A 72,089-nucleotide genomic window follows, 5' to 3' on the forward strand; every position below is an offset into this window, starting at 1 on the left:
ATAGGGCTCTCAGCCCCCTAAACTAAATGCATCAAGTTATGGCCCATACCTCCTGCATATATAACAAGAGGCGTATGCATAACATGTCGTTGAATCAACCTATGGGTCCAAGATAATAGTGGTAGATGGGTCTCGGCTACTCTTTGCATTACCCATATCAACCATCACATGCCATATAATGCGTGGTCTGATAACATTTTCCACAAGCGACCAGGTCCTGTCTCATTATCAATAACGACGTCCCGACTAGGACCATAGTTGAAAAAGATGTCCTCTTCATAAGCAAAAGTAGCTAAGGAATCCGCAAACTGATTCCAATAATGTGGAAGCAGCTGAAGAGATATGCTCTCAAATTCATCAAGTAGGGTTATAGTAGTTCAATGATACATATGAAGGAGAGGATTCCAGACTGTATATGTCCCATTGAGTTGATTTAAGATCAGCTGGGAATCCCCTTTTATTAACAACCGTCTAATACCACCTTTCTTAGCAATATTCAATCCCATAATCAGAGCTTTATACTCAGCCATATTGTTAGTAAATCCTACCCTGACATCGGGGATCTTGGATAACTACTCCAACACTTCCTTTTCTATTAGGGCCCCTGGACGCTCCATCAAAGTATAATGTATAGGTCCATAATGGGTTTACACAACCATCCATCAAGAACTCCCCTATTCATAATTATGATAGTCAAAGTTCAACATATTTAGAGGATGAACTGACAGCTCCATCGCACCTTCTTCATTAAACTCAACAGGGATGCTTGTCAAGATTTGTAAGCAGTGATGGCAGAAAACTTTAATTTCCCACACAAAGGTACCGTCTTCTTGCTCAATCACTTTATATCCCTTGCTCCACCAGATAAGCCTCCCCTGATGATATCTTTGCTTGAGATATGGGTGGTCCAAATAAGGGATTAACCGCCCCATAATCCAATTTAAGCTCTCCTGCAGGTCTCCAATCAGCCCCAGCATGGACCTGCAATGCATTTTTCCACGTTAGCATACTTAGAAATAATAAGGTTTAATCTTATTAAGATTAATCTTATTTTTAAATTCTACTCCCTGCAGATCAGCTAGTAGAGCTGTAGACTTATTTTTTCATATCCTGACAATCTTGTAGGCCATCTCATCTAGGTTCCAGCTTCCCTGGAAACAGCTCCCTACGCGCATCGTAGTACAGAACTAATTGCCCTTTTTTAAAGGTATACTTCTTTGCTTTAAGGTTGTTCAAATGCTTCATCTGATGTTTAGTTATCTCCTGGTGTAATAAGCTTTGCAATTTCAGCTCATCCAGGTGGGCTATAGTCGTAAACCGCTCAAATAGGGCATCTTCATCACCCATAGAATGATTGATTGCGAATGTAATGGTCGGCAACTCAATTTCTAAGGGCAATACACACTCCTCCTCGTAAACTAATTTGAATGGGGTGTGGCCAATGGCCCGTTTAAATGTCGTATTATATGCCCAAACTGCCACATATAATTTTGTATCCCAGTCCCGCTTCTTTTCGAAGACTATCTTGGATAGGATACCCACAAGCTCCTTATTGGTACTTTCGACTTGTCCATTAGCTTGCGGATTATAGGGGGTCGTCTTCTTATGCGTAATTTTTCATGCTTTAGTCAGGCTTCTAATTACCTTATTTAAAAAATGGGTTCCACGATCCGATACTATTTCCTTTGGCGGACCAAAACGGCAGATGATTTACTCAAGTAGGAAACTGACAGTCTCTTTTGCATTGTCCTGCCTCATCATCTGTGCTTTTGAACATTTTGTAAAATAATCAGTTGCTACTATAACGTACCTCTTCTGAGTAGTAGACGACGGGGTGATAGGACCCACAAAGTCAATGCCCCACTTCTCAAATGGAAGGATAGCCATGATAGGCATAAGTGGGCATTTCCTATTCTCTCTATTGTCATGCCTTTGACAGATATCACATCTCTTAACGTACTCAAAGGAATCTTGGAAGATGGACGGCCACCAATATCCAGCTCTTAAAGCTTTCTGTGCTGTTAACCGCCCAGCAAAGTGCCCTCCACAAGCGGAGTCATGGCACTCTTCCAAAATAAGGGGAACCTCGTCAGGCATCACACATCGACGATAGATATCATCAACACCCTACTGATATAATGTGCCTGCGATCAAGGAAAATTTCCATGCATGTTGTTTAATTTTCCTCTTCTCCAATTTTGATAAAGTAGCTCCAGCCTCTCCCGCAAAAAGATAGTGTGTTATAGCAGCATACCAGGAGGGAATAGATGCCGTATCAATCTTGAACAAAGTTTCCATGTCACTTCCTTCAACCACGACCTCTTTTGGCTCTCTGAAATCTATAAGACACTCTACAATGCTCGGAAGCTTCAGCAGCTTGCTCTTAATCTCATAATCAAATTCCTGCAAAGTGATTAACCACTTTGCTAAACGATGAAGCGGCTGTAACTTATTCAACAACAATCGAAGCCCTTCTACCTTCATATAAAAAACACCCTCTCATAAAGAATGTAGTACTGTGCCTGAACTTTTTGGTCGGAAATACCATCGCAAGGCACAACTTCTCCATATAGGTGTAGTTAATTTCCGATATGCCCAACTTTTGATTAGCAAAAGCTATCGGATGGTACCACTTTTCCTCCCAAATTTGGGTCAAATAGCAGGCTGATACTATGCATGGTTGCTGCTGAAAATATATAGAACATTTCGCCGCCTTTTTTGTGCTTTCAAAACAGGTTCTTTGGCAAGCTCCTGCTTCACATCATCAAAAGACACTTTGCAAGCATCACTCCATGTAAACTGACAATTAAAGGACAATAGGTTTGTTAGCGGCAACGTTCTTTCTGCCAAGGCATTGATAAACCTCCGATAATACCCTACTGATGACAGAAAGCTATGCACTTTCTTTGGAGTACGTGGCAGACTCATGGCGACTATGACCTTGATCTTTTCAGGATCAGTCGCAATCCCTACGGAACTAACCACATGGCCTAACAAGAGCCTGTAAGGGACTCCGAAGATGCACTTTCGTGGGTTAAGAGCTATGCAAAATTGTCTGCAACGCTCAAAAAACTTGCGCAAAATGATCAACTGTCTATCCCTTACGATGGCTGCCCCCCTTAGATCATCAATGAATACTTTCAGCTCCTCTAGGGAGATGTCTTCAAAGGTCTTGTCAGCTATTCTTTGCCACAAACCAGGTGCATTAAACAACCCAAATGCCATCACATGGTACGCAAAGGTACCGAAGACTATAATAAACGTCATTTTAAGCTTGTCTTGCTTAGCAATCGCCATTTGGTTATACCTTACAAAGCAGTCCATAAACGAATAGATTTCCCTACCTGCTAGTTGATCCAAAATTTCATCAATAAATGGCAACAGGTAGTAATCTTTAACAGTCTACTTATTCAAATCTCTAAAATCTACACAAAGGCGAATTTGATTATTCTTCTTCTTCCTGATCACAACTAGTGAGCACCATTTAGTATGCTGAACAGGGAAGATCAAACCCACTTTTCGCAACTTCTGTAGTTCCTCGTACAACCGGTCCCTTAATTCAAAAGGCATATGCCTTACTTTCTGACATATAGGGCAGGTACCTTCCTTTACAAGAATAGTATGCACAGCTAGACTAGGAGGAATACCCCAAGTTTGTCATAGCTCCAAGCAAAGATATCACGGAACTCTCGAATTAAGGACACATAATCCTCTCTTTCTTCTGAACTGAGCATGGATCCTAATTTAATTGGCCACGAATCATTTAGCGTACCAAGATCTAGCTCAATAATGTCTGCATCTCTTATTCGATCATGAGGCTCCATCGGCTCATTCAAGGTTATCTGATAAATATCCTCTGTAGTGGACCCTTCCTTAGATCCATCGCTCGATGGCGTCTCACTACCAGATGGATCATCTACTGTTTCTAGTTCAGTGGAGGATAGTGGAGCTCTCTCACTCTGAGGAGACTCAGGGTAAGCATCCACTATTACACGATGGGAACCTCAACCTAGAATCACTCAACCAGCGGGTATATCGACTTGATAATCTGTCCATAGAATCCATGGCCTGCTTAGCAAAACTCGATAGCTAGGACGTCCTGCAAACCTTATCACTCTAAAGTCCAGATAGCATTCCACGCTCGTAACTATAACGTGGACCTTAGTAATGCAGCCTTCTGGTTGTCTTAGACTATCATCAACCATCCTTTGAAGTGTGGAGCCATCTTTTTGGATCTCTAGAACTAACCTCTCCATCAAGTCTGAACTTATGATATTGACAGAGGATCCAGTGTCCACGATAGCATGCTCCATTAATATTCTGTCCAAATATGTTGGAACCCTAGGGCAAATGCTTTTTAGCATGATCGAACCAATCTTCCCCCACTCTAGCTATGCCTAAAGGCTCTACTATATACCCCATACACAGGATTTTTTTGAATTCTTACATACTCCTGGAGAAATTTTAATCAATTGAATGAGATTCACGTCTGGTTTGACTTCGCAAAGGGAACTTGCTAGATCAAAGTCGTGGTAATTAGCCAAAGTTCTCTTCTCATGCCAAACCATTCTCTCCTTTGGTCTTTCCATCGGCTTTGGTGCCTCTTTTTTAGCCTTTACCTTCTTTCTTGGAAATCCTTTATCCTCCTCAGGATTGACTTTACTACCAACAGGTCTTAACGGTCCACCTTCCATGTCAGGATTCAGGACTCGCTTTTCCCTAGCATCTTGCTTAGGAATTCTCTCGACAGGTTTTACAATTCCTTTATCACCCTCTTTAATCTTTTAACCTCTTGTTACGGCTCGTAGATTAGAAGTTTCAGCATCATCAACACGTACATTCTCAATAAGGTTAACTCCATTGCCATGAGGTAACTCCTCTAAAACAGCCTTTCCTCTTTGCAGTATTTGCATTGGTCCATCGTCTTGCTGGAGATTATTCCCTTATGCGCGATGGTTAACTGGACCTGGTTGTTTACTCCCTTGTTAGAGAGAACTAATCTTACTCCAATAGGTAGCAGTTAAGTGGCCAGACTTTTCGCAAATATCACATTTGACATTCAGGCAATTCCTAAGGAAATGTTGGCCACCACACCACTTACAGCTGAATCTTGAGGGGCCACCCTCTTGTAACGTGTCCTCTAACATCCTCTAGGACACGTCTTAGCAGTCCATCGGAAAGGTTGTCTAGAAGACTCCACCCGGCACTCCCATGGAATGTTGCGGGTTTTGTAATCTAGGACTTTCCGCGTCTGCCCCGTAACGGAAGTGTCCTGGGCGCTTCCCACTTAGGATCGAATGGAATTGTTGGTCATTTGCTAACAGCGTCTAGCGTCAGACCTGATCAAACTACTTTACGCAGATCGCCCGGTCTGAAGCGGATTCATGCTGCACTTGGTTCAAGGAGAATGGGAAACGAGAGGGATGCAAGGCTCGACCTCTCTGCCAAAAGGCATAGTCCCATTCCGTTCCCCTAAAACAGCCTGAATCGGGTAATTGGTATTTCCAAGTCATCGTTCTCCTTACTTGTTTCGGTGATGACAATCATCCTCTGTCCGTTGAAGACCTTGAGAAAAGTTCCCGGCTAACCGGGACCACCCATCCGTAGGACGGACCCATGGTCCATCCTCCGCACTTTCCTCGGTTTGTTTTAGTTATGTAATTACCTACCACATTAGTTTGACACATACAAACAGCTTCCTTGATTAACCCTGTTAAGCACTGGTTCCTTTACGTAATCTTATCACAGGACATAAAGAAAACAATGTCAAACAACTCCTTTATTATCATTATATCCTTTTATCTTTGAAATACAAGGAGTTCCCGCCCGTAGGCGTATCCAGTAATCCTTCCTGTGATTACTATCCCAAGTTTCCGCCCGTAGACTAGTATGCGGGCCTCGAGATCCAATCCCGAGTCACGTTAGTCTCTTGTGCAGGACCCGGAAGGCGAGGGATTTACAGCCAGAGCCCCCCCTGGCACCCAAGCGTCCTCCTGCTCCAAGCAGAACTCGACGGAGAGACCTCTCACGGCGGGTTCGGTCCACGTTCCCGGCGCGGTTCACAACCCCCTTGGTTAGGGTCAGGCAGGCAGTCGGGGGTAACTGAAGCTGCCTCTCAGGCACCAACCTGAAGCTTTAGATATATTTTCATCCTTTAGTTCATTGAGCAAACAATGCAAACAGTCCTTTCTAACTTTTACAAACACAATCAAATTCCAATGGCCGTTTGGCTGGCAAACTGTCAAGGAGTAACTCCTTTTCCTCCGAATGCAACCCGCATTCGATCCAGAATCAATTGCAACTTGGCAAGATTCCTATCATTCTTAGGGTCAGGGTCATACCCTTCCAATACATTAGGTTTGTTGTGGCAGGATCCAGCGACCATGTCGCTTTAGTTTAATGTCGGACAACTGCTTCAAGGCAATTTACTTAACTTTCATTTTCCTTGGCAACTTTTCCCAGGGAAAGTGAATAACAGGATGATTACTCATCCTCAATAATTTAACTCCCTTCGATAACTTGTCAACCTCATTTCGAGAGATGACAATACTCTTTGCGAACAAATTCCAAGACAATGTTGCGGCTTGTGCGCAAGTAATGCATCTATTCTATGGAATCCTCCTATCCATTCCTTAGTGTTCCGACCGCGGGTTTTTAACCCTATCCGAGTAACAGGATTTTTGGGGTATCCTTCAAGTCATTACAATTAGGTTTGGGTCATGATACTAGAATGCGCAACTCCGTCGGAGTTCCATCATGATCCTTAGGTTCACAGTTTTTGTCTTAAGCGATATCGAATTATCCTTGCACTAAATCCTAGTTATCTCTTAGGATTCCTATGTTTATACGATTCCTTGTGGTTCATATTACTTAGCCAATTCAACTATGCCTGTTTGTGACAAGGATGATCCTTCTAGGGTGATAAACCAAATCTACGGAATCGAATTCGCGTAAACAAGCGATTGATTGCCGTTTTCTTGGTGAGGTAAATTACTTACTAATATGTACGCTAACTTTCCTAATTAATCCAGCCTACTACTTTATAGTCTATGCTCTCGAAACTTATGCATTGGCGAATCATACAATCTTTCCTTGGTGCATGCTAATTTGGTTACTAACTTTCCCTAGGGCCTACTAGGTCTTGCATCAACAATCGTACCTACTACCTTGTAGTTTATCCTTTGGCATCCCATGCATTTACACCTAGTTACGACTCTTTAATGATTGAACCTTTTCTCATGAAGACTACGCAATTTCATAACATTCTCCTAGTCACTAAGTCGTGATGATACTCAAGCGAAAACTAGTGTTGCTCTATTCCATCGTATAACTATTTTGCAAGTTATAAGTTCACTTTAGTACCCTATTAATTCTTTCCGAATGAAACCTTATGGTGTTAGACTTTCCCTATGAAATCATAATGTGCATATACGCTTAATTCATCATATCTAGGATGGCAACTAATGCACATATAAACTCCGTTTCCTTGCTTAGGATTAGATTCCTTACCTTGATAAGGTACCATCTACATGCATCTAACTCTCTAATCGTTCAATCTTTTATAATGTTCAAAAGATGCATTTCTTTCAATTTCCATATGCTTTTAATTTAAACGTAAACATGAAATTCCCTTTCTAAGCGCGCCTAAACATTTCCTTATGCGGAATTAACACGGAAGAACCTGGACTTGTGGTGTCGGGGTGATGTCCACTTGCACATTTGGAGTCGAACCTCCCGCGGTTGCCTCCTGGGATCTTTTAGGAGCCATCGTAGTCGTAAATTCGACTTACGATTTGCCTTTGTGCTTGTATGCGGATGGTTTCCTTTTCGGAAGAGAACTTCGACTAAAGCTCGGACTCTCCACGAATTCGAATCGGCGCGGTAATTGGACGGCTTGCGGCTTATCCCTTCTTGCGGAGATCCCTCGATGGATCTTGCGGTGGTCTTTGAGACTCCGCCGTCTCTTCTTAGACGTTCCAGGGAGGAATAGGAAGGCCTTTTCCCGGAATTGGGATGGGACGGAACCTTTGGAAATGGGTGGAATAAAAATCCCTTTAGGGAAGTTGGAAAAATGGCCGTGGGAAAGGCCTTTGGGCCAAAATGGTGGGAAATTGCCTTGCAATGGGGGCAAAGGATTTAGGGTCGTGGGAAGGCCCTTTAGGAGGCCCCCCTATGGAAGCTTCCAAAGAAGCTTCCAAAAGAGCTTCTGGGCACGTGGGCAGAGAAAGGGTCGTGGCGACGTGGCGTGGGGTGGCGGCCTGGCGAGGCGGACAGCGCGGCGGACGGGGTGGTAGCTGCAGGGTCCGGCGGCCAGGGCGACGGCAGAACGGGCTGGCGGCGGGCCTGGGCGGCAGCACGGCGGCGATCTGGCGGCCTCTCCTCTCCCCTCCCACAGAGTCTTCTCCCCTCTCTTCCTTCCACACACCCCCCATCAAGGGGGTGTTTATATAGGCCGTGGGGGTGGGGAGTGGGTCTCCCCCCACGTGGGGGAAACTGCCCATTCAACCCCTCTTTCCCATCCCCCCCCACACACTCCCTTTCCTCCAGCCATGCATCGGCTGGGGGAAAGGGATAAATACATAAAAAATTTTGCCTTTAATTAATTGAATTTGTCCCTCCCAAGAGGGTGTTCCCGTGCGGTTAGCGGTTTTTTATTCCCCGGGTCATTTTACCACTCGCAGAGGATCCTATTTTCCTCGTGCGGTTCACACATTACGCGGCCCATAATCCAAATGCGAGAGATACCCTTTGCACAGGGTTTAGAAGGTATACGGAAAGTTAATATTTACGGTACGGTACGCGGAAATATTACATTCTCTCCCCCTTAGAAGAATCGAGATGTCCTCATCTCGAGATAAATTGGGGATATTGAAGATTGAGAGAGCTTTCATCCATCCAGGTAGCATCCTCTTCGGGGTAATCTTTCCACTGGACGAGGCATTCTCTCAAGGTTCTAGATCTCAACTGTCTCTCCCTGACCGTGGCCAATACCTTGACGGTGTCCCTCGCTGAGCTTGGGGCATTGCTTTCTGAAGTGACCGAGTTCATTGCAGTGGAAACATCGGATGTTTCGGCCATTACCGTGAGTAGGAACAAAGTTGTTGACGTTATTTGTCCTTGCCTTCTTTCTTTGTCCCTGATTGTGGCCTTGAACTCTCTTAACCTGGGGTCTGAATGCTCCTCCGCTTGGGTCGCTATAAGACCAATTCTTAATACTCCTTGGTTTAGCTTGCACTTCCTGAATTATGGGTGCCGCTCGAATGAGTGCATCCTGAAGATCTGATGGTCTCATAGATTCGAGACGAGTATTTACAGGTGGATTTAAGCCTGCGCAAAATTTGGACACCTGCTGTGTCGTGTCCATTCGTGGCGCATACTTCAAGAGTGAGACAAACTTAGAGTAATATGCGTCCAACGTGAGTCCTAACTGTTTTAGCTCATAGAACTCATTCATTTTCTGTGTACGATATGCGGGTGGCAAATATCTCCCTTGCACGGCTTGCTTTAACTTCTCCCAGGTAACGGACCCTTCTGAAATCCCTTGATCCCTGCACCATTGTTTCCACCATAGTCTGGCTTCACCGGTGAGTTTTAATTTGGCGAGCATGGCCTGATTGGTTGGTGCAGTGCCAGCGGCTTCGAAGTAGTCCTCCATAGATTCAATCCAAATCTCAGCGTCTGACTGGACGAATCTGCCTCTCCCGTCAAACTCGGGTGGCTTTATTTGTTTGAGGAGGAACTTCTTCTCCTGGATCACAGTAGTACTTGATGTAGGGGGCGAATTTGGAACCTGTACCTGGGGTTGTGCCTGGCGTAAAAAGTTTTCTTAACGTTATTATATGATAATTGCCATTAGCTTATCTTTAGTTCAGCTAATTCGTAACTCATGAAGCAACTAGACTTTTTGCAACAACCCTGATGCACAATCGGATAGTGATAAAAAGAAGTCCTTATTTATATTTATATGGCGTAGCCTCATACAACAATTCCAGCCATTACATCTAGTTTGGGGAGAACAACATAGTATTGGATTTGTCTACAGGAACTGTGTAATAGTAGGGTTTTGGGTCATGTATCTTTAGGAATCGATAATTCATCGGAAGTTCGGGATATCCTTCCCGCTGGAAACCATACTTCCCATGGCGTCCCAATACCTTGATCCTATCAGCTGGAATTACACGGGTTACTTCCTCATAAACATATGAGTTTAATTCAACCCTCCGACCTCGAATATGCAAAGTCGGATTCACGTGAGCTTCCACAAAAATGAACAGCTTCACGACTTTCAAATCTTCCAACCACTTGATCCTCTTCAAGTTGGTTTGTAGATAAGCAAACCGGTGGGCAGCTATGTAGTAGATTCCTGAAGACCCAGTCCATCATCGCTCTATATATAGAGGTGATGGGTTATAAATCTGTTCCAAGATGTTCATCATTCCAATTCTCTGCCTATAATGCGGAGAATGCATCGCAGTCATGAACATGATCCGGAACACCAAAAATTTATTCCACGCCTCGTAATTCTGGAAGACAGTATTGAAGATGAGAAAATGTTTGGACAGGAACAAATTCTTTACTTCTAATGAAATCTTGTGAAAACAATTCCATTGTAAGTCGGCTCTGATACCAACTGTAACGTGTCCTCTAACATCCTCTAGGACACGTCTTAGCAGTCCATCGGAAAGGTTGTCTAGAAGACTCCACCCGGCACTCCCATGGAATGTTGCGGGTTTTGTAATCTAGGACTTTCCGCGTCTGCCCCGTAACGGAAGTGTCCTGGGCGCTTCCCACTTAGGATCGAATGGAATTGTTGGTCATTTGCTAACAGCGTCTAGCGTCAGACCTGATCAAACTACTTTACGCAGATCGCCCGGTCTGAAGCGGATTCATGCTGCACTTGGTTCAAGGAGAATGGGAAACGAGAGGGATGCAAGGCTCGACCTCTCTGCCAAAAGGCATAGTCCCATTCCGTTCCCCTAAAACAGCCTGAATCGGGTAATTGGTATTTCCAAGTCATCGTTCTCCTTACTTGTTTCGGTGATGACAATCATCCTCTGTCCGTTGAAGACCTTGAGAAAAGTTCCCGGCTAACCGGGACCACCCATCCGTAGGACGGACCCATGGTCCATCCTCCGCACTTTCCTCGGTTTGTTTTAGTTATGTAATTACCTACCACATTAGTTTGACACATACAAACAGCTTCCTTGATTAACCCTGTTAAGCACTGGTTCCTTTACGTAATCTTATCACAGGACATAAAGAAAACAATGTCAAACAACTCCTTTATTATCATTATATCCTTTTATCTTTGAAATACAAGGAGTTCCCGCCCGTAGGCGTATCCAGTAATCCTTCCTGTGATTACTATCCCAAGTTTCCGCCCGTAGACTAGTATGCGGGCCTCGAGATCCAATCCCGAGTCACGTTAGTCTCTTGTGCAGGACCCGGAAGGCGAGGGATTTACAGCCAGAGCCCCCCCTGGCACCCAAGCGTCCTCCTGCTCCAAGCAGAACTCGACGGAGAGACCTCTCACGGCGGGTTCGGTCCACGTTCCCGGCGCGGTTCACAACCCCCTTGGTTAGGGTCAGGCAGGCAGTCGGGGGTAACTGAAGCTGCCTCTCAGGCACCAACCTGAAGCTTTAGATATATTTTCATCCTTTAGTTCATTGAGCAAACAATGCAAACAGTCCTTTCTAACTTTTACAAACACAATCAAATTCCAATGGCCGTTTGGCTGGCAAACTGTCAAGGAGTAACTCCTTTTCCTCCGAATGCAACCCGCATTCGATCCAGAATCAATTGCAACTTGGCAAGATTCCTATCATTCTTAGGGTCAGGGTCATACCCTTCCAATACATTAGGTTTGTTGTGGCAGGATCCAGCGACCATGTCGCTTTAGTTTAATGTCGGACAACTGCTTCAAGGCAATTTACTTAACTTTCATTTTCCTTGGCAACTTTTCCCAGGGAAAGTGAATAACAGGATGATTACTCATCCTCAATAATTTAACTCCCTTCGATAACTTGTCAACCTCATTTCGAGAGATGACAATACTCTTTGCGAACAAATTCCAAGACAATGTTGCGGCTTGTGCGCAAGTAATGCATCTATTCTATGGAATCCTCCTATCCATTCCTTAGTGTTCCGACCGCGGGTTTTTAACCCTATCCGAGTAACAGGATTTTTGGGGTATCCTTCAAGTCATTACAATTAGGTTTGGGTCATGATACTAGAATGCGCAACTCCGTCGGAGTTCCATCATGATCCTTAGGTTCACAGTTTTTGTCTTAAGCGATATCGAATTATCCTTGCACTAAATCCTAGTTATCTCTTAGGATTCCTATGTTTATACGATTCCTTGTGGTTCATATTACTTAGCCAATTCAACTATGCCTGTTTGTGACAAGGATGATCCTTCTAGGGTGATAAACCAAATCTACGGAATCGAATTCGCGTAAACAAGCGATTGATTGCCGTTTTCTTGGTGAGGTAAATTACTTACTAATATGTACGCTAACTTTCCTAATTAATCCAGCCTACTACTTTATAGTCTATGCTCTCGAAACTTATGCATTGGCGAATCATACAATCTTTCCTTGGTGCATGCTAATTTGGTTACTAACTTTCCCTAGGGCCTACTAGGTCTTGCATCAACAATCGTACCTACTACCTTGTAGTTTATCCTTTGGCATCCCATGCATTTACACCTAGTTACGACTCTTTAATGATTGAACCTTTTCTCATGAAGACTACGCAATTTCATAACATTCTCCTAGTCACTAAGTCGTGATGATACTCAAGCTGCAGGGTCCGGCGGCCAGGGCGACGGCAGAACGGGCTGGCGGTGGGCCTGGGCGGCAGCACGGCGGCGATCTGGCGGCCTCTCCTCTCCCCTCCCACAGAGTCTTCTCCCCTCTCTTCCTTCCACACACCCCCCATCAAGGGGGTGTTTATATAGGCCGTGGGGGTGGGGAGTGGGTCTCCCCCCACGTGGGGGAAACTGCCCATGCAACCCCTCTTTCCCATCCCCCCCCACACACTCCCTTTCCTCCAGCCATGCACGGGCTGGGGGAAAGGGATAAATACATAAAAAAATTTGCCTTTAATTAATTGAATTTGTCCCTCCCAAGAGGGTGTTCCCGTGCGGTTAGCGGTTTTTTATTCCCCGGGTCATTTTACCACTCGCAGAGGATCCTATTTTCCTCGTGCGGTTCACACATTACGCGGCCCATAATCCAAATGCGAGAGATACCCTTTGCACAGGGTTTACACGGTATACGGAAAGTTAATATTTACGGTACGGTACGCGGAAATATTACACCTCTTCAGGATGTCGGCTCCCTATCAAATTATGTTGCTTCTTAAGGAAATTGACATCCACAGCTATTTGTTGATACTATTCAGAGATCATATTGGTGTAGTGCTTCATCATATCCTTAACTTCACCAAGGACATTAGAAGCACTTGACTCATAGCCGCGATCGTCAGTCTGTCGCCCCATGGGCCTAACCACTTGATTAGGAATTAGTCACTGACCAATTGGGACAACATTAGGATTCATTTTTTGGTTTCCACCACTATTTAGCGAGGCCGCCTGACTAGCCATAGGCATAGTCATGCTAGGAGGAGCTGGTAACATAGGCAAATTTGACATGATACTCCCTCTGCCACTCGTATTTAACATGGGGTCCCCTTGACTCCCATTGGTCAATGCCAAATTATTACCATTCCAATTTGTCCTTGCTACATAAGCCGCTTGCAAGCGCGACTCTACTCCTTCTTGGGTAATGGCAGTGTCAATATTAGCCAAAGCAACACTACTCAGCTATACCTGGATATTAAAATCCAATCCATGTAGGAAATATTGCAACGGGGCAGCCACAGGAATAGGGATATAAGCGTTAAGTTTGCGAAGAACTTACTTTATTTTCTTGACATATGCCTGGACATTCTCATTTGGCTCTTGGCATGTTACATTCAGAACATGCAACCAATATTGCCCACCCTTCTCAGGGGCAAACTCCCTACGGAAAGCCGTAAAGAATTGGGCACTACTAGTTATGGTTCTGACTTCTAGACCGTGATACCACACTATCGCTCTTCCTTTTAACGTCATGCTGAAGAACATCATTAGGTGTCCTTCGTCTTAGATTTGATAGTTAAACATGAGTGTTTGAAACTCCTTAATGTGGAGTTCTCCATCTTCTTCTGCTGACCCATGGAAAATGGGCAACGGTGCTCCTAATGCCGATAAATCCAGTGTACCTGCTGGAATTGCGATAGGTTGTGCCATGGCTACAACCGGATTGACAACAGGAGTTTGTGTAGGCAACACTACACCCCCACTTGTTGTGGGTTGATTAACTAGAAATAGGGAAGTACCAAGACTTCCACTTGCACTCGAAGAGCTACTCCTAACACCTACGTTACTAGAACCACTGCCACTTATGTGTAACGGGCTGCTCCTTTGAGGAGAATAGCATCTTATAATCTCCAACCACTGTCTAGCCCTCTCAGCACGTTATGCTTTTTGTATTTATGCTTGACAGTCCTTGTTAGAGGACCTAAACCAACTATTTGGTCCCTAAAAACCGTAGATTCGAGAACCACCACTTGTTGGTAGCTCCCGACAGACGCACCACTGATGGGATCTAAAATGGGCCAGCACTGGCTATGGCACTAGCCGGACCTCATGCATATGATAGACAACCCCACCACATGACCTTGCGGGCCAGGAGCATCTAAAACTCACTTTGCACTAAATGCTTATGACGATTTTGTGTTTGTATCCAATATGTAGTCCAATGTTCACCTTCCCTTCTCCTCAAAGGGATATCCCATAACATATAGGCATAATGCCTCGTAATACACAAATGGGAAAGCACCTCTCAGCTGATTGCCGCGACTCCACTGCGACTCTCCTACACCTCCGGGATTGGCCCCTCGATGCGTCGCTCTAACATATAAAACATAACACACAAACTCCACTATTTCATAATTCAGCGTTCCAGGAGATTTTGATTTTCCTCACAGAACTTTTCCCCACGGAAGCGCCCATCTAACCGATAACTTAGGTTTCCTATCCTCTCAACGTTGGTCAAAGTTTATCAAACAATTGCAATGCATTCCAGGAGATACCACGTGACATGCTTGATGTAAGGTGTATGAGGTTGTGCACAACCATTTTATGATTAAATAAAACAGCCATGTGAGGTACAGAAAATGGCCCTTTCATGAATTTTAACTAAGTGTTACGTGCTGCACTGCTTTAGGGACTAGCATCGAAACTTTCATGCTACTAGTCGCCCATATTTAATTATGGAACGATCCCTAAATGCTATGCATAAAGAGGTAAATCAAAATTTGTATCTTTTTAGCAATTAGATCGTCGCACAAACTTTATCCCCCCTCACTGTTTAGGTGTTGTTGCATTGCATAGGTGTAAATGGTTGTCTTGTGTCATTTTTATATGTAAAAAATAATAAATACATACTATAACACAAAATATGAGGCCAAACTGAGGCTTTACCTCTTGCTTTAACCTCTCCAAACATTCACTTACATAAATCTTATTTTTTCATATTTTTTGAGCGCGAAAACCCTAATTTTCTCTATTTTTTGCTATTTTTTCCTATTTATTATTCATAAAAAATATGTATTTTCTGATTTATTTGTGTTGGCTTATTATTTTGACTGAAACTTAACATTTTCTCTGATTTTATCCCATTTTCACTCTTTTTTTCCAACTCAAAATCGAAAAAAGCACTAATTTTCATTAAAAATGATATTTTACATGTTTTAAAAAATTAATAACGGCTCTAAATCATTACAAGTTCTGCATTTTTGTAGTTGCACTCAAACATGAGGCAAACAAGATTCAAACAAACATTCATTGCATATGAACAACATTTGGACTATGAAACAACAAAAACAAGCAAATTTCTTTGTAAAATTGGAGTATACCGCGTGCTTTGCGTGTTGCGGGTTTTTTAATAGTTATTCCGGGAAGCCCACAGGCTAACCAGCAACCATTCTTCAATGTTGAACCTCTTTCCTCACCCTCCTCTTCATCTTGGAGCAATCCGATCAAAGTCAGACAAGCATCCGTCAGCCCCTCTCCTTCTTGATTTCTTGCATGCAAACCACTGCTTAGAGGAGAGAGATGGAGGAGAAAGAAAGACTAGATCTGCATCTCCACAACCGGGCAACCATTGGATGGGCGAAGGCAGGCGATAGGAAGCGTGAAAAGTCTTCAGTTTGCTGTTGTCTTCCGATGGTATGGGTATATGGAGGCTCTTCTATGGCTATAGAGCCCCCCCTCCTTCATTTCGTTGTGTGCGCCTCCCTCTCCCTTCATTTTTTTTTTCCATGTGAAAAAAAAGGTCCCCCCCCCTTCGTTGCGAAAATTTTTGGGGATCCCCCAATGGGAGCCCCTAAGGGTCACACCCTTTGGACTCTCCTAAAGTCCTTTCCCATTTGGCATTTTGGCCTTTGGCCTTCCGGGCACCCCCTCTTCCACATCCGGTACCCGAATCGTGGTCTAAAAAATCCTAGGCGTCCGTCTTGAAGTCCTCCACTGTCGGGCATCTCTGAGGGTCTTGTCTATCATGCTAAGAAATTATGAAAATTCCCCGATCGTCGTCCAATGGCTCTTTTAAGTACTTTCCGGGCATTGCCGCTTAAAATCATACTGATTGCCACTGCTGCTTTCGATGAAGTCTATTTTTTCCCTGAAATTCGTAATTTTTGGCTATTTTTAAGCACTTCCCGAGCTCAAAATCTAGCTCTTAATTGTTTTGATGTTTGATGGATTTAATGATGTGCACATGGAAAGAAAATTTGTATGAATCATTTTTTAAGTATGTTTGAGGGTTATACATGATAAAATGTAGAACCCCTAGTCGTTCATAGTCGTAATTAGTAATTAAAAATCCAAAATGTGTCTTAAATGAAAGAAAATGAGAATTTCTTCCGTTTCAGGTTGGAAAATGGAATGCATATGGGATAAAAAACTGAGAAAAATAAGTGTTCAATCAATATGAATAGTCAAAACACATAAATAAGAAAATAGCATATTTTTATGACCAAATAAATGGGAAAAAAAAAAAGGAAAAATTTAGTTTTTGTGCCAAAAAAATTAGGAAGAAATACATTTTATGTTTATGAACATATAACAAGGCTGGAGCATGAGGATCAAGCGTCAATCAAGCATTGTTTCTATGTTAGAGTAGGTTTTTATCGATTTTTACATGGAAAACCACATAAAAATGAACCCTACACTTGTCCAACGAATACAAAACCTAAATGGTAGGAGGAAGGAGGGTTTGTAAAAGTGGTTAGTTGCCAAAAATGATTCAAATTCTAATATGTTTGTCTATGCATAACATATAGGGCAATTATTATTTGAATTAAGGAGAGTAGTAGCATGAAGAAATTCGGTGCTAGTCTCTATCAACGTTGCACATACGATTAGTTGGAAAATCATTGAAGGGTTATTTCTGCACTTCACCTAGCTAGTTTCTAATGATAAAATGCTTGAGCACAATGGTCATCCACACTTGCATTGAGCATAACATGGTATCAAACCTGGACGCATTGCAATTGTTTTCCAAACATTGATCTATGTGGAGTGTGTAAGGAAACTCAAGCTGTAGGGTAGATGAACAGTTTCTTGGGGCAAGCTTGGTAAGGAAAGATTAAATCTCTTGGATTGTTCAAAATATATAAGAATGGAGACTGTTTGCATGTTCTTTATGTTAGAGCAACGCATCGAGGGGCCAATCCTCTCAGTGTAGGAGAGGTGCAGTGGGGCCTGAGCATTCAGCCGAAGGGGTGCCTCCTTTATGTTTGTATTATGTTGGTGTGCTATAACAAGATGTGTGGGATCTCCCTTTATGGAGTAAGTAAGGACAATCATTGGACTATGTTCCACTACAAACACAATATCTACATTAGCGAGATTGGGGGAGTATGTCTTGTGGATGTTCTTGGCCGTAAGGCCATGTGGGGTTGTCTTGTGAGTGTTATGGAGGCCCGACTAGTGCCTATAATGAGTGTCGGGCCCGTTATAGGTCCCAACAAGGACTTAAGTGGTATAAGTTGTCCAAACCCAAAAATGTGAAAAAGTGACCATATTTGGAGTTTGTATGATAAAGTTATAGCTAAAACAAGTTGCAACCAATAGACTCAAGGTGCATAAAAACAAAAATAGAGGAAAAAAAAAGCAAGGCATAAAAGGCAAAAGCCTATAATTTTAGCATGAAAAGCAAGGCAATGAAATTCTATATAAGATACATAGTTTGATGTATGAAGGCTTGGGTAAATTTTCAAGAGTTGATATGCAATCATAGCTAAAGATCAAAGTATTCACCTACACATCAGGACCTTTGGTCCATGAAGGATATGAGACACATACATTGAAGAGTCCTTAAGTTATTGTTTGAGTTTTTTTCCAAGGTTTTGGCTTATGTATTCTTTAGCATATCAAGGTACTATACTTGAGGATTGCTTGGATTGTATAGAGCTCATAATTATAATGCATAGAGTTACTTCTTTAAATCAATCACATTTTATATTCTATCTTGTCTAAACTCATTATCCACTACAGATTCTAGTTTAACACAAACCCCCCAAATATTTAGTGAACCCGATGTGAAAGGCCATGTCTAAATTTAGCAAGATGGGAGATCCTTCACTATCTACAATAATGCTAGACTCTACTGAATATGTAAGGCAACTCTTAGAGGCTTTTAACATGTATATGTAACAAGAACAACAAACAACAACAATTACTACAACAAATGCAATTATAGACTAATGCATAGTATGAAATTGGGGTAACCAAAGCTCCTAGGGAGTCCACTTATAAGAAATCATCTATATAACATATGTTCAAAGGATATTAAGAAATACCAAAATGACCCCTTTTACTTTACTAAACTTAAGAATTTTTTCCAAATTGTAAATTAAAAATCCCTTTTGTAAATATAATCTTGTAAATACCCTTTCTTTTGAACTCAAGTGGTATCTTACATTATCTGTAAGGTGGACCCCTTGGGACAAAGCTATGGAAGTAGTTAAAAGTCAAAAGAGATTATTTGATTGAGGGAATGTCTCAAGCTACCTAAAATTGTATGAAAAAAAAATGGAGTTCTTTGGAGTTCCTACTTGTATTATGAGTTAGCTGGCTTGTAACTTCAACACTAAAGCTACATATAAATGAAATCTATGCTTAGGATGCTATTTGGAATGCCTTTAAGTAAGGGTTGAAAGAAAAGTACTTCTTAAAATAGTAAGGGTTGGATACCTAAAGGACACTCAAATAATGGGTTTATAAGCCTATGGTTGATAGAGTTGTTGAAGGAATTTAAGCTAAGATTAAAAGGGATGGATGTTGCAAGGAAAGTGGCTTTAGTCTCTCTAAAAAGGTAGAACTATTTTCACAGGCTACAGATCCATCACTGCATGTGGAACTAGGGGGAACTTATTGAATCAATTGGTCTCAAAACAAAATGGCAAGATGCCAAGGATGCTGTTACTACTTTGGTGAAGAGCTAGATGTGGAAATCTAGATTATAGAATGGATCCGTTGCTCCTATGGTTCCTCTTGCTTCTAATTTTGTTCCTGGTACTCTATTATCCACTCCTATGTCTACTCCTGTATTTATGCCTTTGCCTTTCCCAACTTCTATGGTTAAACTACTTGCTTCTACCGCACCTCTAGTTAGGGATGAGGGTATGGATGAATTGATTAAGGTTCTAAGAGATTTAAAATTGGATATGGCATGGATAAAGAATCATGGAAGAGCTACAAGGCCATCTGTCATTCTTGAAAGGGCTAGTCCTACCACCTAAAAGAGACTCTATGTAGATGCACGTGGTGCGATAACACTAGTCATGAACATAGGGACTTGTGAGGCCTTTAAAGAGGTTCAACGATGGAATTTGGTATTTTGTAAATATGGAAATATTTTTTCTATAGAGATAGGGCAACCTCTTGCTCTAAACTTTGGTAAATGAGGCATGAAAAAGCTTTTTGAGGACATGCCTATGTGGTCATCTTATCTAGCCACTAGCGAAGCCTCAACCTATGGTTACAACTTGAAATCTCTCTTGAAGCTAAGTGAAAATTATGTACCTTTTCCATGAAAACTAAAGGCAAGGGTAAAATATTGCAAATAGAGTTATGCACTATAGGGAATATTATCAGGACGATAGAGACTGAGTGGATTCCCCTATAGATACCTACTCGATTTATGCTTATTTAGCTAAGACCTATGGCACTGAGGTGCTTGTTGAAGAAAAGTGAAAGAGGGATGATCTTAAAATTCTAAATAGCAAGGTTGAGTTTACCCTAGGCGAGATCTTGGAGATTGCGAAGAGGGAGTTCAATGAGGAAGTTATCCACATTATTAAGAGAAAAACACAATTTGTGGGCAAGCCTACCCAAGCCATGATTCACAAAGAAGCAAGACTATAGTAGAGTCTATTATGCAAGGTATCTAGAATGAAGAATTGACTACAGAGGATGATTCTATTGATGCATTGTAGATAGTGTTGCATGTAAGAAGATAATAAAGGGTATGCATGTACTCAAAATCATTATTCTAGGAGTCATTGTGTTGAGTGACCAGTTAAAATTGGAGTCATGGAAATACCTTATGTGGCCTTGATTGATCATATTAAGCAAGGATTGTGAATGAGGGTTAAGAATGCTAGGAAGCTTTATGTAGCATGTCCAAACATGAAGGTGTCTATAGGAGGTGTACAAGAGACTCGCCACTTTTTCATTCACGATTCATGCTCTTATCCTATCATTTTGGGTCAACCTTATACCAATAAAGCAAAAATGGAGACTAAGGCTCGGGTAAGTTACTCATCAATATGTGTGCATCACGTGGGTTCAAAATAAGGTATTTTTAAAATACCATTTTTATTCACTTTTCACATACTGAAGGGTATAGTATAGAGGGATTATTTACAAATTTAACAAAAAAATGTTAGTTTTTATTTAGGAAAAATTCACAAATAAGGATATTTATAAATAGGCATTGAATGCATGTGATGTAGAGGATATACCTATAGTAACTTCCCCAAGGACTAAGGTAATGGTTGATGGATCAGTTTATGCGTGAGTTAGAAGTAAGGATGGGAAAAGAGCATTGTAATTTATGATACTATGTGTGAATCATTAGAGGAACAAGGATGCATTGCAAGATTCGCCTTTACCCGTTAAAGAGCCAAATTTTTACTAGGTACCACTATCCTACAATATGGTAGTGGTATGGAAGGAGAAAATCTCTCACCTCTTGGCAATGATGCTTTTTCTTTAGGATTTATTGGTATATCTCTTGTTAACAATTCTTTATGTTTTCACAAGGTTGTAGATATGCCTAGAAGACCATTGAGAGTGGTCTCTGATAGGACTCTACTCTTTCACATCACAAAAGAATTTCATGAAAGCTTATGGGTAGGGCATAGAGGCATATGGACAACCTTTGATAAAGTAAAGGAAAGCTACTAGTGGTAAGGGATGTATGAAGATATCTCACTCTTTGTAGAGTCATTTAAGGACTATAAGATGTATTCTTCAATGCATCATAAGGATGAGATGCATCTGAATTATTCATTATCTATGCACCATATGTTGGTGGTTGATTTGATCACTATGCTAATCGGTCTTTGGCAGGTGGATACATTGTGCTAGCTAAAGAAGACCTAACAAACTAGGTTGGGGGCAAAGCACTTAGGACAAAAGCCACTTCAGTTGTATGCAAGTTTCTATTAGAGAAGATCTTTTGCAAGTACAGATGTGCTAGGAAAATCATTGCAGATTGAGGTGAGCTAGATGCTAATGAGACTAGTAGGAAGTTCTTCTCTAGGCTTGGTACTAAGCTAGCCTTAATCTTTGCATATAACTGGGAAGGATGTGGGAAGAGTGAAAGGGGACATTAGTCTATTGTGAAGACATTAGTGTTAACCCTCAGACGAACAAGGTGGAAAATTTGGAAAAGCTAAAGCAAAAGACAAAGGCCAAGGCAAAGTGAAACGGAAGACAAAGACGCACAAGGAGAAGAGTCCTAAATAAGGAGAAAGGTGCACAAGGAAAAGCGCAAGTCGCAACTTTTGTAAAAGAGCGCAAGCGCATCATGATTTAATTTAAGGAGCGCCGGGCTCTCACTCGTGCAATTTGTAAATGTAGATGGGCAGTGGAAAGGAAGCTAGGAAGATAAAAGGACAATGGAAAAAAGGGCCTAGGCCACGGTCAGCCATGTAAAAAAGGGGATAAGGAGATGACCGCCCAAAAAGGACTTAGGGTTTTGTATATAAAGTTGAAAAGTGAATGAGAAGCTCATTCTTGTGTGTGGCCAAAAGTGGCTCTTCTCTTCTTCTTCTTCTTCTTCTTGCTTGCTTGAGCTTGTGCTTGAGAGAGGGAGTGTGAGAGTATGAGGGAGTGAGTGTATGAGGGTGAGGGACCGGGGAGGAGAAGCTCTCCATCTTCTCCTTTCTTCTTCTCTTCTCTTATCTTCTCTTCTCTTCTCTTGCTCGCGGCAATGGAGCTTGGAGCGTGTAGCTTGAGGATGGAGCTTGCTTGAAGCTTGCACTTGGATCGTGGAGCTACCGGAGTGCGCGGGAGAGGAGGTAACTCGATCAGCATGGAGGTAAGCTCACTACACCCGTAGATATGGATGGTGCGTCGGCTATGTGAGAGGTAGCCATTAGTGCTCGGCTTGGAATGCTTGAACAATAAGCAGTCTGTGGGTCTTGGCGGTTGAGCGAAAGCTCCCACATTTTGGTTCCATTGCTGGGACCAACGGATTCAAGCCTTGAGCGCTTGCACACTTCGAATTGAGCATTAGAGTAGGGTTTTCCCCGAACCGGTGCTTGAGGTAGATAGTAGGAAGCGAAGGAGTTTGAAGAGGTATTCGATCCCCTTAGCAAGTAGGTTTTTGATTTGTTGTTGAATATTAGAGTAGGACCATTCATCTCCATCTCTGGTTTTGATTTTTGTTACATTAGGTTAAGGTTAGGATAGGAAAAAAGAAGGAAAACAGCAGGGTTTTCTATTGCTGTATAACAGGCTGAAACAGGGACATAGAGACACAGATTCAGATTTTTGGCTGGAAGAGTATGAGGGACTAACCTCTGAGGTCACAGCAGGCTGGGATGGGGCAATAAGAGGCCTAGGGAACCAGGAAAGGCCACTTTGACATCCTATCGTGAGCTTGAGAGCCAGGGAGAGAGAGAGAGAGAGAGAGAGAGAGAGAGAGAGAGCTGCGGGGAGATCGTCGACGTGCTGATCAATTCGAGTGCCACACCGTTTTCAGGTATGTCTGGCATTTCCCTCTATTGCTTTGCATCTAATTAGATGACACGGCATGATTGTTAGATATGATCAATGCCCCACCCTCATTAGGTGCTACCAATGATCCATGGTGCTCAAAGTTGTAAGGCCCCCATTATGAGGAGAAGCCAAATGTGAGCCCGGACATTGGTGGAGTCCTGACTTGTATATCAGATGAGGTCTATGTGACCGGATGGCAAAAAGGTGACCATTGTGGGTCTAATCTTTGGGTTAGACAGAGTGGTTAAGCTGGTAGCAACTCGAGGCACATTGCATTGAGTTGCGTGGTAAGGGAGTTAAAAGGGGCCCCTATTGTGGGGTCCGGGGGCCGCGGAAGCGGCCCCTGGCTGGGGGGTCCCAGGGGGGCCAGCGGCCCCCCTGGCGGGGGTTCGGGGGCAGCGCCCCCGGCCCGATGGTAAAGGGAATATTCCCTGGAATATTCCCTGGCCGACTAGTGGAGGCTCATATGGTAGGTCGGTCAGCAGGCCGACCTAACGACCTTCGCGGGCTATAAAAGCTAAACCCCTTCGCAGCCATCTTACACTCATCTTTCACCCAGTCAGAGTTGTTGTTCCAGCTAGCCTTAAGCTCTTCACCTATCTTCTGTCTAGATCGCCATCTAAGCTTCATTCATTGGAAGCGCACGGGTGGACAGAGCCATCTTTGTATCAGTTGTTTGGAGTTAAAGAATTTTACTGATTCTCCTCTTATCTGTTGTGTACTCTCTATCTCTTTCTCAGATTCTGTTCGCTGCGCCGTGTAATATTTTACATGGTATCAGAGCCCAGGGGGCTCTAGAGATCGGAGAGCGTGCAAGAGGCAAAGGCTTCAACAACAAAGAGAAACGATGTCGACTCCGGGAAGCAGTTCTGGCGCATCAGGAAGCGGTGCAGGAGGTGGTGTTGCTGTACCGGCTATTCAAACACTGAGGATTCGTCCACCAACCTTCAGCGAAGGCAAGTTAGATGGTACAAACTACACCTTGTGGAAGTTCAAAATTACAACTATCCTTGATTCTTATGAGCTTCTGGAGACTGTGCTGGGGACTGACGCAGAACCACAGCCTACCCCCGACCCATCAAATCCTAGTGTGATGATTCCTCCGAATGCAGATCTTCTACGAGCTTGGAAACGAAGGAATGCAGATGCATTGTGTGCCTTAGTTACAAGCTGTTCTGACAGTGTTTTGACTCTGATTCAGCATACAACCAAAGCGTCAGAGGCTTGGAATGTACTAAGGAGTCAGTATGAAACACGAAACCAAACAAGGATTCAAAACTTGGAGAATCAACTAGCAGCGGAGAAGTTTGCTGAAGGAGAGACGGTTGAAGCATTCATCACTCGGATTAAGAATCTGCGCGACCAGATGGCTGGCGCTGGGATACAAAAGACTAGCGAAGAGCTAGCTCGGAGGTGTCTTCGGATTTGTCCACAAAAGTTTGATGGACTAGTAACTGCCCTTAATACTCAGGTGAGACCTCAAGCTTTGACTTTTGAGGAGTTTTGTGCATTATTAATGGAGGAGGAGTTGAGGCTGAAAGCCCGAGAAGGAAGCAACAATGGAGATGCTGCATTCTCTGCCAATGCAAAAGGCAAAGGTGTTTCCTCCACCAAAAATGATGGTGACAAAAAGAAAAAGGGCGGCAAGAAGAAGTTTCAAGGAGAGTGCTTCTACTGTAAGAAGAAAGGACATGCAATTGCAGATTGTCGTGTCAAGAAGGCAGATGAAAAGAATGGTACCCTTAAAACTAAAGGGAAAGAGACAGCCAATACGGCTGAAGCAGAGTTGGAATTATTCATGGCGACCATTGAGGAAGTGTGCTCCTCGGCGCAAGAAGAATCTACCACTGACTCTTGGGTGTTGGATAGTGGGGCCTCCCGTCACATGACCAACAAGAAAGGTCTATACAGTTCTATGCAGCCTCTACAAGAATCCATCACTGTGACGGTTGGAAATGATGCTAAATGCCTTGCTGCGGGCACAGGTACTATTTCTTTTGTTGCTGCAAATGGTGAAGTCAAAAAGCTTTCAAATGTGTTGTATGTTCCCGAAATCAGGAGAAATCTCTTATCAGTTGCTGCCATAACTGATCTTGGTCATGAAGTGAGGTTCAAGAAGACAGGTGCAGAAATTATTGATAGTGCTGGCACAATTGTTGGCAAAGGAGAAAGAAGGAACAACCTGTATGAGCTAAGTGCTCTTACAGCCACCGCTGGAGTGGGCACAAGTAAGCTTTGGCATGAAAGGTTTGGACACATCGGATTTGCAGTATTGAAGGAGATGCAAAAGCAAGGTATGGTTGCTCACCTACCTACAATAACTGAATTGAAGGAACCATGTGAAGCTTGTATGATGGGCAAGCAACAGAGAAAGGCATTTCCACAAGAAAGCAAGAATAGAGCACATGCTCCTCTAGAGTTGGTGCATGCTGACTTGTGTGGTAAGATGCCTACACAGGCCTTGGGGGGATCTTCTTATTTTATGTTGATTGTCGACGACTACAGTAGGAAGATGTGGGTGTACTTCCTTCGTGATAAGGCTCAAGCTTTTGGTAAGTTTAAAGAATGGCTAATACTTGTTGAGAATGAAACAGGGAAAAGTGTGAAGAAATTTAGAACAGATGGTGGTGGTGAGTTCAACTCAAAGGAGTTTGAAGGCTTTTGCAAGAGCAAAGGGATCAAGCGTCAATTGACGACGCCTCACACACCTCAGCAGAATGGTGTTGTGGAACGCAGGAATCGTACCATTGTGGAGATGGCAAGATGCATGCTAAAGGGCAAGGGATTGCCTAACCATTTTTGGGCTGAAGCTGTTAATACTGCAGTCTACATTCTAAATCGGAGCTACACAAAGGCTCTCAAGGGAAAAACACCTCATGAGGCTTACACTGGTAAGAAACCATCTGTTTCACATTTCAGAATTTTTGGATGTGAATGTTATGCACATGTTCCAGATGAGAAGAGAAACAAGTTACAACCAAAAAGCAGAAAATGTATCTTCTTGGGTTATAGTGATGAGCAGAAGGCTTACAAGTTATATGACCAAGAGGCAAAGAAGATCATCGCGAGCCGTGATGTGGTGTTCAAGGAGGAGCCGCATACAGTGGAGGAGGAGAAGGCAAGGTCTTCCACTTTATCATCAAGCGAAGAAGTAGTCCACTATGAACCTGTCCCGAGAGCTATCCCTATCCTTAAGGAGGAGGAAGCATCATCTTCAGATGATGAGGAAAAAGTTCACCAACCTGACATCACCCCACCGGAAAAGCCATTGCCGCGCTGGGTGAAGCAGCTCTATGACCACAATAATCCTATGCCTGCATCTGTTGAGGAGAAGGCAGACGGACCAAGGAGGTCTCAGAGAATAGAGGAGCAAAGGAGGGCTTCTGCTCACATAGTCAACATGGCCTTGATGGTTGAGATTATGAGAGAAGTAAAGGAGCCAACTGACTTAGAAGAAGCACTTGCAGATCCATCATGGAAGGCTGCTATGCAGGCGGAGTATGACAGCATAATGAAGAATGACACTTGGGAGCTAGTGGATCGGCCAGCAAAGCGGAAGATTATTGGCACCAAGTGGATCTGGAAGGTAAAGTACAAGGCTGATGGTACCTTAGAAAAGTACAAAGCTAGACTGGTTGCCCAAGGATTTTCACAAGTTGAAGGGTTTGATTTTCAAGAGTCATTTGCCCCAACTGCCAGAATGACCACTATTCGCACGGTACTTGCAGTGGCTGCCCACAAGAAGTGGCCAGTGTACCAAATGGATGTTAAGTCAGCGTTCTTAAATGGTGACCTCAAGGAGGAGGTGTACGTGGCTCAGCCACCAGGGTTTGAGGCCCCCCATTCTGAGAACAAAGTGTGTAAACTGAAGAAGGCATTGTATGGGCTGAAACAAGCCCCCAGAGCATGGTACCAGCGGATAGATAGGTTCTTTTTAAACCTAAACTTCAAAAGATGTGCCTCAGATGCTAACTTGTATGTTTATAGGGATGGTAAAAAGTCTGCAGTGATTGTCCTATATGTGGACGACCTTCTTATTACAGGTGACTATGAAGATATGATCAACCAAACTCGAAAGGCTTTGAGTTTTGAGTTTGAAATGACAGACTTGGGCTTGCTGCACTATTGTTTGGGGATTGAAGTCTGGCAAGAGCCAGGAAAGATCTTCATCTCTCAGAAGAAGTATGCATGGGAGATCTTGAAGGCATTTGGCATGACCGAGTGCAAGGAGATAGCTACACCTATGGAGGTGAATGTAAAGTTATCCGTTGAGGATACATCAGCACTAGCAGACATTGGGAGGTATAGGAGGTTGGTCGGCAGTCTAATCTACTTGTGTAACACCAGACCAGATATCAGTTTTGCTGTTGGTGTTTTGAGCAGGTTCTCAAACAAACCTCATGAGAGTCATTGGAAGGCTGGGATGCGGGTGCTCAGATACTTGAAGAAAACTCTTGACTATGGTATCACATACAGTTTCGGAACTTCTCTTGTGGGGAACTGTGACTCAGATTGGGCAGGAGACATTGATTCCAGGAAGTCAGTTTCTGGTTATTGTTTCTCTTTGGGTTCAGGAATTTTCTCTTGGATTAGTAAGAAGCAACCAACAGTGGCATTGTCTTCTACCGAAGCAGAGTACAAGGCAGCTTGTTTTGCTGCATGTGAGGCCGTATGGTTGAGAAGGATTCTATGGCATATGGGAGTGCAGGATGAAGAACCAACTGTGCTGAGATGTGACAATCAGAGTTGCATCGCCATTGCCAAAAATCCAGTGTTTCATGCACGCACCAAACATATAGAGATCCAGTATCACTATGTGCGTGATTTGATGGAGGATGGGATAGTGGAATTGGTCTACTGTCCAACAGAGGAGAATGGAGCAGATATCTTCACCAAAGCACTTACGAAGGATCTGCTTCAAGTTCATCTTCAGAGACTCGGCATTGGGTCGAGGAGATAGTTCACCTATGGGTGGACATTGAGGGGGGGTGTTAGATATGATCAATGCCCCACCCTCATTAGGTGCTACCAATGATCCATGGTGCTCAAAGTTGTAAGGCCCCCATTATGAGGAGAAGCCAAATGTGAGCCCGGACATTGGTGGAGTCCTGACTTGTATATCAGATGAGGTCTATGTGACCGGATGGCAAAAAGGTGACCATTGTGGGTCTAATCTTTGGGTTAGACAGAGTGGTTAAGCTGGTAGCAACTCGAGGCACATTGCATTGAGTTGCGTGGTAAGGGAGTTAAAAGGGGCCCCTATTGTGGGGTCCGGGGGCCGCGGAAGCGGCCCCTGGCTGGGGGGTCCCAGGGGGGCCAGCGGCCCCCCTGGCGGGGGTTCGGGGGCAGCGCCCCCGGCCCGATGGTAAAGGGAATATTCCCTGGAATATTCCCTGGCCGACTAGTGGAGGCTCATATGGTAGGTCGGTCAGCAGGCCGACCTAACGACCTTCGCGGGCTATAAAAGCTAAACCCCTTCGCAGCCATCTTACACTCATCTTTCACCCAGTCAGAGTTGTTGTTCCAGCTAGCCTTAAGCTCTTCACCTATCTTCTGTCTAGATCGCCATCTAAGCTTCATTCATTGGAAGCGCACGGGTGGACAGAGCCATCTTTGTATCAGTTGTTTGGAGTTAAAGAATTTTACTGATTCTCCTCTTATCTGTTGTGTACTCTCTATCTCTTTCTCAGATTCTGTTCGCTGCGCCGTGTAATATTTTACAATGATTTGGTGAAGTAGACGTCAGCCTAGAGGTGTCGCGTACAACTCGTGGGCCGTCGGCTGCGCAGTCGGACTAGTTCGTTCGAGTCCTAGAATAGGATTGCCCTATCTCTGGAGTTGGACCGTCTGACTCCGAAAATCGGACCTCTCCAAAAACCATCCGACTCCGAAAATCGGACCACCCTTCCGATCCGATTCCCAAAATCGGACCAACTAGTCCCAGAATTGGACCACCCTTGTCCGAATGATTGGACACTCACCCCCGATTTTGAAAATTGGACACTCGGACCCTAGAAATCGGACACAAGGAATCGGACCACTCAGAATCGAACACCTGTCAAATTCGGACGTCCGATTCCAGAAATCAAACGTGACCAAAATCGGACCACTGGGCCGATGGAACTAACCAAAATTGGACGTTCGATTCCGATAATCGGACTCCTGAAAATCGAACATCTGAGAATCGGACAAAAAATTGTCAAAATCGGACAGGTATCTAGAATACAAATTTTGACGTATCTAAACCTCGAAATTGACCCCAAAGGCTAGATAGAGCTAAAGACACATCATAGATCCATCACTGGGCTGAAACTTAGAGCAAGTAGTTCAACGGTCCTCCAAATTGTGCATGGTGTTTACCGTAATGGCCCTACGGGCCAGGAGGGACTGCCTCCCTGGACCCCCTCCGCACCTCCCCCAAGTAGCTTGGAGAGAAAACCGTGCCGTGACAAGTCCTCCAAATTAGACTCTAGTGTAGTAATGTCTCTACATGAGCATGGATTCTCACTTGTAAAAGAGCAACCAAAAGCCCATACCCGAACAGAGATAAACAGAGACCCTAGAACCTCAATGGGCCAATCTAGCCAACAAGGGCAAAAAGGCCACACTGCAAAAACACATACGTGTTGCGTTCAGGCTGCATCTAGTCAAAGCATAAAGCAACAACATCAAGCTACAACAGTGAGAATGACTAGATGTGACAGTCCTGACGATAGATGCTCCTTGAATAGCACTGCACTGACAATCCAAGACACATCTGGTCGTGCAGTTGGGGACTCAAGGGCATTTGTCAAAAGGCTTAAATTTACAAGCCAAGACTCGGAAGACGAAGACATAGTACCACCTGCTTATCTTAGGGTCAAACTCACCGCAAAAAGAGAGCATACTATCGATGCTCTGATTGATGAAGGAGCAGATTTTAATATCTTGACCTATGAATCATGGACCCTACTAGGCCAACCAGAGCTCACACTGACTAACATAACTCTTAGCCCTTATGACACCCACAAGCACTCATAGGGAAGTGTAAAATCCTTGCGAAAATTGAAACTGAAAGCTTGCCTATCCTATTTCATGTTCCTTCAAATGGTGCTAATTACGGGAAGGAAACCCTCCTAGGAAGACCCTTCAAAAGGGCGACCAAGTGTGAGGCTGACTATGTAGCACAGAGGATATACCTAACACTATCAGGTGTGAGGATAGTCACAACCTTTAGCAAGGGTGACCTCATCGAACCTCGAGGGAAAGGCAAGGAAGGTGCTGACATAACAGTCAAACCTACTGACAAGAGTAAGGACTTGTTGGAAGAGTTGATATAAGCACAGGTTGAACAATGAGAACCAGTGAGTGACACCATGCCCGAAACAAGAAGGTCAAGAGACAAGGCCAAGGATGGCCTTTGGACTTACAAATATCGTAGAAGACCCCAAAAGAAGCCCAAGCCTTATAGACGCAGGCATCGATGGAGGGTCAGCACAATGCCGTAACGGATATCCAAATCGTTGCTACGTGCTCAAGGGTATTACGCAGGTAACCGATGGATTTGGGTACCAAAATCCCCTGCTAAACCACCTCTATCAGCCGAAGGTCAGATTGCATCAAAAGCAATGAAGCATAGGAGGAAATCTAAGAGAAACTCTAGGTCTCAAGGCAAGGAACCAGACATGAGTGTTCGAAAGAAAGAGCCTCAACCAAGCATGCTTAATAAGGAGATGTCATACGTAGCCATTGAGCGTGCACAAAAGCCATTAGTGCCTAAAGAGCCTTTGATTTTCCAAGAGGATAACAGGCATCATAGGCACAACATTGCTCATGGAAAGGCTAATCGCTCAACAAAGCAAATGGCGCAATCGTCTAATAGCCTCGAGCAAATCATTCAGCCAGTGCCAAGTCCACCTAAGAGTCCTAGATCTCCTACATCCTCTTTTTCCAAACGGACACAGGAAGCACTACAGTAGTCGTCAAAGGCGACTGTTCAATCCCAATCTCTATCTCCATCTAAGCTTCCAAATGTCCAAGAGGTGGGACATGACGCCATCCGTAGCTCTCGGCCCAAGGATATGCTTGAGCAACCTAATGTGACTAGATCAACACGTGCTCGATCTACACAGAGGAATGCTCAAAGGGCAACAAAAGACACGACCACTTCTGATCGCCCTAGGGACTTGACACCGCAATCCACCAAGGGTAACCAGCCCACTAGACTAGCCGCTACTACTTCCAATCAGGGATCACAACAGTCACAGCCCTTGGCCGTGACAATGTCCCTTGTGGAACATGTCCTTAATAGTTTACCTGTGGAGGAGGTGTCGCAACCAACTTCCTTGATAACTCCAGCACTTCCAAAGGGCCTAAATTCTAGGTCGGAGGAGTTAAACACAAGGGAATCGGCTAAAGAGTCAGACTCTCCAAAAAGAGAAGTAGTTGTACTCTCACAAGCTAGCAAGGCTATTCAGCAGGCCGCAGCTATATCCCATGAGGACACACCAGAGAGAGAAAATGCTGAGGCCCAACCAAGCACATCAATGGTTGACCTAGTCCAGGGTCCTGAGTCATTGAGAGATGCACCTTCACTCATCAAGAAAAAGAGGAGAAAACAACGAAGACAACAGCAGTCACAGGTGGTTGGGGACCCCAAGAACATTGACACCAAGAGCGCTGGAGAGCTCAGGAATAAAGCATCGGGTCCATCCACCAATGACCCCATTGATGCCTCTCCTAATAGCGGCGAAACCTCAAACACATCCATGTGCTGCTCTGAAAAATCAAAGCAGTCGTTACCATCAACGGCTACTTACAACACTCAATCCACCGACAACAGAACTTGCATTGACCAATCAAGAGTGGATACAATGCTGTCACAACAGGGTGACAAATCTATACCAGTCACGTCCAAGGAGAACCATGGCGCAATAACAAAGCCTCAGGAGAAACATGGAAACCCCGAGAGCATAAGAAATCCTAGCATTGGCCAAACCTGCTCGTCTAGGCCTGAGCCCCCAGCTATGCTAAAGCCTAGGCAAACTCCTAGAACCTTGCATGAAATAGCAACCAAGCAAGCCCTCGTTGAACATAGAAGTGTCACAGAATGCTTAACCAAGTTGGATGCTAAGCTCAAAGTGTTTGCACGTGTCTATGTCCTCGCAGACATGTGCACATTCCCTAAAGAGCAGCTTGAAGAATACTTGCCATTTCCCTTATCCTGGGAAGAGCAAGAACATCTTGACGAGCACTATAACAGGCTCTTATATGAACACATGCGACTTATCTCTGACGAGGAAGCCGACAAACTACGCTTAACTATAACATTCAATGATGTGCTCTACCAACCAAATCTCTTAGAGATAGAGCAACTAAAGTGACTATCAGAGGGTTGAAGTCAATTTGAACAACGTTGGTGTGAAAACCGTGTTGCAATGGCCGAACTATGAGCCCAGATTATGATAGTCTCAGAGGAGCGATTGGCCAAATGGCGGTCTCAAAGAGACCCAACCTATGTGGCACCAACTTCCTTTCGAGTGTGCTGGACTGCCATTCGAGGTACGGACGTAGCTGAAACTAGCCAAGAGAACTCTATGTCTTATAAGGTTGTTCTCATTGAGGAGGAGTTACATGTTGCCAGTAGACTCGGACAAGGATCCATGCTACTTGATGCTGCAAAATATCTATCGGTGTTGAGTAAGCTGCCACGAGTACTAGATGCGTGTGCCACGCTCCAGTACAATCCGGAGTTCTACAATTGGCTTTTATCCTCTTGAAGTGACATGGATTCATAGATATGTATATAAATAAACAATGACTTTTGTGACCCTGTATAGACACTATCAACACACACAAGCAATAATAGTCAAGCGCAGGGAGAAGAGTTGGGTTCAACAGGCTAAGCTCCTCAGGTCCTCCTCTCACCACACATTTAGAAGTTGTGTGACCATTCCCACATCCAGGGAGGGCATGCAACCCTCATTACCACCATAGGAAGCCCTGACCAACATCTCTGATGGTGTAGACAAGGTACCGTCCCTTTCTATACACCTTTCCCCTTTTCCAGTCTATCCTTCCGAGGATGAGCCCTACCCCACTCCATGACAACCAGTCCACGTAACTTAGCATGAGCCAAGATCTACTAATGGCTAGAGGCCAAATGAACATCATCGTGGGGGCCATCCCTCTACAATAAACACTGCATGCCTCACCCCTCCCCTTCTCGTCATATGTACTTGATAACCCACACTATAATCCCTTCCATGCGAATGGTTTTATCCTGTATCAAGGCCTAATCCTTGGTTCGCATTTTGCAAGTCCCTCTACGTGGAAGACATGGAGCACCCAGGGCAGTTGGCTTGCAAAGATGCTCTCCGCCGTCGAAGGGAACATGCAGCACAAGCTCCTCCACCGGTGCACTATGTACTTAGCCTCAAAATGTATGCAAAGAAATGAGGTCCCAAACGACACCACCCTGGACATAGGCCAAAGAATTCCCAGTCTAGGGGAATAGAAGCTCAAAGAAGCACACAAGGCGTGGCAACACCGGTTGTGCGAGCCCCCAACAGACGCTCGAGCACCAGGTGCTCAAAGGCAGAAAGGGTAGCTTGAGACAAGGAAGAATTCGATGCAGTATTCAAAAGCATTTTGGAAACGGTTGCGGCCAGAGACTACACCATTCAGGTCCCGGCCGACATCTTCCCTGCCGAACTTCACAGGAGCCCCTCACCAGTAGAGCCTCAGTCACCTGACCACCTAGACTCACCCACTTTGTGCAAATAGAGTAGCTCCTATGATATGCAGGCAACTTAACAAAGGCCATCCTGCCATAACTTTTTGTCTTTTGATGGTGGTTAAAGGGGTAGGCTCCCCACTTGTACACACTTTCCTCACCTATTGCTAATATATGCTCAAGTCTTTAACAAGCACTGGAATAGGCATCGCAATCAGCATCATAGGGTTTTGAAAAAGTAATATCTTGACATGATTGCATTTGTTCATTGTACTTGATGCATGCGACTTGCATATACTCTCATAAAGTGACAAGTGGATGCAGGATGACACAGGTCTTCGTGCGAACGTGTTCAATACCCAAGTCATCGCAAGATCACCAACCTCACAAAGAACCGTGACAAAACCATGTTGCCGACCGAATCACCCTTACGAGTGCCCACATCGCATGATCCAAAGCATAGTCATGGGCTACGCTCTCTTTCCGGGTCAAGCTCTACAATTGGCTCACGACAATTGTTACCTCAATTATATCGACATCGCGTGTCGCAAAGAGGATTGCAATATCTCAAGTGTATCTCCCCATCTCAACAACTGCTTCTCTAACAACAAGGCCAAGGCACAATCATCATTGTAATACCCATTTTTCGAGCCTTCGAAGCTTGACATTTCCCAACCCATTGAAAGGCTGATAGCCTCAACATATTGCAATGGTTGTACTCAGGCAAGTCAAAAAAAAAAGGGAAAAAAAAAGAAACAAAAAAGCATAAGAAAAAGAAACAAAAAAAAAAACAGAAAATGAAAAAAGAAAAGGACAAAAAAAAGAGAAGACCAAAAGGATAACAAGCACCCACGATCACAACACAGCACCTAGGGGTCCTCAAATTAGGTGCGTCTAGTGACCTTGGTCGGCTGGCTCCGTCCTTAGTCCCCTAGCCCCTTAGCATCACCCACAATTGTTCAGGGCACATCAAGGGCAGGACATACCTAGGGAGCTTGTCTCGCCTATGGTTAGATCTGTCACCCTGACCCATTCACACGATTCCCTCTTGCACTCTGCCTTAATACCATTGCAATCAATTGTGGTAAGCACTGCACGAATGGCCATGAGAAGTACACTGTCCTCATCATGCAAGTCCAATAGCTACTAGCTACCAATCGTGCAGTCTCCCTGTGTTCAATTATGTTACGTCGTGCAGTCACATTACAAAGGATGTCGCAGACACCTTCACGTGTCCTTCTTCTCAACATGGACAACTTTGATTCATCCACACATCGTTATGAGAAACCAGCCCGTGGTCTTCTACCTATGTAATATCTAAGTATGCACGAGCACTCACATAATATCTACACCAAAGTATATACACAGTTTGGGTTCTCAAGTGTAGGACAATACTCTCAGCTTGCTTAGAGTTCGACCTGTCTTCCAAACTAATTAAACTATGTCTTGTGCACGATAGAGAAGACTAGCACTACCCCTAGGGAGAGACCACCTATGAGAGGTTTGCAATTGTAGGTATTGAAGACTCCAATGAAGGTGTCGTTTGCTCTTCATCAACACTCAACTCTGAATTCCTATCATTTATCATCCTGCAAGCCCGCCAAGAATCGTCAGGTGTAGAATCCCCAACAAATTGCCACTTGTACTCCATCAATGCAATCCTCGCAAAGAACAGCCTACCACCAACTCCAATAGCCCTACCACCAGCCACCTCAACCACCAACGTGCCCCCAACGACCTTCCTCCCCACCACTACCAACACTCCTCCATGGCAACCACAGACGTCCTGCCACCCACGTCTTCGGTGCATGCTAACGCCTGCTACCTACGATGGTGAGTGCCATGGGACTGGCACTTGTCTAGGGGGGGTAATGTTAACCCTCAGACGAACAAGGTGGAAAATCTGGAAAAGCTAAAGCAAAAGACAAAGGCCAAGGCAAAGTGAAACGGAAGACAAAGACGCACGAGAAGAGTCCTAAATAAGGGAGAAAGGTACACAAGGAAAAGCGCAAGTCACTACTTTTGTAAAAGAGCGCAAGTGCATCATGATTTAATTTAAGGAGCGCCAAGCTCTCACCTGTGCAATTTGTAAATGTAGATGGGCAGTGGAAAGGAAGCTAGGAAGATAAAAGGACAATGGGAAAAAGGGCCTAGGCCACGGCCGACCATGTAAAAAAGAGGATAAGGGGATGACCGCCCAAAAGGGATTTAGCGTTTTGTATATAAAGTTGAAAAGTGAATGAGAAGCTCATTCTTGTGTGTGGCCAAAAGTGGCTCTCCTCTTCTTCTTCTTCTTCTTCTTCTTCTTCTTGCTTGCTTGAGCTTGTGCTTGAGAGAGGGAGTGTGAGAGTGTGAGGGAGTGAGTGTGTGAGGGTGAGGGACCGGGGAAGAGAAGCTCTCCATCTTCTCCTCTTCTCTTCTCTTCTCTTCTCTTCTCTTGCTCACGGCAATGGATTTTGGAGCGTGGAGCTTAGGATGGAGCTTGCTTGAAGCTTGCACTTGGATAGTGGAGCTACCGGAGTGTGCGGGAGAGGAGGTAGCTCGATCGGCATGGAGGTAAGCTCACTACACCCATAGATATGGATGGCACGTCGGCTATGTGAGAGGTAGCCATTAGTGCTCGGCTTGGAATGCTTGAACAATAAGCGGTCCATGGGTCTTGGCGGTTCAGCGAAAGCTCCCAAAATTAGCCAAAGCTTGTGGTAGAAGGATTAGGGAATGGCCATGACTACTGCCTTTTGCATTATGAAGGGCAATAAAGCATTCTTCAGGAGTCATCAGGCTTCTTGCCAATAAAACATATGCAACACATCCAAATACCTTCAAGTGCGATACATCGGGCTTCTTGCCAATAAAGCATTCTTTAAGAGTCATCCCATGAACTGCACAGCTGTGGGGGTTCTGTTCATAATATAGACAGTAGTATGGACAACCTCAAACCAAAAATGTTTGGGCATATTATTTTTAGCCATTAATGCCCGTGCAACTTCTGCAATATGCCTATTTTTTCTTTCTGCAACCCCATTTTTGCCGTGGGATATACCTACAAGTGAATTGCCTCTTTATCCCATGAGTCCTCAAGAAGCCAATAAACTCATTAGAGAGGTACTCTCCCCCTCCATCTGATCTCAAACACTTCACTTTTAAGCATGCTTCTGTTTCAACAGATGCCTTAAAAGATTTGAAGTGCTCAAACACATCACTCTTTTCCTTCATGAAGTATATCCATAACTTCCTTGAACAGTCATCAATAAATGTGACAAAGTATTTGTTGCCACCAAGAGATACATTCTGTGTAGGCCCCCAAACATTTGTATGTACTACATCAAGTATATTTCTACTCACTTCTCTATCATGCGAGAAGGGTTGTCTCGCATGCTTACCAAACTCGCATACTTCACAGACTTTATGCAATTCTACAACTCTAAAAGAAGGCAACCCTGTAACCAATCCTCTGGAATGCATTAATTTCAGCCTTTGGACTTTTGCATGTCCAATACGTTTATGCCATATTTCAATATCTACAACTACTCCTTTTCCTTTAGCATACATAGCAGCATCCATTGCAGGAATTCTAGCATCTAAAGTAAACATTCGGCCAACTCTACTTCCTTTTGCGACCAACCTTCACCTATCATTAAAGTCTTCTACAAAACAACCTTTTGCATTGAATTGAACCTGCAACCCCTACTCTCCAACAGACACTAGATTCTTTGTTATTGATGGCACATGTAATACATCTGTTAGACTCTTTGTTTGGCCATCATACAAGGATAAGGGAACCTTTCCAATGTGTGAAATTGGGTGGCATGAATCATCACCCGTCTGGACATAACCTAGATTTTGTAAGTCCTGTATCTCTCCACCAAACCATTCAACATGACTGGTCATATGATTAGATACACCTGAATCAACAAACCATACATCATCATGTGTTCCCTTTCCTATAACTACATTCATCATATGCTGCATAACAAATAGACGCTCATTTTTGTCTTCATTCTATCGTGAAGACGATGCATAGTTTCCTTGCTGCAATTTACCACTGCGAATATTATCCTTCTTTGCATAGCAATGGGCTGCAATATGGCCTATTTTTCCACAATAATGGCAAACAATAGCAGAATTTCCAGAACCTCTATTCTGCCATCCACCTCTTCCTCTAGAGCTCCCTCTGCCTCTAAAGTTTCCTCGGCCTCCTGAAACCTGCATTTCACCAAATTGCTGATTGAACCTGTTTTGCTGGTTATCGCCAGTACGTCCCATACCACGGCCTCTCGAGGAGGATCTACCATATCCCCTTCCTGAACTTGAGTAAAATGCTTGAACCTGTTCACTATTTTTTTCAGATGAGTCACCCTGCATATTGATCTCTTCGGTAATCATGAGAGAGATCAACTCATCAAAATCTGGAAATGGCTTCCGTACATATACTGAAGTAACAAATGATTTCCATGCCTTCTCATTGTTAAGGCCACTCAAAGTGGATGAAACCAAATCATCATCATCAGGCATTGCACCAATCGTTGCTAAAGCATCTGCAATGCTCCTCACCTTCAACACATACTCATTGACAGACATTTTTCCTTTCTTCAAGGCATTCAACTCTTGCTTGAGTTAAATCTTTCGTACCTTTGTATTTACTGAAAACATATTTTCAAAAATTATCCAAGCTACATGTGAAGTTTTTGCATTCCTGATATGCCCCAACATCATATTATCAATGACTACAAATAACCAGTACATCACCTTTTTGTCTTTTGCATTCCATTCTTTCCATGCTTTTAATTCATCTGTAGTCGGAGGGATACCCAGCTCTGGCTCCTTTTCTTCACCTGAAACAAACTCATAAAGGCCCTTTCCAATGAGGAAGTTCGTCACACGGAACTTCCATGAAGGGTAAATGTTCTTGTCGAGCTTCTCAATAGTGGGATCTCCACTGTTCTCTGCCATTATCACAAACAAGGATACAACACATCAAGCTAATCTTTTGTAATATTTCACAACATGTGCATAGCACTACACCAAGCAACCTTTTTTACTGATTGCTCAATAGTACACGTAATCTGCAACTTGTTTACAGATAAACCTTATGTTTGCTTCTTGCAAACACCTCAAAAATTACAGATTCGCAATCTGTAACCTGTGCACCTACTTTCGATCAATACAGTCAAAATCACAGTGTATCTTGAAACTGTTGTCCGCAACCTTGCGGCTCTAAAACAAGGCCTAAAATGGCCTCAGACGCCCAAAATAACTATGGTATGGTCCTAAAGGGCTTGTTTGTAGAATATACAGTGATTTGCTCACACACCAAATCTCACAACAATATGAGATTTTTTCTCGACCCTACTTCCGGTGCCTCCATAGGCACTATCCAAGAGAGAGTGGAAGAATGGGAGAGCTTCTTACCCGTTGCTTGCTTGCTCGAACCTTGCTTCTTCTCCTTCACTTCAGCCTTCAAAATCAGCCTCTCTCAGTGGCATGGCTCTGATACCATGTCAAGAATCGCGTGATGGGGGGATGTGCTTGAGCTGCTGTGCCAAACACATATTGTATACACAAGAGGAAGCTCACTCAAGAACACAAGAAGAGAGATGGAGGCCAAAACGTTTTCTTGCTGGTTTCTTCTTCTTCTTCCACACAATATACAATGTACACAAAGTATAGATAAGATACAACATAAAGGAAAGTGGCCTTCTAAGTGAAATAGTGTATAACCAACTACACTAATAATCAATTGGTGTTATACCTTTGCCAGCTGTAGGTAGGTGTTACAAACTAAATATAATAAGTGATAAGTCAGTAGCCATGTGAGTATCATAATGACTACCAACATGCTAAGTGTAGACGTGCAGACTCATCTAGCCAGGCGGTCCATCATCAATGTCCACACGTGTTGAACTTGCCATCTCAACACGATGAACTTGTGGCACTTCTTTTGTATGAAGAAGTGAAGCTTGGACTCAATACAAGCTCAAGTTGGTCTAAAAACAGTAAGGAAATGCATATGTAGCCCCTGTGGAGAGCAAGGTACCCCTCTTCCTCTTCCTCTTCCAGTCTATATGAGGTGTTACATGTACCCTCCATTACCAAAATATTGCTTTCTGTGGAACAAACGGTTGAATAGAATCTACAAGTTAGATTCAATAGAGATGGATGCTACATTGAAGAGTATGGTCAAGGATGCAAACTCATTGCTAAAGCAAAAGAAATGGCAAGATGTTTACATTGGATACAAAAATTCTAGACTTGAATGCTGATATGTATTCACATGAGAATGTTGCAATAAGGGACATTGAGATATGACATAAAAGGATTAGTCATGTAAATGTTCAAAAGTTGAAAAATATGCAACATAAGCAAGTTGTACTTGGACTCCCCAAGTTCAAGCATGTGGAATTGGGACATGTATGTTAATCATGTCAATTTGGAAAGCAATGAAGGCTTCCATTTATGAGGCATGTAAGCACCACTACTAGACCATTACAGCTTGTACATTTTGATGTATGGGGACCCTCACAAAATGCATCTCTTGGGGGATCACGCTACTGTGTGTCATTCATAGATAACTATAGTAGGTACACATGGTTGTATGTGTTGAAGCACAAGAGTGGTGTCATGGATGCTTTTCAGAAGTTCAAGAGACATGTGGAGAAAGAATTGGCTTGTTACATCTCATGCTTGAGATCTGATAGTGATGGAGAATATGTCTCTAAATACTTTGATCACTTCTTGGTAGCCGATGGGATAAAGAGGCCTTGTGCAAGTGGAGTGTTGTATACATGTGATTTTTTGAAGTTGCCAAAGAGATATATTGTTGTTGTAAACACACAAGCGTGCAAGAAAGAGAACTACTTCAATGGTTTAAAAAGCTATGATTTTCACATTGTATCCATATTGCATTTTAAATTATTAATGATTAGAAAATAATAATACATTATAAATGAATGATTAAAAAACTAATGACCAAGTGTACCTAGCAATTATAGATGATACCAAACCTCTTAAACTTTCCTCGACAAACTATTGCTTTTGAAGTGATGCAATAACTTGGCACCTCCACTAGTGCAAGTAAACATTCTCCTGTGAGAAATACCCTAGTTTTGTAAGCTTAGTCATCAATGTGATCAAGTGCTCAGAATGTATTGGTGAATTTTATATATTGTTATCATTTCTAATGCTATGTACTTTATTTTCTATGGATAGGCTTTATTAGATAAATACTTAAGTCTTTACTAGATGCATTGCCTTAAAAGTTACAAGCTAAAAACTTGGGGTGTATTTTCCGTTGAGTAGAAATTGATGCTTGTATTATGTGATGGAAACACTTCTAATTTATTTTTTGAATATTAGTGTATTTTTTATATATGAGAAGTTACTTTTTTTTTTGTATTTGGTTATCAGATTGATCATTCATGGCTTCAACAACTCGCATGAAGGTCTTTGATTATGAGTCTAGTGAGAAGAAACTTTTGGGTTATGTCTGAGTTATGGTTGATTCCATGTATAGTGCAATACGACAAGAGATTACACAAGATGAGCTTATATCTGATCCCTTTAAATTCATAATTGAAGATGAAGATGATGACAGTGGTTGCACCCTAAACCCAGTACAAGAAGAACGTTGGCATGTAGAGAATGTCAATTTTATTGGTATAAAGACAGATTCAAGCATGGTAGATAAGGTTGGGGATGAGGGCAGGCCTAGAAAACACATATGTGAAGGCTTGAAGGATACTCTCGAGGACACTAACTTCAATGCAAGCGATGAAGGTGATCATAGTTTGCACAAGTCAGGTGGCAACCTAAAGCATGTTAAAAGCATGCTCAAGAGCACATTGATTTCAAAGTCTACTCTCGAAAGTTGGCTAAACCAATGTGAGAAGACTCGCAAGAAGTTGAGGGAGCGAAACCCACCAAGAGATGATAGGTTTGAGCTTGCCACAGAAGACCTTAATGGTGCACCCTTGGCTCGAGTATGGTGCCATGAATGTGAAGCTCCTTATGGATCGAGAGTCATTGGAAAGCAATCTGCTTACTCATGTCTTTCTAATTTCATGAGAACCCATATATTAGAAGGCCAAGCGCATCAAATAAGATATTTGGCAAATCAAGGGTTGAAGGTGGGAGCGACATCTAGCTCAAAAGACGTAGAAGAAAGCAATGAAGATAATATGGTTGCGGTTTTAGTTGCAGTAGAGGAGATGGATATTTTTAATAGCACTCATGAAGGCAAGTGACATCTTTTTAACCATTGAAACCTCCAACAAAATGTTATTTTCATATACGACAATTACCAGTTTATGAAAGAGTTGAGCTTTAGTAAGGTTGGGGTTTGTTTTAAAATCACTTTTGTATATGTATCTTAGGGCTAATTTCTAATCATTTTAGAGATTAATTTGTGAGTCTTGACTTGAAATCACACAGGATCTGATTTTGAGCTTATTGAGGCAACATTGAATGACTACAAAGATGAAGGGAGAGTAAGAGTTGTATGCAAGTATGATAAGAAATGGTTGCATTTGTGCCCTTCAAGATCAAACTTGCATACGATTCTCATAGAGCATATCAAGTCAAAGTCTCACATCATGGCTATATCCAAAAAAACATGTACCAACCATGTAGTTTTGGCAAATGCTAGAGGGTGACCAAAGAAGCTCTTTCATGCAGATCCACAACAAAAGTCACTGAGCTCTTTTCTTTACCCAACCAAAGAAAGTACCGTATCAACAAATTCAGAAGGACCTTCTACTTGTACGAGTGACCCATATATGCCTTCTTCTTATGATTTAAATTTGCTGTGTTGGGGATTATGGCAAAGGACCGTGCCTTACAAAGCATGTGACGTCAACATAAAATCTATTCTACACGACCTTAAAATAGGAAAGGAATTGTATCCAAAGCCATATACAAAAGCTATCTTATATGACGGATCTCTTGAAATTAAGGTAGATGGATGCTACAAGCACATAAATTGCCTTCGTATGTCATGTGGTGGAAATCCCTTTGAAAGTTTTACTTGTGAGTATTGTAAAAAAATTCCCACTTATGATGATTTTCGCATGAGAGTATACAGAGAGAGTACTGCTATTGAGAAGAGAGGGGTTAGGAATACAGGAGGAGGAAGGCGATTAGATTATCTTAGCAGTGAAGAGTTGAAAAATGTGACAGTCAAGTCCAAGAAAGACTTTAAAGAATCCAAGAGAAAGCTATGGTGGTTAGAAGCAAGAATTGTTGTGCTTTCTATGAGGATTAGGTCCTTGAAAGAAGCAAACTTTGAATGCTTTAACAGGAAGAATGTGCGGTGCTTTTGTAATAATATAGTTGAGGCCCATCGACAAGGTAAATTTGGAGGTAAACAAGCTTTGTGGGACTTTTTTCAAGATGTAGCAAAGAATATAGTACGAACAAAACAAGCATAACGATTCAATGAGTCCACAAAGAACATGTTTGAGCTCATTAAGCTTTGGGGCAGGGCACGCTTGCATCAATTTATGAGTACTAACCTTGGAGGGCCGTCCATGTGCACTACAAGAAGGCAAGGGAAGAAAGCAATTCACTTCATGCCTGGAGAGGGCACGAGTATATATTTGAGGCAATGGGTAAGATATACATGGATGCAAAAAGTAAACATGGAGTAATGTCAATGGTGCCGATTATCATTGTTGAAGATGAGACTGCCATTAAACGTCGCATAAGGTGAGCTTAATAGATATAATGGCTTGTAGTTTGCAATGTTTTTTACTTTCAATCATGTAAAGGAAGTTTGTAAGATATTGAAAGTTAAAGCAAACTTTTTTTTATGCAGGTGGAATGCAAAGGATGACACTATTATTGGATTCTGTGGAAGCAAAGGAGAACATCACCAATGCCTTACAAACGACACAATTATTGTAGGAGAGGGGTCACATGGTTATAATAGGATAGTGGATGCCTTTCAAAATCATGTGGTGGGAAATTATGCAAGACTTTTGATAGTAAACCCTCTTCATGAGAGTCTTCCACGACTAGCTTTGGTAGTGCAAGTCACATGTAATTGCTTTGATAGTGTTTTTATTAGAAATCAATGGAATCTTGTAGAGCATTTATGGAGTGCAAAGCTAAAGGATACAATAGGTCCAATAATTGGGCATTCTTCAAATGGAGATAGTAGACGGCGCAAGCTCATGCTTGAAGATTACCTTGGAGAGCATAGCAACCAATTCTTTATTAATTGGTGTGGATGGAAATTAAGAGGGAGAACAGTGGAAGGGCATGTGTATGGTTTACATGATCAAGACTTTGTACATTGTGGAAAAAAGCTTGTTAGTCCACTTGATAGCCCTACTAGACAACTTGCGATTGGTAAAGTTTGGATTACACTCAATCATGTTGCAATGGTCGATAACTCATTTTCCATTGATACACAAGCTACATGATGGAGATATACAAAGAAATGATCGTCAAAATTGGCCAGCTGCCCAAAGGATTGCAAGCAGACAAGTGCAATGTTGTATGAGACAATTACAGAAGAAAGAGAGAAGTATGCAAGGAACTGTGGCATATTTGCATATTGTGGCTGATTACATTGATGTTTTCCTATCACTGTATCTAAACTTGAAGGATCGTGTGGTGATGGCAGCTAAGGTTAGTTTCTTCTTCAAGCTTTGGAGGTTGTGGATACATCAACTTGAAGATAAATTTCATAAATAGAGAGGCCTACACAGATATTCAACTCTCATGCTATTTTGTTGTGCTTCTCATAAAGGTTTTTCGTGACTTTTATCCTACTCTCAAGTGTCCATTGCATCTCACTGGATCGGATGCAGCTGAAATTTATTTTAGTAAAATTGGAGGAATGGTGGGACAAGAGAGAGCCTTTGACTTTGGAGATTTGTTGCATAGTGTTGGTACTTTGAATAAGATTGCCATGCATGAATGTAGTTCAGATGGGCTGGTTTTCTCAAGGGCTCATAAAAAACAAGAGCATATATGGAAGTGCTTGAATAAAAAAGATGGAATTGTAGAAGTAGATTTAGGAAACTATGAATGTGTGTCTTCAGATGATGTAATAGTGGATGCCTTGAAAGAGGGCTTGCATCAAGCACAAATGTTGTGTCAGTCATTGGGATTGAAACCTAGCAAAGCAAATAACTTGAATTGGTGGTTACACCCTTGGGAGGATACAGATTTGACATGGTCAAAACTAGATGTTGAGATGGGGGAGGCTGATGAGTACGATGACTTTGCACAACCAAGCAGTGATGACCAGCAATTACAAGAGGTTCCAGATGGGGATGATGAGATCATTGCTCTTAGTGAGATTCGACATGAAATCGATGGGCTCTTGGATGAAGTTCATGACTCAGGCATTATTGCAAAGAGGCAGAAGATCAACCCAATAGTAGAAGTTGATGGAAAGTATATCTTTAAGTCCACATTGGTCAACTAATTGAATGGGAATTCAACATTGTCAAAAGATCGACTGACAAGAGTGAGGCAAGGTGTCTATTTCATTCATGAATCAAAATCACAATCATCAAGCAATGTGAATTTCTTTGGGATAGGTTGTGATTGTGTTGTAATATTTGTGTATGACACACAAGATCAAGGTAGTAGCAAGCATCCAAAGAGAGATGGAAAAGCCACAAACTTAAATAAAATGGATAAGTCTCGTGGCACATGGTATCTTGGCCAAGCCCAAAAGATGAGGAAGAAAGTAGGACGTAGATATGTGGATTATAAACGGGGCTTTGATTTGACAAATCGACCTCAAGGGATAGAAGTTCAGCTTGGTTGGTACCAAAGGGTAAAAGGACAACGCATGTTCACGTATGACTTAACTGACTTGAATATGATTGCTATAGAGTCAGTCATCGCATTGGCAAATTTAACATACAATGTAACAAATGATAGATACCAACTAGATGAGAATGATTATAAGATATTTAATGACTTTCTCAAGCGCGCTGAGTAATCGTTTTCATGCTCAAAGTAAGTGATCTTAATCTATAATAAGCTTTGTATTGCCTTTCTAAATAAGGTCATTACCTTTATTGTAGTGTCTTCTTTCTTGTAGGTAATGGACGTTCAAGCTAGAACTTGGCAACGTTGGGATATACTCTTTGCAGCTGAAGTATTGCAACCGAAGAGTTCTTTTGAGATATCTTCAAACTAGTCATATGGCAATGTGCTACATTGATAGAAGTTTGTAGTTGAAGTATTAAGGTGATGTATCACTATTGCATCATGGTTGAAATATGGTGCATATATTGTAATTAATATCTAATCTTTTTCTTTTGATTTTAGTTATACTATATACTTTGCACACACTATTGATGTGTGAATGCTTGATGAGAGGAAATTTGTTTTTGTTTTGATTTCAGACCAATTTTGTGGCGTTTTGATCTTTTGGGATTCTCAAGCGGCATATTGCATGGAGATGGCTAGCCATGGAAGCAATGAAGTCAACATACTTATCTATTATTTTTTTATATAATATACAACCTTTATCATACTACACAATCCAAATGTATAAGACATGCTTTGGACATGTGGATCTTGGAGTCTTTTGTGTATAGCTCTATGTTCCAGTGCTATTGTAAAAGTTTCATAATATTAACATCGTGTTTGGATATCCATCTTGGATCATTGTGAGAATTCCATGGCTAAAATATTGTAGTATCATGTTGTAATTTGAATTATACAGAAGGGGCCATGAAAATGCACATTCGATTCAAATTTTAGATTTATAGAGGGGGTATAACTATTGCCTTCAAAATTCACAAAAGGGGTATATAAAATGGTGAAATTTTTCTAAAAATGAGTTTTTAAAGTATCCTTTGAATGCACGTTATATAGAGGGCTTCTATAAGGTGACCCCCCCCCCCCCCCCCCGAGGAGGAAGCATCCGGCCACAACTTCCTATCAGTATACTTTTAAATTTCTTTTGAACAATTGGGGGATAGCATCAGCAATTGTCAAAATGTTGGGTTTGGTTTGAAGGTGTATATGTCCTTGGCCAAGTCGTACTCTTTGGTAGGATCCACGAGCTTCTCTAGCCAGCTAGGAAATGGGGCTATACCCACTTCTATTTTTCCTCTTTCTTCAAGCAAGGGTTGCATCACCACTTCTTCTATCACAAGAGGTACATCCACCTCTTCTATCTCCTAGACCTCTAGTCCTACTTCTGTAACTATCTCTATATCCTTCTATGGCACTGGACTACTATGTATTGTATAGCTCTGTGGCTCTATTGCAAGCTTAAACTTCACAACTTTAGTAGTGGAAACATTGTCTTTTGGAATTATTGTTTCTATTTTCTGAGCATGCATTACTGTAGCAACTTTAGTTCTACTATAGAGGTGGGTTCCTAGGCCTTGTGCTACTGACTTTGAGCAACACTAGGCCTTCACAAGGGCTAGACTGGGACAGTCTTTTGCAGTGTGGCCTTCTACTTTGCATTGACTATATAAGGACTTGTAGTTCATTGACTATCTAGGGTTTGGACAATACGGGGAGATGTGTCCCTTTTTTCCACATCTATAGTACTACATTTTTTATCTCTAGCCACCACTAGAATGTCTTCCTCTATAACTTTGGATGGACAACCTCCTTGGGCCAAGATTAGGATCAAACACCCTAGGCTTTGGGGTGATATCTTGGGTTGTAATCTTAGATTTTAGTAGATTGAATCTTGCTTCTCCTTTTTCTTTCTTTCTTTCTTCTTTCATGCATCTCCTTCAAAAAGCAGATGTCTTCTATGTGGTTCGTCCATAGGCAATATGAACAAAAAACTCCTAGTATGGTTGGTTTTTGGGACGTTCAGTGGCTAAGTGTCCCCCCTAATGGTTCTTTCCACACCATGTATTAGATCGCATCGCATCTCTTTCACCTTCTCCAATATTGGATATGATGGTGGTATTCACCTTCAATGCCTACAATTGTTCTATAATCACATCCATTGGCTCTTTCTTTATGCTTGTAAACAACTAAATTGGACAAATAGTCCTTCAAATCGGCAAAACATACTCTATCAAAACTAAACAGACACATCACAAAACTTATCAAAACATCATATCTCAACCAAAAACCATCATGAGGTTCTCAAACCTACTCAATCTATCCCAAGTCACTCCAAAAAACTTCCAACACATCCAAAATCAAACAATAAACCATTCAAGTCACAAAAATAACAAAAATCAACCCAAAAAATAAGTCAACTCAGCCATCGATGAATATGTTTATGACATGCTCCTAAGCTAAAATTGGAGCTTGGATACTTTGACATTGGCTGTCATTATTGTCCTTGGATGATACTTGGACATTATAGTCAGAGCCTTGAAAACTACTTAGGTTCGATGATTGTAGATATATGCTCTATGGATCTTGGATGTCCGAATGTCATTCACATGATGTTTTGAGCTTTGTTTGCTCATTTGGCATTTGACTTTTGCTTTAGGAAGAGATACTTGGCTTTATTTATTGAGCCACTTTGACACTTGGATATACTACATAGCATTTGGTTTATGCATTTGAGTTTGAGCTTATCACAGTTAGATAGTGGAACTCATTGTGATATATACATGCTCTCTTGATATTTATTGAATGCAGCTACCCTATGGTGGGCTTATTTGACCTCGTGGCTTGGACCTAGTACTTATGTTTATTAGGGTATTATCTGTGGTATATATATGCTTCTTGGTTATGTATTGAGGGTGGGTTATGCATCTAGCAACTCTCTTCATTTATCCTTGAAACATAACCTATGTAGGACATCTATGCCTATTGCATGCATGGTTTCTGGCACATTGTAGTTGTAACAATTTTTAGTGTCGATTGTTACTCGCTTCTTTCTTCTTGGTTGCTCACAATTGGTTGTTGTCATATTACTGCAGTTTATTACCACAGTCTATCATTTCAATTTTATGCATTCTATTTGAGGGCAATTACTTGGCCTTGACAATCTTTTGTTTTTTAGGTTGTGGACAGCTCATTGCTTTGGCAATCTAATCTCATGATTGATTAAACAATGGTTTTGGGGCTGATTTGCAAGGTGTTGCAGCAGCCCCTCTTGCCATTCTTTGTACATCTTAGTCTCATTATGACTAGTGTTGCTCACAATAGTGCTATCTTCAATATTGAGAAACTAGATGGGACCACTTGCAGCTATTGGAAGACCCATATATAGCAGGTTTTAGTGAAAAAATTGTAAGTTAAACCACTCAAAAATGGGAGTGTCAAACCCAGAAACAGTGCAGCGGAGAATTGGGATGAACTAGATGGGCTATGCAAGTCCACAATTATTTTATTACTCTCTAAGAAGGTTCACTAAAATGTTGCAATTGGGAATCAAACTGCATATGAGCTTTGGATACCGATTAAGAATCTTTATGAAAAGCAAAGTCTTGTCTCTCAGATACATTAGCTAAAATAGTTGATGGACCTTCACATTAAGGAAGGGACTTCTATGTCTACACACTTGAATGAGTTCCATTCCATCATCATCCATTTAGCTTTTGAGGAGATTCAGTTCAAGGATACTTTGCATCCTTTATTTCTGCTTGGTACTCTACCTAATTCATGGGATACTTTCCACCATACATATTGCTAAGGATGGGCTGAAATTCCAAGATGTTGAGAGTGCCCTCTTGACAAATAAGGTGAATAGAAAGAATGTGGATGCTTCCTATACATTGCATGCATTCAAAGTGAGAGGCTGGTAGGATGGAAATGGCCATGGTAGATGCTTCCTATACGTTGCATGCATTCAAAGTGAGAGGCTGGTAGGATGGAAATGGCCATGGTAGAGACTCTAATAGGTCTAAGCCTAAAATACATGGATAGTCTTGTAATAAGTCTCGTGGCTGTAAGTCTAGTCTTACTTGTCATTATTGTGGAAAAGCATGTTATATTCGGCCATAATGTCATAAAATGCACGAAGACAAGTGCAAGAAAAAGGGTTAGGTAAAGTGCAAGACAAGAATGATTATCATAGCATTGTGTGCCTAGCAAATCTAGTGTCAATATTGAGGAGATTAATGTGGTGCAACCTTATGTATTTGATGATCTTATCTTAGCAGCTTCTTCTTTGAATGCTTCATAGCTAGCTCATGCTTAGTCAAGATATACTTGGTGTTAGTTGATAGATTCAAGGGCTTCCTTTCATGTGACCCCTCATAGAGAGTGGTTTCACTCCTATTGCAGTATAACTAGATCTGTCTGTTTGAGTAATGAGCTCGCATTAGAGATCATTGGTATTAGTGATGTCCAACTGCGTTTTGGTTCATGCAGCATGTTCACTCTTCACGATACACATCATGTACTACTCTCACAAAGAGCCTTATCTCTAATGGTACCTTAGATTATGCAAGTTATATTATCTCTTTTGGTGATTCATCATGGAAGATTTCCCGTGGAAATCTTGTTATTGCACGTGCTGCTAAGTCTAGTACCCTCTATCATTTGAATGTATCTAGGTCAATTGACTATGTTTTTGGCCATGGCTACAGTTCCACGTGTATCTCTATAGCATCGTCACCTTGGGCATATATCTTTGAAAGGAATGAAATCGCTTATCAATTTTCAATATCTTCCACTCCTAGACTATAAGTGTCTTGAGTCTTGTGATCATTGTTTATATGGTAGGTAGACACATAGTATGCATAAGAAGTCTGGCATGAAGTGCATGGGTGAGCCTTTGGCTCTTGTTCATTTTTGGATGTATGTGGTCCCATGCCCTATTAATTGCTAGGTGGTGCTCAACTAGATCTAGATCTTTATCAGATACATGTAAACACAGCTTTTTTTGTCCTCAAAACAAAGAATGGATGACTTATTACATGGTTTACAAAATTGTGGAAAGGATAGAGTACTCTATTTAGGTATTACAAAAGCAACTACAATCTCCAAAACCTTCAAATGAAGGGTTTTGTTTGTGGTTGCTAGCATACTATCGTATGTATACATCAATGTGGAAATATAAAAATGGTAACTTGATGTATTCTTCTTCAATTATAAACTCTAGCGTGATAGAGTGACCATGTTGTCACTGCAGGCCCTGTTATAGAAAAATTATGATAACTTTGGATAGGCTAAACAAAACCAAGTATTTAATAGCTCTTAGAAAGTTATTTTGGTGTACTTTTAGCTCATATAAGTTGTATTTCTATGTAAGCAATTCCAAATTTACAAGAGAGCACAAAATAGACTTGGCAAAAAGTAAACTACTATAAAACATGGATTCTAACTTGCACCCTTTGCATCCAAATATCATTGTGAAGATATGGAGATTATCCAAAAATGGCTCCTAACCTACCACAGAGGTTCCTTCAAGCCCTTTTCCTCCACTCGGATCATATTGAAAATTTATGCATGACATTTAAAGTTAGCTTCATTAATTAAGCCTTTTAGGGAATAAGGTTCGTTCGCATAACTTATAGCACAGACACAAAAACAGAGCAAAGCAATCTATTGACAAACAAGTTCAAACAAGTTCCTCCACTTCATCACAGACCCTTGCCATGCATTTACCATAAATCACAAGCACTTGGAATAATCATCCAAACAACAACTAACAACTAGTTGAATGTAAAATCATTTAGGATGTTGTTCGATCAACCAAAAAAACCAATTGCATTCTTCCCAAACAATGCAAGAATAGTCACGATAACATTTCCATTGCATATCTGCTCTCCCCCTTGGGATCAACAAGCGATTCTATGTAAAATTTACGTAACACTTGTATGCATAATTTTTAATGTCATGATTATGCCATTCATAACCCTTAACCGATTCCTCTTGTAATTGCTCTATCAACGAACAAGCCATACGCAACTAGGTGCAATCGATTTTCCTTAATACATACACTTTGCAAGCTCGATCTTTTGAATGTGTGAGATAAAATTTATCCCTTCCAATGACCTATACTCGTACATCATAGTGTAGGGCCTAATGTATCTCATACGAGAATCAAAACAAGCATCTAACAATTTGGAAATACATTACTTACTACCAGAACCGCAGTTGGATTGACAATGATGCCTTTGCTTGAAGCTTCATTGCTGGTTGTGGGATTGCCATCCGCACATGATATTCTTCGCTTGGGGGCCATCGTCCACAAGTAGACTCAAGAGATAAAGAAGGCAGGATAGATTCGAGATGGGAGAGGGTAAGAGAAGATGGTTAAGTCGAGGATTGAGATAGAGGGAAATTGAGCTAACTCTTTCCCTTGCAGCCTATCGAGGTGACTCTTCTCTCTCTCTCTCTCTCTCTCTCTCTCTCTCTCTCTCTCTCTCTCTCTCTCTCTCTCTCTCTCTCTCTCTCTCTCTCTCTCTCTCTCTCTCTCTCTCTCTCTATATCTTGGAGGGTATCCTTCTCTCTACCTCTCTCTTGCAGCCTCTCGAGGTCTCCTTATGCTTCTTGTGCCTCCCCATGCCTCATATTTATAGTGGATTAGAGAAGAGGGCTTGTGGCTGAGAAGTGGAGCTCTTTGTGGATGGGAAACTTGGAAAGATCAGTGATCTGATGCTCAGATCATAAATCTGATGGTTCCATTGGCTCCAAAAGGGGGGTAAAACACCAAGGCACTTGATTAGAAAGCTCTCAGTTTACTCCTTCTTCTTTTCTCTGTTCGAAGTGTTCTCTACTACCTATAGACTGCGATCGCGGTGCACACGATTTCGCCAGTCACTTTTCTTTATTTTTCTTTTTATAAAATCTCCAAAACTAACTAAAACATCACTTGTCTTTTCTTTTAAATGATATCCAGTTCTAGAAATCCCCATATCTTTTTAAGATAATATCTAAAATATTTAAAATATACTAGTTTTGCCCAAAATCTAATATTTTTGGACCATCCAAACTATACATTAATATCAGCATAAGCCTCGTTCATGTTGTAACTTATATGAAGGGTGGCTTCGGTCCTTGTCAATCCAAGAAAAATATCGAATTTACGACTCTCGATTTTCCTAAATAAAATATTTTTAATTAAATAAAAATTATTAGTTATTAATGTTAGTTAGTTTTTACTTAGTTATTCTTTAGTTAGTAACCTTACTAACTTATTAATTGACTAGCTAACTTTCAAACTAACCAACTAGCTTTTATTGTGTGGAAATATTACAAATTTAGGAACTCAATTTGTAGGGAATCTTCTCAGTTTGCCATGATCAACCTATGACATGTCTTAGAGTCCATTGCCTACATATAAATCTCATATACTCAAGAATCAACTCCTCAAAATTATATATGATGAAAACTCTTCCATCAAGAAGGGCTTTACAACAAGGTGCTCTTACGGTCATTGGTCAAGTTCTTATAGAAGGATGCCTATATTAATCATAACTTTTCTCAGCAAATATTTGTAAGAGATAGGAGGGGGAGGAAGTTGCATCTATAGCTTATTGCTATCATAAGTGGAAATTGGATGAAGATACTTATCTAGTTGGCAGATGTGAGGTATCTTAACCATCCATCCCATACTAGTTAATGAAGAGTGTTCAGCCAACCCTAGAGATGTAAAGATCATGCTCTGAGTGATGCCCTCAAAAAGCCTAAAGAAGAAATGTTCTAGACATCCAATAATTGCTCAAATCATAGGCCTTTCTTCCAAAGTTTTGCTAACTATAGTCAATACACTTGTAGTTCTTTGAGAACATGATAGAACTTATTTCAAGAGACATATTATGTTACTAGTCTAGAGGCATGGAGTCATGTGCAACTATCTTCTAGAAAGGTGCTGCTAATGCACCCTCGTCTTGACTAGTATTCTTGCAGGAAAATACTCTTAAGAGCAATAAGAAGTGTAATCTAATTTGTGGTGTCTGTTGCAAAAGTGACAACTTGCTATTTTGACCTAATGTCTCCATATTTATTTAAATCTCTTGTAAATGCCTTCAAATATGGTGTCTTCTAGTTGTAGTTGTCATGCAAGTCACTGCTAGTCACAGTCTATTTCTTGTACCTGCAATACCTATTTGAGATAGAGTTTTCTTATTTAAATGAAGCTAGATATGAAAAAGAGAAAGGAGAACGGATCAAAGACCTATGCTCTAATACCACTTGTAATGAATGGAACCTAAGTGGAGAGACAAGAGTGCCAAATGAGAGAGAAAGATTGATGAGGAAAGAAAAAGACCAAGAATTGAGAGAGAATGATTGAAAGAGGTGAGATAAAGAAAGGAAAGTGAAAGTTGTGCAAGTACGGTAAAGAAGATGAAAGAGACTTTGTGTCATTGCTCAATGGTAATGAAAAATAAGCCTCCTTACATCTTATATATGCTAGCTTGTGGCTGCTATTATTTCCCCCTATTTCTCATATTTTCCTGATTTTCTCTCCATTACACAATGGTCATCTTGATTGTGAGTGAGAAGATCTCGTCAAAGTCAATCCCCTTCTTCTACTTAAATCCTTTGGCCACCAATCTTGCCTTATACTTAGGCAATCCATCAAATGGAGATACCTTTAGTTTGTAAACCCATTTACATGACAATGCATATTTACCCTTAGGGAAAGGAACAAATTCCTAAGTAGGATTAAAAATACATCTCCAACTATATAGACCTCTACCACTTATGATTGGCATCCCTAGTTTTAGCATATGTATAACAAGAAGGCTCATCACAATCCATGATGATGAGATAGTCTAGAGATGAAGTATATCTATCTAGAGATCTAGAAATCCTTATAGACCTACGTAAAACTAGCTCAATAAGAGCCATTGATTATCAACCATCCTGTGGTACTCTCACCCTAGCATTAGCATGCTGCCTAAGCCTTGCACATTGTGAAATAAACCATACAATTTGCTCATGTGCTTCCACCTCAGCATTAGCAAGTTGTCCAAGCCCTACATCATGTGGAACAAGTTGTATAATTTGCTCATAAGCTAGCTTCCCATCCTCCTAAAATACCACTTTGCAAATCTCAAGTGTTTTGATAGGCTACTTATGCATCTTATCCCCATTAAAGATGACATCATGGCTACATCCTACCCTTCTAAATTTAAGATCCACAAGCAATAACCCATTTCACCTGACACTGGATAGCTTAGAAAAATGCATTTCTTAGACTTAGGATCAAGCTTACTCTACTTGTCCCTAGGTACATGCATAAATGCCTCATAGCTCAAAATATGTAAGTGATCATAACTATGTCTCTTGCTAGACCATAACTCCTCTCATATCTTGCCATCCAATGGCTTGCTAAGAGACTGGTTGATCAAATATACTATTCACTTTAAAGTTTCAATCCAACATCCATTAATGAGATAGCATTAGAGCATACTACACACCCTTTCTTAAATGGTCATGTTCATATTCTTGGCCATACCATTTTGAGTAAAAATTTTAGGAGCTATCAACTCTGTCTTGATACTATAGCTTGCCCAAATTTTCATAAAGACATGTTAGATGTACCCTCCACCATTATCACTCCTCAACTACTTAATCTTATTGCATGACTAATTATTTGCAAATGCTCAGAACTTTTTAAATGCATCCATCACATCACTCTTCTTGTGAAGAGGATAAGCCCAAACCTTCGTTATGGAATAATATATAAAAATGACCAATTATGATGCTCTGTCTAATGAAATTGCGGGCATTGACCCACACAAATCACTATATACCAAATCAAGACATTATGATCTTCTACTGCCATTACCTCTCATGTGACATTTTAGTTTGCTTTCCAAAGAGACAGTGCTCAAAAAAACCAATATCAATAAAATTCAGACAAGGAAGATAGTTCAAATAGCACCACACTTTCATTCCATGACTAACATATGCCCCAATAATGATGTTATAAAGAAACAAATGAATTTTTGTTGATAGCTACAAGATTATCTTTGATTCCATAAGCATACAAAGGATACAAAGTACCAAATTTTGGCCATTTGGCCATAACAAGAGATCCCTATGGTCGTAATAACAACTTGACCTATTTACGATTAAATCCTAGTTGAGTCAAATTGAACCCTAGCCTTATTTATCATATAGGATTTCATTTACCGAACTGCCTCTTGCAATTTAGTTTAGCAATTCACATGCACGTCTTAAATCTATCTTTTAAGATGAATCCCTATTATGTAGTGCAATCAAAATTGTCCATGATCCCTTGCAAATCTAGATGCAAGTATTTCCTGAGTTGATGATACAATGTGGGATTCCCATTCATGAAAATTCCTTCTAGTGCATTTACGCAAATCATAAAGCGTGGCCTAAGTATTTAAGTACGAGTGTACACGAGTTCATCATGAATGCGAGTTAATTCACTCTAATGGTCTACATGATGCAATTGACCTACACTGAATATTTATGTACATTGGCAAGCTATGATGCATTTGCAAAAGTTTGAACCTAATACTTAGCTTAATTCTGTAGCAACAACCCATAGATGCTTAATCTATTCGTGGCAAATCATGGTTATTAAGCCTTTACAACTACCTTGCGAGTTATGCAAGTTATGCGATGCAAAGTATGACTTCTTCATAATGATGTCCATGCTTACTGTTATGTTCAAAGTACTAGACACGGTAGTGGTACTTGGTTTTGGAGTGTCGAATTAGTGTTTACTCAGGATAACCCGTTCGTGTTGATGGTGGCATCTTTGCCCGAACCTCCTTTCGTAGTTGCGGCTTTCCTAGCTACTTGCGAGAGTTTGCACTTCAGGGCCATTTCAGAGCTTGGAATACGACCTTCACTCCTCTGGAAGGACTCCTTGGTGCCGGAGTTCCCTACTACTTGCGAGAGTTTGCAGCTTGGAATACGACCTTCACTCCTCTCGAAGGACTGCTTGGTGCCGGAGTTCCCTATGCCTTGCCTTCTCTTTCACCATCTTTTTGTCAACTAGAGGGTAGTTGATGGAGAGTTCTCAGGAAGTGGCGATGGGGAGAGAGGGTACTTGAGCCTTCGCCCAAGAAAGGAATTTCTCTTGAGCTTCTTCTCTCTCTCTCTCTCCCTTTCTCTCTAAGTTTCCTCTCTCTCTCTCTCTCTCTCTCTCTCTCTCTCTCTCTCTCTCTCTCTCTCTCTCTCTCTCTCTCTCTCTCTCTCTCTCTCTCTCTCTCTCTCTCTCTCTCTCTCTCTCTCTCTCTCTCTCTCTCTCTCTCTCTCTCAAGTTTGGCATCAAGGGTGAAAAGGAGAGATTATCATGTTCCTCTTTTGCTTAAGGAGGGGGGGGATTTATATGGGAGAAGGGTATTTTGGTGGGGGAGTGCATTGGGGAAGGCACTATGACAGGGGCCCTTAGCTCTTCTCTAACAGTTTGTGTGCATGTCGCCATGTGGCCTCACCAAAAAAGGGGTAGTGGGGGGGTTGGAGGTGTCACATGTGTGCCCCCTCCTCCCCATCATCGTTAATGTCCACACCTTGAATGTCTTCTTCGTCGTTACCCTCAACTTCGCTACCGTCACCTCTGGCTCTCCATCGACTCATAGTCGTCTCCTCCCTCACCTCTATCATCTCTGGGTTCAACTCTCCCTCCCTCCATGCACTGACAGGGGGGACATTAGAAAAATTTTGTTTTAATTTGGTGAAAAAGGGGGGGGGGGGGGGGGGGATAATCTTACGATGATGGCGGAATATTACATTGTCTCTTTTGAACTTTGAGGAATGCATCAAGCCTAGGGTGTGTGCTCTAATACCATGTAATGAAAGATGATGGTGAGTGAAAGATTATAATTAGAGTTGCTTTCTTTCATGCCATTTTGATGGAGACATAAGGTTTGTTTTGACTTTTGTGTTGTTCCAACCTTATGGACTCAAATTATTAGGTGGGTTAAACTAGATTATCTAAACAAAATCTCAAATGTTTAAGAATCATCTTGAGTGGTTCATTGTTAAAGTTGCCTATGGGCCATTATTTTATGAGTGTATAGCGGAAGGACCACCTCATTGACCATAGTTCAAAGCTAATGTGATAGTTAATGATGTCAAGCACGAGTCACCTTATGGATTTAGAAGTTTGAGGAAAGCAAGGTGTATAGCTACGAAAATAACATTAGAATTTCTTACAAAAGGTGGAAATGGAAGTTTGATTGTTAGCAATCTTCCTTTATATTCATTATTGTCACTACTTTGTTTTCTAGTCTCAAGAGGGTATTTTCTTACCAAAATTTGTTACCAAATTCACGATTTTGTAGGATTTTAATTTATGCAAGAATTTACTTCAAGAATATACTTAGAAATTGAGCTTGCCATTGCATGTTTATTGCACATCTTACTAGTGTTTCCATGTGTATGGTGAATATTGTTCGAAAGTCTTACGAAAGAGCTCCAACAAAAACCAATAAAAGAAAAAAATCAATGCAATAAAAGCTACAAAGCTATCTATTCAACCAGATAGTCAATGAGTCTATGCACAAGAGTTAAAGTTGCAATTAAGTAGATTATACACATATATGCCAAAGTAAGATTCAAGTAACTTGCTTATAGAGAGTCCAACACTTCTTTAGCTAAAGCTATAAGGTGAAGAACCAGCATACCTCTTGTTAAATAAGACTTTTGGTATGGAAGTGCTAAATAAGCTAGCCACCACTAGTCGTGCAATGATTATGTGTGATGATGTAATCTCACATGTCATCCCATGTATTGATATTCTGATTATATTTTGTTTAAAAAAGATAGAAATGGAAAAATGTTTAGTCATGCTAGCACACATGGATGCCATAGCCTCTCATGAACATAGAAGTAAGGAAAAGCTCAATTAACTTCCCAGCCACTCAATCAAATAACCTCTTTGAGCACCACACTAGTATCTTTAGGTGTACCTATGGACTCCATATTTATACTAACCTTAGTGATTTCATTTATATTGATCACCCATCCTTTGACCCTTAGGGAGAGCATCCTACACAAGCAAAATGAATTCCTTGCACTATTGGGGACAAGCATATAATAAAACACATCTATCCCAAAAGCATGAGGGATATGGTTGTGCAGGATAGACAACCCCTCTCATGCTATTCAAGTACACGCAATATATAAACATCATCACTTTAACAATGCAAAGGACAACATTCCAATTGCAAAACAAGGTTCTCTCTCATTGTTTGAGCACTATTGAATGGTTTTTTTTATTGTACCTAAATAGTGTAAAGGAAGGCCATACTATACAAAGGCAAGCACTCCTTGCGCTATTGGGACATACATGTAGAAGCCACTACCTAAGTACTCACTAGCTAGAGATACTGCAAGGTATTTAGTTACCACAGAGGATGGTGGTTATCCCAATGGGGTATAAATTAGTTCTAAAGTAGTCCTTCATGCTAGTTACTAGATGTAAGCCAACCAACACAATGGTATCAAAAAGGCATGTGTTATAGCTACATAGCAATTTATCCAGTATCCCGTCAAGGGATATGTTTAGGGTTATCAAGAAGAAGGCTAAGAAATTAGCTTCATATTAAAGAATTTAAAATTTTCTGAAGGGTAGGTAGCGTATAAGGAGGAACTACAGTAGTAGGATAACTTCTCAACTAGAGATTTCTTAGCATATTAATATGGGGATTGGATATTGACCATAAAGGTTCAATGTTAAATTAAAGAACATAATATATAATCCTTTAAAAAAAGTTTAAGAGAAAGTAAGTCAATCTATTAATAATGCTAATAAACTTAACTAATGGCATGCTACTTAAAGAGGAATGAAGAATTTAGAGAAAAACTAATACAAGTCATGCAAAAACATTTGCAAAATTAAAAGGCATAATGGATGCTAACACATCTTAATAGTAAAATTGCATTTAAGCAAGACAAATATAGGCTAAGTAGAGTGCCATAGCATGCAGCAAATCTACCACCATAGTCACTAGTAATATACCCAAAGGCTTAAAAAAAGCTAAAATATAACAAATTGAAATAGAAATTAGATTAGGGAAAATTATTTGTCATAGAAAAGTAGGGTAATGAGCTATCCATTACCACCTCATGTTAAGATGAGATAAACTACTTATAGGCTGAGTAGAGTGCCATGGAAGGCGTCAAATATACCATCATTGATTATAAACACTAGATATTTACACAAAGACTCAAATAAAGCTAAAAGGTAATGGATCTAAGAAGAATTTAGATTAGGAAAAGTTATTTGCAATAAAAAATGAGGGTTAAGAGAGAACAATTATCACCTAGGGTTAAGTAAAGACAACAATGCTTAAATACAATACAAGTTATTGAAAACTATAATATTTTAAAAAACTTATACAAAATTTTGAAACAAAGTTGAAATTGTTGAGAAACACTAATCTTGAGCATGGTTTAGCTATGGAGGATAGAACACATTGACATGAACCATGATGACATAAACAAGAGAAAATGATTGTTACTCAAGTGAATTAGGTTCCAAGAATAAGTGCTTGGACTCATAAACACAATCTTGAGTAGGACATTACAAGGACACAGATTGGAAGTACAATAGCATTGCAACATTGAAATAAGAACCAAGTACATGCTTATGTAGCCTTTGGGTTGTTCCACTCTCCTCACTGTGCTTATCTCTTCTTAGAGTATACATAATTTGTCATATCTTTCAACACCCCCTCAAATGATGAGTTCCTACACTTGCTAGCTTTTGCCCCTACTACATGATGACATGGCTTGGGAGACTAGCCCATAGGCAACCTAGTCAAGTTATAGCTTGAAACTGTACATCTTTGGTAAGGGTTTTTACAAATCAACATCCACTAAGGGAAACAAATTCCACTATGGGAAAACACAAGATCCACTATGGGAAAGATACAATGAAATTTTCTTCAAAACAATCTATCGGAGTTGTTGATGGTGCAAGCATCTTCTTCATTCATGAACTGTTTTTTATGGTTATCATTCTGCACTTGTTGTCTCTTTTCCTGTGGCACTTCAGTATTACCACAATAATGACATGTGACCCAATCCTTGGTGTTGTGGTGTTCAATCCTCATCCACGTCATTTTGCTCCATAAGTTCCCTTGGTGTACAAGAGATTATCCTTTGAGATGATTTCTTTTGCATTCATGTTTTTAAGTTTACTTTCTCTGTCAAGTAGAGAATGCTCAATGTCTTTGAGTGAGAGATTAGGAACATTACTTAGGGTAGACACAAGGTTCTCATGTGGATCTTGATTTACACTTGCTGGTAGCACTGCTATGGCTTCATCCTCATCTATACTCTTCATTAAAGTTGCAAGTTGAGTTTTTAGGCTCCTAAACTTGTTAATGTGCATGATCATAGAAGAACTATCCTTTACATCTAGCTTATAGAACTCCATGAGTAATTTTACTTTTGAGTTTTTAGCTTGAGTTCCAAAGAACTTGTCAAGCTCATCCCATGCCTTTTTTGCATCTTTGATGCTGGAGATATGGTGCAATACATCATGAGATAGTCCCTAGGCAATGATGCCTAGAGCCTTGTTGTTCATATTTTTCCACTATTTTGTCTTGAACTAGACTTCTTCAACGAACCTGCCTTTGGCATCTTCCTTCTTGCCATCTGCATCTCATGTATCATCCTCAAATAGATCCTAGAGGTCCTTCCTCATGAGATGGTACATTGTCTTTTATTTCCATGCATGAAAGCCTTCACCATTGAATTTGGCTATTTGCTCAAGTTCAAACAATCTGAAGGAGGTCTTATCGTGAGTATACTCAGGCACTAGCTATCTTTTTCCAATAAGATTAAAGCTTACAAGGGATTTTCAATTGGGCATTCCACATTAAAAATCTTCATGTTTGTCATTGCCATAACTAGAGGTCCTTCCTCATGAGATGGTACATTGTCTTTTATTTCCATGCATGAAAGCCTTCACCATTGAATTTGGCTATTTGCTCAAGTTCAAACAATCTGAAGGAGGTCTTATCGTGAGTATACTTAGGCACTAGCTATCTTTTTCCAATAAGATTGAGGCTTACAAGGGATTTAATCAATTGGGCATTCCACATTAAAAATCTTCATGTTTGTCATTGCCATAACAAGTAAAACTAGCAAATGAGTTGTTCTTGGATGTGTCAAGAAACATCAAGTGCCAAGAAGCACTAGATAAGTATCGAGAGATACTATCTTGTGAGCCTGATGTTTATGCTTGATCTTCAAGTGGTTTTCTTGTTCTTTAGGTGGACTACTCCAAATCTTCTTCTTAAGGGTTAACTTACCGGGAATTGATCTGAATGACAAGAACTATAGTTGATTGAGAAGGATGAGAAATTGAAGTTGGAGAAGAGCTTGAGCTTGGTGGCTATGGATGCTTGTTCTTCTCTTGAATCTTTTTCTTGTTGAGTTGTAGGGCAAATCTTGCTAGGAACTTCAATGAATCAGTGAATCAGAGTAGCATGGACTTCTTTGAGCTGAGAGAGGTGAGAAAGTGAATAGATTTTTTAGCTTGAAGCTCAAGGCTATGGTAGACTAGGGTTTAAAAACAGACGACTACTTTTTCATCTTTTGTAGCTTGTCCAATAGATCATTCGGCAAAATATTGGATGACAAGTGAGCCTATAGGGTGGGCTTTAAAATCCCTATGACCACAGGATGCTTTATGGTAGGCCTATACTCGTAGACCCATCTGTACGAACAAAGGCTAATGCAAGTTTAAACAATGATGTTGAATTTCGGCAATGTCAGGCTGCAGAGGGGCTAATGTCTCACTCTAATGTGCCAGGAAGAAGTGCCCTGAGTAGGGGGGAGAAATTTCTAGAAGAGAGCTTGCCAAGAATTGGCCTCTAGAGAAAGACATGAGAGCTCAAAGTGTTGTAGTCTAGTCTGGATATGGCAGACAAGAAGGTAAAGTGGAGATGGAGGTTGGAAATGAAGTCAACCACTTGGATTGAGTTGGACAAAGATGAAGAAGAGATGAAAAAATAGATTTCAGATTTGAGCCATACTCATCATGGCTCTAATACCATGTTGAGAAACATGAATCTTGAGCATGGTTTAGCTATGGAGGATAGAACACATAAACATGAACCAGAATAACATAGACAAGAGACAATGAATCTTACTCAAGTGAATTAGGTTCCAAGATTAAGTGCTTGGACTCATAAACACAATCTTGAGTAGAACATGACAAGGACATAGATTGGAAGTACAAAGTACAATAGCATTGCATTGAAATAAGAACCAAGTACATGCTTATATAGCCTTTGGGTTGTTCCACTCTCCTCACTGTGCTTATGGGATACAGAGCATCTCTTCCTAGAGCATACATCATTTGTTATATCTTTCAACAAAAATAGTATCTCATAATCACATAACTATTAAGCAACAAGGAAGAGAGTACCATACAAGAAAACCTATTATCAATTTACCACATAAATAGGTGAATTGGTAATTCCAATAGTTCAACGTAAAAACTTGTTGCATCAATGCAAGATTTAGGAGGAGATATAGTTTTACTAAACCATATCCATTTTCAATAGTCATGTATACATAAAATGCCATTGCAAATAGAGTACCATCTATCAAAGATGTGGAACCAATAGCATGTAAAGCCAAAAGTGGCTTTTAATAGAACCACAAACTTCAAAGGCCATAAATGGCTAAAGAAACCTACATAAAAATATCAAATCCATATACTAAAGAGAAGATGCAAACCTAATGATGGCCAAGTAAGAAGCACACAACAGAAATCATACCTAAGACAAAATCTAAAATATATTCCATCCACATTTTGAATCTTGTATGATGGAATTAAAAAGTGAAGTAACCCAATTCCAAGTACGTGATTGAAAAAAACAAAGTATTACCATTAGCTATACCAAAAATTTCTTGTTCAAAAGCATCAAAGACAGTATTCAAAGGAACTCACAAAAAAAAAGAGAAAAACTATAGCACATAGCAGAAAACTTACCCATGTACATTCAAGCAAAAAGCGAGCATGTGGCATATCATCCATAACTAGAACGTTAAATGCCATGTGATCGAAAGGCTATGTGCCAACATAGGGTGAGAAGGCCACGTGAATCAAGAAACATACCCAAGCATAATCAGACCAAAGCGAGCAAGCGGCTTATTATTCAAACCAATTTTGTTAGTGTGCGAGTCTAGAGAGGGAAGGAAGCAACCAAAAACTAAGATCGATCAAGATTACCATTAGAAGCACCAAAAGCCACTACCCAAAGAGAAGTGTTGGGGGAAAAGGGGAGTTTAATGTGAAAAGAAAGGCTAAATCGGTAGGGTTGGTCAAAACCCTAAGCCTAAAAGGTTCTTTCCTTTACACCAAAGTGGGGTATAGTATAAAGAATCCAATGCCCAATTGATAAGGATTAAGGGTCCAAGGAATAACCTATGCCCATTAGAGTGGATGTAACCAAGAGAATGTTAGACTAAGTACCTCGTCAGGGCTATGAATAGTTAGATTGGTAATAATATTTTTAAATACAAAATATATGGGAAAATAACCAGCGAAAGGATATAAGTATAAGAAACAATTAGAATGTTCATTGTATGCATGCCATAAGTAGTTCCACCCAAATAACAAAGAGGGCATTACTTACTGAGCTTTTTTTTTTAAAGGAAGCGAAGCAAAAAGTAGATTAGAGCTAAAAGTAATTAACATACATATATCAAACTTACAATTTAACCTTAGCCTAGTGAAAAAAAGTATCAAGGGCAAATAAGACTTGTCAATGTTTTTCACAAATTATCAATCCAAGGATCAACCAAGCTGGGGTGGTGGTAATCATTACATATTCTCTTAACAGTAAGGACAAAGTAGCTAGTAAGAGTGAGTCAAGAATATTGCAGTAAAACTATAGTGTTTCATTTTTCTAAGAATTTAGTGGGTTCTAAAAGAAACCTACATACCCATAGGTGTACTAAGCAAAATAGGAATAACCAAAATGAAATTATTACCTTAACTTAGTGCCATAAGGAATCAAGAGCCAAAAAGGGCTTGACAAAGTCATAGTACATTAGGGATCAAAGGGTCAACCAAGTCAAGGTGGTGAAAATCACTATTCATTCTTGTGATAAAATAGCCATTAGGAGTGAATCAAATATATTATTATTGGGACAAAATATGTGCATGCACATGCGTGTGTCTATGTGCATGTGCACTAGTGTTCCACACCCAAGTTATTGGGTCAAAGGTTGTTGAATGCACCTTGTCAATTGATCCTTGTATGCTTATAACTTTTAATTGCTTTCAAGATTATTTAGTAGTCCCAAGAACTAAAGGCACAACATAATTTTTACACCAAAACGACAAAAATGCCTCCCTCTCTTTATGCTTGCTCTCCTTTCAAGCTCCTCCTAAACCAAAGGAAGGAGCTCATTGATTGCTCAATTTGAAGGTTCTGTATATCATTGGGAAGCTGTGCTTTTTGTACATGGTCTCTTTCCGACTCCTCCTCTCTCTCTATTGAGCTCCAGGTCGCAAGTCGTCTCCCTCTCTCCCTGTGTACTTGCTTGCAGGTCACCTCCCTCTCTGCAGGTCGTCTCTCTCTCTCTCTCTCTCTCTCTCTCTCTGTCTCTTTGCATCACTGGTCACAGGTCATCCCCCTTTCTACGGGTCGCTCCCTCTCTGCAGGTCGCAAAGACAGTGTCTCCCTCTCTGCATGCGTCAATGTTGCAGGTCTCCCTCCCTACCTGCTATGTGTGCGACGGTCCCTCTGTGCTTGCGTGTCACATGACGTCTCCCTCTGCCTGTGTCAATCGTCTCCCTCTCTGCCTGCGTCAATGTCGCACCACGTCTCCCTCTGCTGCCTACATCACTCTTTGCCTGCGTACGTACCTCCCTACGGTCGTCATCGACTCTCTCCTCTCTGACGTCATGGACTCTCTCCTCCCTCTCTATGACAGCGTAGACTATTGTAGTCTCTCTCTCTCACACTCGTGACTCACCATTTGCGAGGTCAAAGGATTTCTCTCTCTCTCTCTCTCTCTCCATTTGCGAGGAGGGTGCCAAGGAGGGCGAGGGAGGTTTGCTTGGTCTGCAGTGACTTCAGTTTGTTTAGTTAGTTGGTTTAGTTTGTTTAGTTAGTTAGATAGATAGTCTAGTTACTTATTTCTTGTTTTACTTTAAAGAGAGAGAGCGAGAGAGAACGCACGTGTTATTTTAGTTATTTGTTTCTTATGTTAGTAAGTTAGTTTCCTATGTTACGTTAGTAAGTTAGTCAGTTTCTTATATTACTATCTAACTAAAGTAAGTTTCTTATGCTATTAGTTATTTTAATTTTTTATTTATAGATATAGTTTAAGGCTAGTTTAATTTTTCGTTGTAGTTTATTGATTGATAGATGATTAGATAGTTTATTTACTTTAATTTATTGTAGTTTATTGACGGAGGATTGATTAGTAATTTAGTAGGTTAGTAAGTTTTCTATGTTATTAGTTGGTAAAATATAATTTAATGTTAGTTTAGTTTTTTATTTAAGTTATTGATTGATTAGATATTTTATTTATTTTAATTTATTATTTAAAGAGAGAGAGAGCACACACACGTTATTTTAATTGTTTGTTTCTTATGTTAGTTATAAGTTAGTAGGTTTGTATTATTTAATTTTTTTAATTTTAATTATTTATTATTTATAAATATAGTTTAGTTTATTGATTAGATAGTTTATTTATTTTAATTTATTGTACTTTATTGATTGAAGATTGATTACTAATTTAGTAGGTTAGTAAGTTTCCTATGTTATTAGTTGGTAAGATATATTGATGGGTTAGTTTAATTTTTTATTTTAGTTTATTAATTGATTAGATAGTTTATTTATTTTAATTTATTATTTAAAGAGAGAGAGAGAGAAAGCGCACACATGTTATTTTAGTTGTTTGTTTCTTATGTTAGTAAGTTAGTAGGTTTGTATTATTTAAAAAAATTAGCTTTAATTATTTACGATTAATAAGATTTTTATATTATTAGCTATTTTATTTTTTATTTATAAATATAGTTTAGGGTTAGTTTAATATTTTGTTGTAGTTTATTGATTATATATTTAATTTTAAATTATTTAAGTTAGTAGGTTAGTAAGTTTCTTATGTTATTGGTTAGTAAGATATAGACGTTTAGGGTTAGTTAAATTTATTATTTTAGTTTATTGATTGATTAGATAGTTTATTTATTTTAATTTATTTTTTGTTTACTTTAGTTTTTTTGTTTAGTTAGTTTAGTAGATTACTTACTTTATTATTGTCATTATTTGTATTATCTATTAAATATTTTTATTTCACTTTAGAGAGTTTCTTATCTATTATCTATGTATATAACTTTAGTTTTTATTTATTATGTTAGTAAGTTAGTAGGTTTGTATTATTTGAACTATTATCTATTAGATAGTAGTTTTACCCTAGTTTATTACTTAAGTCTATTGATTGATTAGATTACTTGAGAGAGAGAGAGAGATCATCAGCACCATCACCACCACCACCACCATTAACATATGATCAGCACCACCAGAGAGGAGGTGGTGAGAGAATAATAATAATTGTAAGTTAGTTATTAGTTAGTTAGTGGAAGGATATTGTGAGTTAGTTGTAAGTAGGTAGTTGTTAGTAGCTTAATTAGTTAGTGATTAGGTTGTTTTGCTCGGTGTGTGGTTTAATTTATTGGTGTTTTGGTTTGCTTTATGTAGTTTTATTTGCGAGGATTAGTCGTTTGCTCAAATTTTTACAACTATTATTCGGGTTGGTAATCTCTCTCTCTCACTCTCTCTCTCTCATTGTAATTTTGTTTTGTTGTATTTGTTGGTTTATTTGATTATTTGGTAGGTTAGTTAGTTATTGGTTGGTTTTATGATGTTAGTTTGTGTTTGTATTAGTTGGTGGGTTGGTTAGTTGAAAGGTTTGTGTTCAATCACATTCATCCAGAGGCTAGGACTATTCGCTATCAAGACTTTTTGGTATACTAGGTGTGGAATGTGCGACATAAGATATGGACTAAGAGGAAGCGTGGAAATCCATGTGGTTGAATGTACTTTGTGGCGTCTACCTATGGTAAGCTCTGTTATTTGCAGATACTTTTAACAAAGTGTTGGGGTGTACTTCTTTTGAAGATCTGTATACTGTTGATAATGTGATCTGTGATACTTTTAAGGATGCTTGAATTGGAAGGGGTATGTTGGAGAGTGATGATGAGTATATTGTGTGCTTGGAATAAGCTGCCTCTGTGCAAATTTATGCTCAACTCCATACTTTGTTTGTTGAAATTTTGGTCTCTAGCGAGCCAACACTCGACATGGCCATCTATGGGAAAGATTTTTTATACCAATGATAGAGGATATCATGTATAGATTGTAGCTACAGCACATGCATGTCTCTCTTGGTGTTCTACAACATGAGGCGTCTAACATGGCTTTGTTACTTGCAAGACCTTTTACACCATATAGAGCAAAGACTCTCTGATTTTAATGGATTGCTTCAACCTCATCAACCAAACTCTCAAGTGCACGCTAATCTCCTTTTGCAAGATAAATATGCATACAACACATTAGAATAACATAGGGTTTCTGAATCCATGGAGGGAATGTTAAATGAGGGACAAGGAATTGCCTTTCGTAAAGTTATGGATATTGTTGATGCAAATACTAGGGATATATTGTTTTTTGGATGGTCCTAGTGGATTTGAAAAGACTTTCCTATATAAATGTTTGCTTGTAAAGGTGTGCAGTGGTGGCCATATAGCACTAGCAACAACATCATGTAGCATTCATGCCTTACTTCTACCAGGTCGTCATAAAACTCACTCACGGTTTAAAATCCTAGTAGAATTAAACAATCAATCCACCTATAGCATTCTTATTTAAAGTAACCTTGCTCAGTTATTGGGACAATCGAGCCTTATTTTGTGGAATAAGGCTCCTATGGACCATCGATATGCCTAATTTGAAGCGGTTGATAGAACTTTGCAAGACATTGTGAATTGTGATAAGCCATTTGGTGGAAAGGTTGTTTTATTTTGTAGGGATTTTAAGCAGGTATTGCCAGTTGTAGTAAAGGGAATACATGAGGATATTGTTAATGATGCATTGTGTTGCTCTAATTTGTGGCATTACACATAAGGGTACTAAGGCTACACAATCGCCATTTACTATGAAACTGAGACAGTTTCCCATCCGATTGGCATTCGCTATGACAATCAATAAGTCATAGAGATAGACTCTGCCCATTCTTGGGCTTTATTTAAAGGCATTAGTATTTACACATGGTCAGCTGTATGTTGCCATTTCAAGGGTAAAATCTTCGCATGGTGGGAAAGTCCTATTGGATGAAAAGGATGGGGATATAATCACAAACATTGTATGCAAGGATGTACTTCGAAAGATGTAGTAATGTGCATTACTTTCATTGCAAAGATGTAGTTATTGACGACCATGTAGGAACACTAGTTTGGCATATATGTAAATTATTTTTCATGCCATATTTGGTTAGCATATACTCTTTTGAAAGTGAATTATTTTTTGTAATTTATTATTTATTTGACTTTTACAAATGCCTACCTACCCTTAGAGTGGCACTATTACCCAACTTCTGACTATCAAAAGGAGCTACAATGCATGTTATGCATAATAATGAGTGATGTTATCATAAGAAGGACGCTTGCAAGAGTCGTTGAGTGTTTATACAATGATATTAATATTGGCATCAAGCTCCCAATTTTTATTGAAGTTGTACATTGTGGATATACACAATGTTTTCAAGTGCATATGTATGAGGTTGACCATAAGAAGAGGTTTCAATGCTCTCATACTAATAAGATACCAAGGTATTGGTTTAAGTATAGGTTCAAGAATTTGGGTTGTTTTGTGACGTTGCATCAACCTTTGTCAATGTCTATTGAATGGTTCGCAAATGTTCGACCAGATATTATTATTATTGGAATGAAATGGTCTTTACTAGTTGTTCCATGTACTTATATTGTGATTTTTGTTTCAATGCAGGTGTTAAAGAGAGAGGTAAGACTATTGCATTGCCCATGTGATTACCAACAAAAACTGTGGAATCATTCCTTGCTTCATCTTCTCATGTTTTGCTCAAGGATGATGATTTTGCTAATGATTCCTTGAAGAAGAGGAAGCTTTGTTAGGTTAGGTATCTTGGAGACATTGTCTTTTTTTGTTGGCATCAACCATTTACCTGTGGTACTTGGAAACAGTCGGGTGTCTTATACTTGGCCTTCGTGGCTTGCTAATGGAAGGTAGAATGTCTTATGCCTTCCCATCATGTCATGATCGATGGAAAGAGGCCAAAGATATTGGAGGTTGGCTCTACTTTACCTGTGAATGTCTTGCTTGGAGATAAGAATGATTTCTCAAGAGAGGAAAGAGCTTCATTTTGACTAGGTCTCTTAAAGAAATTCTTTTTGTGGTGCTTGGTCTTTGTTTCAATTATGACCCATTTCAGTATAACATTGTTGTTTCTAAATATCGCATGAGCAAGCATGTGATTCCTTACATTTGTGTAGAGAGGAAAGTTTGTAAGTACGGTGCATAGAAGAGATTGTTTCTATGTCTGTCATTCTATATTACAAATTTTATAAACTGCTTTTAGTTTTAAGTTTGATGTGAGAGAGAGAGGGGGGGGAGGGGGGAAAGAGAGGGAGGGAGGGAGAGCAAGCACAGGTCTTCATTATGGTTGTGTATAGGTGAGATTGTATGTATATCTAGCATTCTCTATTTTAGAGAGAGAGAGAGGGGGGGGGGGAATGAGGAGATGAGAGAAAATAAAATAAAACAAAAGGTAGAGATGGAGAGAGGGAGAAAGAGGTTTTATTGAGAGAACTAGGGGAAGAGAGAAAGAGTGAGTGAGAGAAATAAAATATCTTGGAAATGGGGAGGGGAAAGAGGAGAGAGAAAGAGGAAAAATGGACTATTGTGGAATGCTAGTAATATTTATTATTGCAATAGCATGCATGCCAGGTAACTTAAAGGCAAGGATTTGCATTACACGCATACACATACATGCATGTACACACAAACACACACACAAATGCAGCAATTCTCTAGATCAAAATGCAAAAATGAAGTCATATATAAGATCTCTTAGAAACCAAATATAAATTAGTAGGATGAGTAGCTACATCAGTGTGGTGTTGTATATATCTATTCCAATAATGTAAGTTTATATCCAACCTCTCCGTCATCAATTTATGCATGCAATGGAAGATGAGATCAAAGGGAATCCATGTCATCCTTCTATATAATTTTGATTAGGACATTGATAAAACAAGTTTGATGCTTTAGCAATTGCCTGAGCAAGAGGAAAAAATAGCTCAATCATTGAGCAATTGCTACCAAAGTGAGGCATAATAGGAATCAATTGCATGTGAATATAAGAAAAAAATTCAAAGAGTTTTCTTTGAAAGGGCAATATCCTTAATCATAAATTGAGCAATAGCATAAGTAAGTATTTGTGTCTTAGTTGAGTGATAATCACCTTCCCAAGTGCATGTATTCTTTCTTAATATCTTATTATCACACTATCTTATGCATAACCATTGATAAGAGAGAATGACATAGGAAGAAAATTGAGCCCTTACCCCACACACAGAGTATGAGCTTCTACCAAAGCACCTACATTAACACACTTTCAAATGCTTATGTATTAATAATCACCCAAATGATGGTAGCACATGTCATCTTTTTGATAAAAAGTAGTTTTGACATGTTTTTGTATATATCAGCTAACCCCAAGTTAATGTGATGCATGATGTGGTAGTAAGTTGGAGGATGCTAGTGAGATTTCTTCAATCTTTTTTTCTAATATGGAAAGTGAAAGAAATTAAAATGCCTCCTTAAAAATTTATTAGGTATATAAAGTAGATTTGCACAAATGAGAAGAGTTCACATAAAAGAAAATGTGAGGAGTGCATCTACACAAAAGCAATGGGATGGATCAATCGAATGGGTAAGAACTCCAACTTGTCTATGAGAAACCACATGTAAAGTAATGCAACATGCAAGTGGGTTGCAAACTCTAACATATGTTGCTTGATCATGAGGAACCACATGTTAATTGGTGCATAAGTGGTTTAGTAAGCAAGTGGCTTGCAAACTGCTACATATCTTATAATAAGCTCCTCGTGCTATTATCCAAGGCCTCCATTGTTGCCACCACAAAAAGGTGATCGACATGCATTACTTTAAG

Source organism: Lygodium microphyllum, chromosome 1 (assembly GCF_053477565.2).
Source record: "Lygodium microphyllum isolate KBCC chromosome 1, Lygodium_microphyllum_v1.1.10, whole genome shotgun sequence".
Lineage (NCBI taxonomy): Eukaryota > Viridiplantae > Streptophyta > Polypodiopsida > Schizaeales > Lygodiaceae > Lygodium > Lygodium microphyllum.